The sequence below is a fragment of the Antechinus flavipes genome, chromosome 4 (assembly GCF_016432865.1).
Source record: "Antechinus flavipes isolate AdamAnt ecotype Samford, QLD, Australia chromosome 4, AdamAnt_v2, whole genome shotgun sequence".
Classification (NCBI taxonomy): Eukaryota; Metazoa; Chordata; class Mammalia; order Dasyuromorphia; family Dasyuridae; genus Antechinus; species Antechinus flavipes.
Genome location: NC_067401.1, coordinates 136,086,296 through 136,158,384, shown reverse-complemented (window position 1 = coordinate 136,158,384; position 72,089 = coordinate 136,086,296). Strand labels below are relative to the sequence as shown.

The following is a 72,089-nucleotide window of genomic DNA, read 5'->3' as shown; positions in this document are numbered from 1 at the left end:
TTTTCCATCAATTTACTAAAGTCTTCAAGATTTTTAAAATATAAAATTTGTAGTTAACTTGTGAATCAATTCTCTGTTTCTGCTAGTTTGATTGTAACAAGCACTATAGTGTTTCCAGAAATTTGTAAATCATTCATTGTCTCACTTCTGCCTACAAAATGGCATATTCCACCACATTGAAATAGTCCAATGAATTCTTCACTTTTCAGTCTTTTTGTTCCCATAAAGAGTTCCTATAAACATTTTTATGCACTGCACATTGACAAATATTCTAAGTACACGAATAAGGCAGTTCTCCAGCAAAACTAGAAGCATGTGGGGAAAATGCTCTGATTCACTATGAATTATTGAAGTGCAAATTTCAGCAGTTCTGGATTCTATCTCACAGTTATCAGAGAAGGAGAGATGAGGAAAAAAAGGACTAAGACTCAGAAAATAGTTACATTGTCATATATCACTATTAATGAACTTGTGAATGAGTACAATTATTTTGTAAAGTATTTGATATTATACACAACAAATTATGTGACCTGTGCAGCCCTTTGACCTGGATATCTCTCTGCTTGGATCATTCCCCAAAAAATCAACAAAATCGCAAAACTTTTTTAATTGCACAAAAATATTTAGAGAGCTCATCTTTCTACAGGGAATCATCTGTATATCCACCCAGACTCCCCCAACACTGGGGCTCATTGGATGAAGAAAGAGATCAAATTTAAGCACCTCAAAGTGACTAACAGCCAAGAAACTATCAACAAAGGGAAAAAGGTAAGATCTCCATTGTGTTCCCCTTTCAAGTCTTGCCAAGTCCCTCAGCACAAAAAGGAGAGAAACATGCTGAAACTAGATTTAGAGAAGACCTTTCCAGTGGCAGGAGGGTAGGAGTAAGAGCTTAGAGCGGGTCACCAAGGAAGCATGGGATTTCCATTGCTCATACTTCCAGGAATTGGAAGAGCATCCTCCCTATTCTATAGGATCTATAGTTTCTATGGATTCTAAGAGATCTTGGATAACACTTGGTCAGTCTCCACCTTCCCAGGTATTACTAATAAAGACCAGGTAGGTAGAAAAAGAAGAGATACCTATCTCACCTCATATTTCCGACTTCTTTACAGATGATCTTATTGCACTCCCGCCACAAATATCTACCGAGGCTTTGTATTGAAGAAGTGAATGATGGAGAACATGAAACATCAGTTCCTTCCTTCAGCCATAACTTCACGTTTGCAGAAACAGAGTTCATTACTGTAACTGCATATCAAAATATTAAGGTGAGAATCATTCTTAGTGGAACATCTGATTTGGGCTGGGTAGAGGGATAGCATGGAGGGAGATGATTGATCAGTCAATAGTCATTTGTTGCTGAGAGAGTTGATCAGTCATCAAACACATGCAGGGCTCTAGGGATACATAGAGAAAAATAAAAGAGTACTCACCCACCTGTCTCTTCCAAGAAGTTTACATTCCCCTAGGAGCAAGCCACAATATACAAAGCAGGGTTGGCTAGGGGGTGTTTCTTTCTAAATGACCTGCTCTTAACCTGTTTGTGTTATCAACAATTTATGAAGACAGGTGACATCTCCTCAGAGAAATGAATTTCCAAATTCCTAATAAAAGGAGAGGCTCAACTTCATCATGAAAATAGAAAATAAAGTTGAAATTTTGTTTCCTTCCAAGTCTAAAAGCCCTCTGAAATCCAAGTAAAGAAACTCTCATCTAGGTAGTCACTGATACAAAGGTGGGCAGAGTTAGGGCTAAGGGCAAGAGGACCCAGCTGGTTTGCCGATGTTGAGTATCTCAAATAGAGTTCTCTCCTTCTTCCATTTCACAAATGAAGACAGTGAGTGTTCTCTGGAAGGTCACCCAGTGAATTGGAGCTGATAAAGATTAAGTCCTTGCCTTTTCCAGCAGGTAGCTCAATTCCCTTTTGGGAAAATGGTTTTTACTCACTGATTTTTCTCTTCTTTCTAGGTCTCCCAACTCAAAATTAAGCACAATCCTTTTGCTAAAGCCTTTAGAGAAAAGTACCATTTTGGGAAAAGTGTGAATCAGTAAGTAGTAAAGGGGCTCAGCTCCATGTTTGTTTTTTCCCAGTAATCTATTGTGAGACTGTGGGCAGAGAGGATTAAAACTGCTCAAATAGAAAGCAGGTCTGAAATTTGGGTGATGGGATGGGATTTCTGAAAGAATGTATTCTTATTTTACGGATTCAATTTTCCTTTCATCTTTTTCTTCAAGGTATCTTACATCAGAAGGATCCACTGCCGGGACCACAAACTCCCCTAACACTGATTCTGATCACTCTTCAATGGAGCTAGGAGAGGGTTCTTCTCAAGATAACGAAGGGGCATCACTGAATCCTGGGCTTTGGGCTCAGTCTGCTCAGCCACTCCCAAGCTGTGCTCATGACTCCACTCCCAGCAGTAGTAATCTCATGCCTTTGGGCATGAATGCCATGGAGCATGGCTTTCTACCCTCCACTTCTCCACCCACCATCCAACACAACTTCCAACAAGACCTTGTGGTCCCTCAAGAAAACTGGCCCCTATCTTCTTCATCTAATTCTACCAGCAACAGTGGAAATTATCTCCATTCTATACCCACAAGACCCATGGACACTATCACTAGGACTGAAGAAGAGAAGCAACTTGAACAAGAATTCTGGGTCCATGCCCTGCCATCATATTCTAATAACTATGGACAGAGTGAAGAAGGCTCAAAGAAGAGAGGTTTCTCTCCTGATGATTCAGAGGATGAAATGTGCTCAAGAGGGAAATACAGAAAACAACATGCTGGGTAAGAATATGTGGAAGGAAGCTGAGGCCATGAGTCATAATGATGTTGAGGTTTGGGTGTCCTTTCTTGGGTGCCTAGTCCAACCATCCACTTTCTTTACCTTAATCATAAAGTCTTTCATCTCTTTTCCTTCTCTCCCCCTTTTCCTCTCTGTTTCCCATCTTTCCTACTCTCTTCTCGCTGCCTTTTTTCCCCCTCCCAAGCCCCTGATATTTCTCTGTCTGGACCTATCTTTTCCTCTTAGCCAAATGAACTTGAAGTTTAGTCTTAGATAAAGCTAAGACACCTGTCTCAGCTCCCCTGGTGGATATCTCCAAATTTAAGGACACAAGTTTTGGAGCCCTTAATCTAGGAGAATTTCTCCTGGTCCAGGTAATATAGGGAATGTGATGTAGTGACATCAAGGTGATTTGACAAGATGTCCCAAATGGGTATGTCCAGAAAGGAAACTGAGGTGACTTGTCTGAAAAACACTACCTCAAAGCAAAAATTCCGTGTTCTCACTGAAGATAATTCTAATTTTCAAAAAAAAAAACTCATGGGTTCCCTTTTCCTTTTCTTGGAGAAAATTTATTGAAAGAACTAAAGGGACTTAGATCCTTTTGCCTTATTTTCCTTCTTTGTGTACCAGACTCTGGTATTCTGAATGATGTTTCTCTCCTGTTTTCCCCAGGACTTTGTGTCCTGAGGCTGTGGGTAAAAGGAGTATATTTACTAGATAAGAAGCAGATCTGGAAATAAGAAATAGAATATTGGGAAAATGTGTTATTGCTAGTTACACTGACTTTCCCCTCTTCTTTTTCTTCCAGGTGTCTGACATCTTTAAAATTCTCTACCCCTAGGATCTCCACTGAAAATGCATCTAGTGTTTCCATAGCAGGCCTAGGAGAAGATGCTTGTCAAGTTATGGATGAGATGCCTGTGACTACTAGCTTCCTTCCCCAAGTCCCTAGGGAGCCCATGAACTTTGCCTATGGTGCCATTCATGGCAGCAACACTCTCCAGCCCTTAGCCATAGATAGCATGAATCCCGGACTTCTACCCTCCATTTGTCCACCAACCAGACCTTTTGACTCCAGACAGGATGTTGTGGACCCTACAAGGGAGTGGTTCAATTTCTCTTCAGCTAACTCCAACATGAACTATGGCAGCTGGCTACAATCAATACCAGCCATGGACATGGTCCCCTTTCATGGGGACCCAAGAAGAGATGGATCATGAAAGGCAGCTATTGACCTATCTCTCTACATTGCAATCTCTTGACCCAGGATGGGTTGAAGAACTTGCTAAATGGAGAAATCTACCTCAATGATTGAAGAAAGAATGACTCCTGGCTGGATCCTTCTCAGTGATTTTTTTCCTCATTTTTTTATCTTTCTTTTTCTGTGGGGAGGAAGGGGAGTAAGTAGATTCTCTATTCATTAGGATAACTAGCTATTTAAAATAATTTCAAAATTAAATTCAAAAAGACTAAAAATTCCATTTACATAGCACAACAGAAATAGAAGATTCACTATAAATCCATGAATTTCCATTTCACACTGTCTACTTTTTTTTTTTTTTTAAGAACTGATGTAATAATAAATACCACTGCTTTCTGGGTCTCCTGAGTTTTGTTCTCTCCTGTGTACTTTTAATTTTTTTTCTCTCTCCCTTAATCACTCCACAGTAGGGAAGTCCACTATTAGATACAAATGTGTATCTATGTAAATTTATACCATACATACTGCTGTTTATCAGTTTTATCTTTGGAGATATATAGGATTTTCCTTTATAGTTTCTTTGTAGTTGAGTATTTATAATTTATATGTGATTATTTATAACTCTTTGGGCATAATTCCAGATTGCTTTCCAAAATTTTTGGATCAGTTCATAGTTCCAACAAAATTAGTGTCTATTTTTCCACAGCTCCTCCACCATTTGGCATTTTCCCTTTCCATTATTTTAGCCAATTTATAGGTGTGAGATAATGTCTCAAAGCTCTTTTAATTTGCATTTCTCTAATGTTTTAAAGCATTTTGCTCTTAAGACTATATATAGTTTTGATTTCTTCCTCCAAATCTGTCTGTTCATATTGTGAAGATAATTGTGATTTTCACATTAATCAATATGATATATGCAAAGAATAGACTAATAATTTAGATTTTTACCGAGCTATGATTTCACCAGCAGATTCTGGCTTTGGAGTCTGAAACTCACAATGTAGCTTCAAATTATTGTTAGAAATAAGCTACATCTAGGATATACTGTAACCCATTCAGCATGTAAAGGACTGCTTGCCATCTGGGGGAAGGGGTGGAAGGAGGGAGGGGAAAAATGGGAACAGAAGCGAATGCAAAGGATAATGCTGTAAAAAATTACCCTGGCATGCGTTCTATCAATAAAAAGTTATTAAAAAAAAAAAAAGAATGAAGGACAAATAAAAAAAAAAAAAAAGAAATAAGCTACAAAGATAAAAAGGACTCTGGAATGTATTAAGTTGGTTTATTTAGGGTCCTTAAGAGAAAAGGATGATCCACTCAGGGGCAGTTCCTTATAGATGTGTGAATGAGCCTTTTATTTCCTATCTAGAAGTACAAGGCCCCTCCCTTGTTGCCTTAATTGGCTAGGGATGAGGAAGTCAACAGACTTCTTGGTCCTCCCATTGCATGTTCCTCTTTGACATGTTCCTCCCCTTCTACCCTTCTCATAACCCATGTTCAAAAATGGCAGAAAACTCCTCCTTTGGAGAAGAGAAGTTAATATTAATCAACTCATTAAGCATGCCACTCAGTGCTTGCAATGAGTTATATTTTACCCACTTCTTTTGGGGGGTGATTTCAGCATCCTAATCAATAATTTGTTTTGTACAACTAACTCACTCAGCTGATGGGTCCTTTCTCTAAGTCTTTGTCCTTATATGGAAATATAGTTCTAGGACTGCTCAGTTATCAATCAGTCTGACCTTCCTGTGCTTGTACTGTGCCTATCAAAGTTAAATGAAATGAATCAAAGATTGTAGGATCTGTTTCTGTCACAAAACTCTGGTCTTGTGATCACCAGGAAATGACTCCTAAGCCTTGAAACAATCAACTCAAGAATCTTTCTTTTTTTTTTTTTTTTTAAATTTTTTATTTAATAATTACATTATATTGACACTCATTTCTGTTCTGATTTTTTTCCCCTCCCTCCCTCCACCCCCTCCCCCAGATGGCAAGCAGTCCTTTATATGTTGGATATGTTGCAGTATATCCTAGATACAATATATGTTTGCAGAACCGAACAGTTCTCTTGTTGCGTAGGGAGAATTGGATTCAGAAGGTATAAATAATCCGGGAAGAAAAACAAAAATGCAGATAGTTCACATTCGTTTCCCAGTGTTCTTTCTTTGGGTGTAGCTGCTTTTGTCCGTCATTTATCAATTGAAACTCAGGTCTCTTTGTCAAAGAAATCCACTTCCATCAAAATATGTCCTCATACAATATCGTTGTCGAAGTGTATAATGATCTCCTGGTTCTGCTCATTTCACTTAGCATCAGTTCATGTAGGTCTCTCCAAGCCTCTCTGTATTCATCCTGCTGGTCATTTCTTACAGAACAATAATATTCCATAACATTCATATACCACAATTTACCCAGCCATTCTCCAATTGATGGGCATCCATTCATTTTCCAGTTTCTAGCCACTACAAACAGGGCTGCTACAAACATTTTGGCACATACAGGTCCCTTTCCCTTCTTTAGTATTTCTTTGGGATATAAGCCCAATAGAAACACTGCTGGATCAAAGGATATGCACATTTTGATAATTTTTTGGGCATAATTCCAGATTGCTCTCCAGAATGGTTGGATTCGTTCACAACTCCACCAACAATGCATTAGTGTCCCAGTTTTCCCGCATCCCCTCCAACATTCATCATTATTTTTTCCTGTCATCTTAGCCAATCTGACAGGTGTGTAGTGGTATCTCAGAGTTGTCTTAATTTGCATTTCTCTGATCAATAATGATTTGGAACACTCTTTCATATGAGTGGTAATAGTTTCAATCTCATCCTCTGAAAATTGTCTGTTCATATCCTTTGACCATTTATCAATTGGAGAATGGCTTGATTTCTTATAAATTTGAGTCAGTTCTCTATATATTTTGGAAATGAGGCCTTTATCAGAACCTTTAACTGTGAAAATGTTTTCCCAGTTTGTTGCTTCCCTTCTAATCTTGTTTGCATTAGTTTTATTTGTACAAAGGCTTTTTAATTTGATGTAATCGAAATTTTCTATTCTGTGATCAGTAATGGTCTCTAGTTCATCTTTGGTCACAAATTTCTTTCTCCTCCACAAGTCTGAGAGATAAACTATTCTATGTTCCTCTAATTTATTTATAATCTCGTTCTTTATGCCTAGGTCATAGACCCATTTTGATCTTATCTTGGTATATGGTGTTAAGTGTGGGTCCATGCCTAATTTCTGCCATACTAATTTCCAGTTATCCCAGCAGTTTTTATCAAATAATGAATTCTTTTCCCAGAAGTTAGGGGCTTTGGGTTTGTCAAACACTAGATTGCTATAATTGACTATTCTGTCTTGTGAGCCTAGCCTTTTCCACTGATCCACTAATCTATTTCTTAGCCAATACCAAATGGTTTTGGTGACTGCTGCTTTATAATATAATTTTAGATCAGGTACAGCTAGGCCACCTTCATTTGATTTTTTTTTCATTAATTCCCTTGAGATTTCCGACTTTTTATTGTTCCATATGAATTTTGTTGTTATTTTTTCTAGATCAATAAAATATTTTCTTGGAAGTCTGATTGGTATAGCACTAAATAAATAGATTAGTTTAGGGAGTATTGTCATCTTTATTATGTTCGCTCGGCCGATCCAAGAGCACTTAATATTTTTCCAATTATTTAAGTCTGACTTTATTTGTGTGGAGACTTTTTTATAATTTTGCTCATATAATTCCTGACTTTCCTTTGGTAGATAGATTCCCAAATATTTTATGGTATCCACAGTTATTCTGAATGGAATTTCTCTTTGTATCTCTTGCTGTTGGGTTTTGTTGGTGATGTATAAAAATGCTGAGGATTTATGGGGATTTATTTTGTAGCCAGCTACTTTGCTAAAATTATGAATTATTTCCAATAGCTTTTTGGTAGAATCTCTGGGGTTCTCTAGGTATACCATCATATCATCTGCAAAGAGTGATAGTTTGGTTTCCTCATTGCCTACTCTAATTCCTTTTATATCTTTCTCGACTCTTATTGCCGAGGCTAGTGTTTCTAATACGATATTAAATAATAATGGTGATAGTGGGCAACCTTGCTTCACTCCAGATCTTACTGGGAAAGGTTCCAGTTTTTCCCCATTGCATATGATGCTTACTGATGGTTTTAAATATATGCTCCTGACTATTTTAAGGAAAAGTCCATTTATTCCTATGCTCTCAAGTGTTTTTATTAGGAATGGATGTTGGATTTTATCAAATGCTTTTTCTGCATCTATTGAGATGATCATGTGGTTTTTGTTTGTTTGGTTATTGATATAGTCAATTATGTTAATAGTTTTCCTAATATTGAACCAGCCCTGCATTCCTGGTATAAATCCTACTTGGTCATAGTGTATTATCCTGGTGACAATTTTCTGTAATCTTTTTGCTAATATTTTATTTAAGATTTTAGCATCAATATTCATTAGGGAGATTGGTCTATAATTTTCTTTCTCTGTTTTCAGCCTACCTGGTTTAGGTATCAGTACCATATCTGTGTCATAAAAGGAGTTTGGTAGGACTCCTTCAATCCCTATTTTTTCAAATAGTTTATATAACATTGGAGTTAATTGTTCTTTAAATGTTTGGTAGAATTCACATGTAAATCCATCTGGTCCTGGGGATTTTTTCTTAGGGAGTTGATTGATAGTTTGTTCTATTTCTTTTTCTGAGATGGGACTGTTTAGGATATTTACTTCTTCCTCTGTTAGTTTGGGCAAGCTGTATTTTTGGAGGTATTTTTCTATTTCATTTAAGTTGTCGAATTTATTGGCATAAAGTTGGGCAAAGTAACTCCTAATTATTGCTCTAATTTCCTCTTCGTTAGTGGTGAGTTCTCCCTTTTCATTTTTAAGACTAACAATTTTCCTCTTTCCTTTTTTTAATCAGATTTACTAAGGGTTTGTCTATTTTGTTGGTTTTTTCATAGAACCAACTCTTAGTTTTATTAATCAATTCAATAGTTTTTTTACTTTCAATTTTATTGATCTCACCTTTTACTTTTAGAATTTCAAGTTTAGTGTTTGACTGGGGGTTTTTAATTTGTTCCTTTTCTAGCATTTTTAATTGCAAACCCAATTCATTGACCTTCTCTTTCTCTATTTTATACAAATAGGCCTCTAGAGATATGAAATTTCCCCTTATTACCGCTTTGGCTGCATCCCATACATTTTGGTATGATATCTCATTATTATCGTTTTCTTGGGTGAAGTTATTAATTATGTCTATGATTTGCTGTTTTACCCAATCATTCTTTAGTATGAGATTATTTAGTTTCCAATTATTTTTTGGTCTACTTCCCCCTGCTTTTTTGTTGAATGTAATTTTCATTGCATCGTGGTCTGAAAAGGATGCATTTACTATTTCTGCCTTACTACATTTGAGTTTGAGGTTTTTATGTCCTAATATATGGTCAATTTTTGTATAGGTTCCATGAACTGCTGAAAAGAAAGTGTATTCCTTTCTGTCTCCATTACATTTTCTCCAGAGATCTATCATATCTAGCTTTTCTAGTAGTCTGTTTACCTCTTTGACTTCTTTCTTATTTATTTTCTGGTTTGATTTATCTAATTCTGAGAGTGCAAGGTTAAGATCTCCCACTATTATAGTTTTACTGTCTATTTCTTCTTGCAGCTCTCTTAGTTTCTCTTTTAAGAATTTAGATGCTACCCCACTTGGTGCATATATGTTTAATATAGATAGTGCTTCATTATCCATGCTACCCTTTAGCAAGATATAGTGTCCTTCCTTATCTCTTTTAATTAGGTCAATTTTTGCTTTAGCTTGATCTGAGATCAGGATGGCTACCCCTGCTTTTTTGACTTCACCTGAAGCATAGTAGATTTTGCTCCAACCTTTTACCTTTAACCTGCATGTATCTCCCCGCTTCAGGTGTGTTTCCTGTAAACAACATATTGTAGGATTCTGGCTTTTAATCCATTCTGCTAACCGCTTCCTCTTTATGGGGGAGTTTACCCCGTTCACGTTTATGGTTAGAATGACCAATTCTGTATTACTTGCCATCTTGTTAACCCCGGTTTATGCTTTCCTCCCTTCTTTCCCCTTTCCCCCCTTCCAAGTATTAAGCTTGTGAGCACCCCTTGCTTCTCACAGTCCTCCCTTTTTAGTGTCCCTCCCCCCGCCTTAGAGTTCCTCCCCCTATCTTACCCCTTTCCCTCCCAGTTCCCGTATTCCCTTCCGCTTAGCTTATTCCTTCCCTTTCCACTTTTCCCTTCTCACTTTTCAATGAGATGGGAGAAGTTTCACCATAGATTGAATATGTCTTAAGATTTTTCACTTAAAGCCAATTCTGAAGGCAGTAAGATACCCACTATATTCATCCCCCTCCATTCTTTCTCTCAGATATAATAGGTTTCCTATGCCTCTTCATGAGATGTACTACCCCCACTTTACCCTTTTTCTGGTACAATGTCCTTTCCACATCAATTTCTAGAACAAGGTATACATGTATTCTTTATACATCTATATAGTCAAAATATAGTTCCCAAGATTAATCTTTACCTTTTTAGATTTCTCTTGAGTTCTATATTTGTAGATCAAACTTTTTGTTAAGTTCTGGTTTTTTCATCAGAAATAGATGAAATTCGCTTACTTCGTTGAATGTCCATCTTCTTCCCTGGAAAAAGATGCTCATTCTCGCTGGGTAAGTTATTTTTGGTTGCATACCAAGTTCCTTAGCCTTTCGGAATATCATATTCCAGGCCCTTCGATCTTTTAATGTGGATGCTGCCAGATCCTGGGTGATCCTTATTGTGGCTCCTTGATACTTGAATTGGGTTTTTCTAGCCGCTTGCAATATTTTTTCTTTCATCTGAGGGTTCTGGCATTTGGCCACTATATTCCTTGGTGTTTTGATTTTAGGATCCCTTTCAGTGGGTGATCGATGAATCCTTTCAATGTTTATTTTTTCCTCTGTTCCTATGACTTCTGGGCAGTTCTCTTTGATAATTTCCTGGAAGACAGTGTCCAGGCTCTTTTTTTCATCATGTTTTTCTGGGAGTCCAATGATTCTCAGATTGTCTCTCCTGGATCTGTTTTCCAGGTCTGTTGTCTTCCCCAGAAGGTATTTCACATTTTTCTCCATTGTTTGATTTTTTTGGATTTGCTTGACTGATTCTTCTTGTCTCCTCGAGTCATTCAATTCCACTTGTTCAATTCTGATTTTCAGTGAAGTATTCTCTTCACTCACTTTTTTAAAATCTTTTTCTAATTGTCCAATTGAGTTCTTTTGTTCTGTGGAATTTTTTTCCATTTCGCCAATTTTGTTTTTTAGAGAGCTGTTTTCTGTTTCCAGTTCACTAATCCTATTTTTCAAGGATTTTACTTCTTTATCCACTCTCTCTTTAACTTTCTCCAGGCTCTTTTCCCATTTTTCTTCTAGCTCCCTTGTGAGAGCCTTTTTAATCACTTCTATGAGGTTCATCTGTGCTGAGGAACAGACGATCTCCTCCTTTGGGGAATCACCTGGGGACTGCCTGTTTTTAGTCTCCTCAGGATTTAGAGTCTGCTCTCTATCTGTGTAGAAGCTGTCAAGGGTTAAAGTCCTCTTCAGCTTCTTGCTCATTCTGTCTATTAATCAGAGACAAACTACCAAAGAAAAACAGAAAAAACTGGAGTCTTTCTTTGGGGGGGGGGCTGGGTGTGTTATCGAGCTTCCTCTACAGACTGCAGGGGGCAGCAGTGAGGCACTATCAGGACTGTGCTGCGCCTGCGCTCTGAGATCCCAGAGCGTGCTGAGTCACTGAGGGGGGGGAAGGGGGGGGCGGCCAGGTCCTGAGAGACTCCAGCTGTTTGCGGTTGTGTTCTTCAGCCCCGGTGTTTTTAGCTTCTCTGCTGGGCTGTTGACTTGCTGCAGGTTCCAAACCTGTAGCGAAGCTCTCCCCGCAGAGACGGCTACAATCACTCCCCACCCCCTCTCCAGTCTGCTCCCGTGCTCTCACTGCCGCTGCCCGCCGCCTGCGCCCGATCTAAAACCGCCCCAGCCCTCCAGTAAAGACAGACCTTTCTTGGCGGATCTCAAGGATGGCTTCTCTTGGTAACTATTTGTGGGTTTTTTTCAGTCAAGCATTGATTCAGAGGCTTGTAATGAAGTGGATAGTGAGAGAAAGCGCGGAGCTTATGCAACTGTGAGCCTCCTCTCCGCCATCTTACTCCTCCTCCAAGAATCTTTCACAAAGGACTTGAGAGTACCTATATTTTTCTATATTAGTTGGCTTGTTGTGAGAAACTATTGAGGTCCTAGAAATGATTGTATTATAATATACATCCCCCCTCCTTTTTCCCACTTGTGATATATGTATTATATAATATCTTCATTCCAGCATGTTGAACTTTCCTTCTTAGGAGAGTTTCAAAGATCAGTAGACTGCTTCCTCACTCTCAAATGAAATAAACTGATACTTGATTCTCCTATTTCTCGCCTGCTCTGTTTTTGTCCTTTGCTATTATCACTATTATCCTATGTGGATAATATTGTCCTATGCTATTATCACTGATCCTTTCCAGACTACCTTTAAAATTCTGTTAATTTTCTATATCCCAAAGACATCCAAAAAGTTTGGGGAAGGCCCTATATATACAAACATTTATAGCATTTTTTTTCTGGGATGGTTAAGAATTGGAAATCAAAGGGGAATGTAATGGAATATTATTGTGCTGAAACAAATGATTTGAGAAAAATATGGAAAGATTTTACATGAACTCATGCAGAATGAAGTGAACAGAACCAGGAAAATGTTGTACATAGTAATAGCAATATTGTTCCACAAAGACTGGTGACTGACTTAGTTATTCTCACCAATAAAATGATCTCTCCAGAAATCGATCCCCCTCCAGAAAACTAATATTGTTTAAATGCAGGCTGAAATAAGCTGTTTTTCACTTTCTTTTTCCTTTATTTGAGTCTTCTTGTTCAAAATGACTAATATGGAAATGTTTTATATGATTATACATGGATAAGCTATATCTGATTGCTTACTGTCTCAGGAAGGGGACGGAAAGGAGTAAAATTAGGAACTCAAAATTTTACAAAATGCTTAAAATTATTTTTAATATTTAAATGGATAAAAAACAATATATTTTTAAAAATAATTTGGATGCTCTTCTAGTCAGTGCATATATGTTAAGTATTGCCAGTACTTTGTTGTATATAGTACCTTTTAGGAAAATGTAGTTTCCTTGATTATCTCCTTAATTTAATCACTTTTTAATTTTGTTTTGTCTCAGATCATGAGTGCTACTCTTGGCTTTCTTACTTCAGCTGAAATATATGGTAGATTGTGCTCCAGCTCCTTATTTTACCTAAGGATGTTCTTTTTTTAAAAAAAAATATCATTAAACCCTCTCAAGATATCTTGGGATTTAATGACTTAAACCTAAAACACTCTGCTTGTCATTGATTGGTTAAAAATAGATCCTAGTATAAGCCCTAATTGGAAATTGTTTTGGTCAGAAACCCTAAGGGTCTTCTCCTTTCTATTTATTTCTATTTATTTAGGTCTCTATCTCTCTCTCTGTCTCTCTCTTTCTCTCCCTCTGTGTGTGTGTGTGTGTGTGAGACTATGTAAAAAAAGATATTCTTTTCCTCAGTTGCTACCTAGTTCTAATCACTGCATGGGTGTGACTCAGAGGAACTGAGGCTTGGGAAAGACCTTATCTTAAAAAGGACCAAGTCTCTTACTGATCCATGACTATCTTCAATCTTCCTGATCTGACCACCATACGCACATGGTTCTAAATGAGCAACTGAGGCAGATGACCTTGCACAGTCCTTCCTCATTAAAGCCAATGCACTTGCATGCCATGGCATCACCACCCTGATATCATGGTCCTCTTTAAGAACAAAAGACAAACAACAATATTTTAACTGTTAATGTCTATTTCAAATGTGTTTTTTGTAAGCAACATATCAAGTTGGATTTTGATTTCTATTCCATTTGGTTGTGTCCTGTTTAATACATGAGTTCATCGCATTCACAAGCATAGTTATGATAAATGTTTATTTTTTCTAACCTATTCTCTCTCTTCTCTCTCTCTCTCTCTCTCTCTCTCTCTCTCTCTCTCTCTCTCTCTCTTCTTCTCTCTCTCTCTCTCTCTCTCTTCTTCTCTCTCTCTCTCTCTCTCTCTCTCTCTCCCTCTACTCCTAAAAAGTCTGTTTTGCTTCTGACTATTGCCTCCCTTAGGCCTCCTTCCCCCTCATCACTTCCCCTTTTAAAAAATTCCCCTTCATTTTCTACTCCTCTGATGGATAAGATAGAATTCTATACTAAAATAGAGAGAGAGAAAGAGAGAGACAGAGACAGAGAGATAGAGACAGAGAGAGAGAGAGAGAGCTGGCATGTGCATGTATTCCCTCCACTTTGAACCAGTTCAGATGAGTATGAGGTTCAAGGGTTTCCAGTCTCCAATCCATTTTCCTCTCCTCTTTCTCTATACACTTTTGAAAACCTCTTTCCAACACAATTAACTCACATTTGTGACCTCTGTCCATGTAGACTGATTTTAATTGCCCTAATAATGATTTTAAAAATTTTAGGAGTTACATGTATCATTCTCCTAAATAGGAATAGAAACTCTTTAAATCTTAAATGCCTTATAATTTCTCTTTCATGTTTACCTTTTTATGTTTTCTTGAATTTTGTGTTTGAATGTCAAATTTTCTATTAAGTTTTGATCTTTTCATCAGGAATGCTTGAAAATGCTTTATTTCATTAAATATTTATTCCTCCCACCCCTCATCCCCTAAAGTATCATAAACAATTTTGCTGGGCAGGTTATTCCAAGCTCTCCACTCCTTTAACATTCTAGTTGCTAAATCTTGTGTGAGCGTGACTGTAGCTCTACAATATTTGAATAATTTCTTTCTAACTCCATTTACTATTTTGACTTAGAAGCTCTGGAATTTGGTTATAATATTTCTTGGAGTTTTCTTTTTGGGTTCTCTTTCAGAAACTAATCAGTGATTTTGTATTTCACATTTGGTCTTAATTCCTCCCCTTCCTTCCCAATTTTTCCTAGAGATGTCAACAATCCTGTTCAAAATGGCATTGCTGATAAGTGCTTACAAATGAGATTGGTATGTTCTTATACATTAGTTTGATTTATCAGAATTGAAAATCCCATATTCACCAATTATGAAAGATTTACCTATTCTGATCTAGACAATGATCCAAGACAATTCCAAAGAACCCATGATTTAAAAAAAAAAAAATACTATTCACCTCCAGAGAGGAAACTGACAAACTCTCAATGTAGTTTGAAGTATATATTTTATTTTATTTTATTTATTTATTTTTTTTAAAAATTTTATTTTATTTAATAATAACTTTGTATTGACAGAATCCATGCCAGGATAATTTTTATACAACATTATCCCTTGCAATCGCTTATGTTTCGTTTTTTCCCCTCCCTCCCTCCACCCCCCCCCAAGATGGCAAGCAGTCCTATATATGTTAAATATGTTGCAGTATATCCTAGATACAATACATATTTGCAGAACCGAACAGTTCTCCCGCTGCACAGGGAGAATTGGATTCAGAAGGTAAAAATAACTTGGGAAGAAAATCAAAAATGCAAATAGTGAAGTATATATTTAAAAAAAACACAAATCTTATATTTTATTTATTTGTTTTCTGGTTGGTTGTTTTTTTTTTTTTTTTTTTTTTGGCTTTTTTATTTGCAACTTGCCTAATATCTAGATATATTTTCCTCGATTTTACAATGTCATCTTACTTGCCTTCTCAATGGGTGGAGGAAGGGTAGGAAGGTTCAAATTTAATTTTTAAAAATGAATGTTGAAATAATTTACATGTAATTGTGAAATATTTAATGAAGTGATTTTTTAAGTAGAAAGAACATACCATTATTTGGCCATTACCAATTGGGATTTGCATTGTTCAGTTCCATAACATGGCACAAGATACTAAGTGCTTTATAGATAGACTTTTTGGTAACTTTCCAGATTGTGAATGTTATATACTAGTGAATGGGACACCAAATTCTGGAGTACTCTGTGAGTTTCTGGTAACTGGCTTAAGTTTAATCAAGGCTAAGCCTCGGTCTTGTCAAGTAATGACACTAAGAACGGAGCAAAACCTAGATGTGATTCTATCCTAGGAAAGCTAGGTGTGGATTTCCCCAATCCGGACATGAGTAGAGATAAATCTATCCAGTTCCTTCTGAGGAAGCCCCCAAATGCAACAAGAATAAAGAGGAGAAAATCATAACTGAGAGGCTTGAGGGGAAAGGGGAAAGTAGGGAGGGGAAGGACTCTTTGCAGTAAAGGCACGATTGAAAGTGAGGAGACACAATAGATTTCCATAAATGGATGTAAATTAATGTAAATCCCCCAAAGTATTAAGGGATGCTACAGCCTTGGAAAGTGGTAGGAACTTTAGAATAAGTATCATTAATTATGCTTAATAATTTTCTTAACTTACTAGAGATCTTTCAGTGAAAGGAGACAAAGTGTGAATGTTTGTAAAAAATAGACAGCAACAATAAACCTCTGCTGGAGCTTTGTCAGATCCCTTGCCTTCCAGACAGGTCCAAGGCTTGCTCTCCTGAAGTAGCTGTTCTGACCTCTCTGTCCTACCCCAAGAAGTTCGTCATCAAGCCAGCAAGGAAGACTTGAACCCCCAATGTTTCTTTAGAGGGAGTCTTTTGCAAGTCCTTGCTGTTGTCGGCGGGGAAATACAGAGCGGCGGTGAATCCTACAGTGTCCTAGTCCTAGCCGACGGGTACAAGGTCTATCTGTCTTTGGTTTGAGGAGGAAATGGCGAGACTGATGACTCTCTCTCGTTGCCTCTCTTATGCATAAGAACAGCAGGATCCGTGGTGTATGAAGCACAGAACCCAAAGCGTATGCTGCTGGCACTTTGGGGTTCCAGGCATGTCGGCAGTGTGAAGGAGGTGGCTTTCCTAAATCCTCACTCCATAAGCTAACTGGAATTCCATGTTTTGGACGTCAGTTGCTACTTCCTTTTAGAACTACTCTCTTTCTAACTCCCACCCCAAGGAACCTTGAATGTAAACCTGGGTGTTGGAGAAAATGATAAATGGGGGAGGCACTGTAAGAAAAGGATATATTAATATACTGTGGGTAAACCTCTGAACTGTTGCAACCACTCTGGAAAGCAAATCGGAACTATATCTAAAAGGGTATCAAACTGTTCCCTCCACTGTTTGACTCCACAATACTACTCCTTAGTCTATACACCAAAGTGATAGGGGGAAAAAAAGGAGGGGGGCTCCATTTGTACAAAAATCTTTCTAGCAATTGTGTGTGTGTGTGGGGGGGTGACCAAGAATTGAAAATTTACGGGGAGACCATCAGATATATACAAGTGATAAGATTCTATTGTGCTGTTAAAAATGAAGACGGAAATGTTTCAGAATAACCTTGAAAGGCCTTTATGAATTGATGCACTGGGAAATGAGAACTTGGAAAATAATTCATGCCATTACAACAACATTGTAGAGAAGTAATATTGATATTTTTGGTTAGTCTAATCAACATGGTTGATGACAGAGGACAGTTCCAGAAGACACACAATGAAACATGATACCATCCCATTTCAGATTCAGAGTGTAGATTGGGGCACATTTGTGTGTGTGTGTGTGTGTGTGTGTGTGTGTGTGTGTGTGTGTGTACAGGGTAAATGGGGGGAACTGTTTTGTTTGATTATACATAGAAGTAAAGTAATGAGTTTTGTTTTTCTTGCTTTCTCTATGGAAGGAAGAATAGATGTTAGGGAGAGAATATGAGCTGAATATAAGTTTTCATTATAGAAAATAAAATGAGGGATTTAAATTGATGGTTCTCTAAGAGCCTGTCTTGCTTTAAGTCAATAATTTGATTGAGACGACTTAGCTGCTGAAAATCTAAAGAGTAAACTTTATGAAATATAACAGGAAAGGGGAAACTAGGTGGGACAGTGGTTAGAGCACCGGCCCTGAAGTCAAGAGGATCTGAGTTCAAATCTGACCTCAGATACTTAACCCTCCAGGGTGTGTAACCTTGGGCAAGTCCCACTGCCTCAGCAAAAATAAACAAACAAATAAATAAAGGAAAATATCTGGGAAGCATAGGATTATATTCTCTAGATAGGGAAAACTGAAAATAAATTTTGTAGTTCTTGTTTATTGAGGCTATGAGTTAAGGCAAAAGAAACAGGTTAAAAACCATAATAAATATTATGTTAAGATAATTTAAAATCTTTTCCATTGGAGCAGCTAGGTGGCACAGTGGATAGAGATCTAGCCCTGAAGTCAGGAGAACCTGAGTTTAAATCTGATCTCAGACACTTGACTCAAGAGAAAAAAAAATTTTTTTCCATTAGAATCATTATAAAGAATGTCAATTATTAATAGGACAAGGCAACTCAATCCTGGCAAAATGGGAAATAGCAATGCAGGAAGAAAGAGAAATGAACTCCAGAAAGAGGAAATGTGTGCATCTCCATGTTGTGAATTCAAGGGTGAAGTCTCTTGGATCTTAAGAAATGAATCTAAAGAGGAGGCAAAGATTGAAATTCTTTTTTCCCCTCTTTCTTTTTTCTTTCTTTCATTCTTTTTTTCCCCCTACGGCAACTGGGGTTAAGTGACTTGCCCAGGATCACATAGCTAGGAAGTGTTAAATGTCTGAAATCAGATTTGAAGTCAGGTATTCCTGACTTCAGGGCTGGTACTCTATCCACTTCATCACCTAGCTCCCCTTGGACTGATTTTTCTTAAAAGGAGAATGGTTCTCACTCAATTTCTTTTACATTTCTCTCTAAGTCTCTCCACTTAAAAGTTAAATACAATCTCTTTGCCAGAAGTTAGAGAGAAAGCTCCATTAGGAAGAATGTGTGAATCAATAAGTCATAGAGAGACTCAGCTCTATTTTTGTTTTTTCCCTTCTTTATCCCTTCCATTCCAAGTACTGCTCTTGGTACCCACTCAGCCTCACCCAGTCCCTCGTGTCTTCTGTCTTTTACCAATTTATTATCTTGTTTTCTATCTTTTATCAATTTATTGTGAGACTATGGACAGAGAATGCTAAAATTGGTTTTAAAAAAAGCAGATCTAAAACTTGGAAGTTATCTCTGGATGATAGGATACAAGTTCTGAAACAATGAATTTTTCTTTGTCTGAGTCCATTTGCCCTTCATCTCCTTTTTCTTCAAGGTGTCTTGCATCAGGAGGATCCACAACCAGTACCACAAACTCCCCTGAAGCTGATTCTGGTGACTCTTCAAAGGAGCTTGGAGAAGGTTCTTGTCAAGATAAGGAGAGGGCACTAGTGAGTCCTGGGCTTTTGACTCATTCTGCTCAGCCACTCCTGAGCTATGCTCATGGTTCCATTCCCAGTATTAGCAATCTCATGCTCTTGGGCATGAATGCCATGAAGCATGGCTTTCCACTCTTCACTTCTCAAAAAAGTGACCACTCAACACAACTCCAGACAAAATCCTGGGGGCCCTCAACTGACCCATTTGTTTCTCTTCTAAATCCACCAAGAACAACTGGGGATTGCTTCAGTCTGCATTCCCAGTGGCAAAGGATATTCACTAGGCTGAAGAAGACAAGCAATTTGAAGAAGAACTCTGAATCTATACCCTGACATTGTATTCTAATGACATCATGTTGAACTCTGGACTGAGTGAAGAATGCTCAAAGAAGAGATGTTTCTCTCTTGATTATTCAAAGGATAAAATATGCTCAAGAGGGAAATGCAGACAACAACATGCTGGGTAGGATTACCTGAAAGGAAGCTGAGGGCATGAGCCAAAATGATGTTTTTCTCTTGGTTCTGATATATGGGTGTCTATTCTTAGGTGCCTAGTTCACCCATCCAGTTCCTTTACCTTAATCATAAAGTTTTCCATTTCTCCTTCTTTCCTGTCCCTTTTTCTCCTTTTGCTTCTCTCTACTTACAATCTTTCCTACTTCATTCCCACTATCTTGGTTCTTTCCTTCTCCCTACTTCCAGATATTTCTCTGTCTGAACCTATCCATCTTTTCCTCTTAGCCCAATGCCAAATGAACTTGAAGACTGAATTACTCCTGGTCTAGATAGTATAGGAGATGTGGGGTAGGGAGAACAAGATGTCCCATATGGGTATGTCTAGAAAGGAAACTAAGGTGATTTGTCCAAAAAACACTCAGAACCTCAAAGACAAAGTACATATCTTTGGTCCTCACAGACGATAGCTCTAAGTTTCAAAAAAAAAAAAAAAAAAAAAAGATTGCTCTGCACTCACTGGTTCACTTTTCCTTTTCCTGGAGAAAGTTCATTGAAAGAAGAAATAAAGGGACTCAGATCCTTTTGACTGCTTTCCCTTCTTTGTGTACCAGGCTCTACTATTCTGAATGATGCTTCTTTTCTCTGTTTTCTCCTAGGACTTTGGTGTGCTGAGGCTATAAGTAAAGGGAGTATACTTACTAAATAAGAAGCACATCTGGAAATAAGAAATAGAAAACTGGGAAAATGTATTATTGCTAATTACACTGACTTCCCTCCTTCTCTTCCAGGTGACTGACATCTTTAGCATTCTCTTCCCCTAGGATCTCTATTGAAAATGCTTCTAGTGCAGAAAAAAGCATACAATAAAATCCAACATGCATTCCTATTAAAAACACTAGAGAGTATAGGAATAAATAGACTTTTCCTTAAAATAGTCAGTAGCATCTATTTAAAAGTGACAGCAAGCATTATATGTACTGAGGATACACTGGAACCATTCCCAATAAGATCAGGGGTGAAACAAGGTTACCCATTATCACCATTACTATTCAATATTGTATTAGAAATGCTAGAATGACAATAAGAGAAGAAAAAAGAAATTAAAGAAATTAGTGTAGGTAAGGAAGAAATCAAATTATCACTCTTTGCAGTTGATATGATGGTATACTTAGAGAACTCTAGAGAATCAACTAAAAAACTATTAAAAATAATCCACAACTTTAGCAAAGTTGCAAGATCCAAAATAAATCTATATAAATCATCAGCATTTTTATATATCACTAACAAAATCCAACAGCAAGAGATACAAAGAAAAATTCCATTTAGAATAACTGTTGACAATATAAAATATTTGGGAATCCATCTGCCAAAGGAAAATCAGGAACTATGGGAGCAAAACTATAAAATGCTTTTCATACAAATAAAGTCAGATCTAAACAATTGGAAAAACATCAAGTGCGCTTGGATAGGTTGAGTGAATATAATAAAGATGGCAATACTACTTAAACTAAACTATTAAGTGCTATACCAGTCAAACTCCACAGTAACTATTTTACTGACTTAGAAAAAATAACAACAAAATTCATCTGGAAAATCAAAAGGTCAAAAATTTGAAAGGAATTAATGAAAAAAAAATGCAAATGAAGGTGGCCTAGCTGTACCTGATCTAAAATTATATTATAAAGCAGCAGTAATCAAAACCATTTGGAACAGGCTAAGAAATAGAGTAGTTGATCAGTGAAATAGGTTAGGTTCATAGGACAAAACAGTCAATGACTATAGTAATCTAGTGTTTCACAAACCCAAAGACTATTAAGAATTCACTATTTGACAAATTCTGCTGGGAAAATTGGAAACTACTTTGGCAAAAATTAGGCATTGACTTACACCTAACACACATATACCAAAATAAGGTCAAAATCGGTTCATGATCTAGACATAAAGAATGGTATTAAAATAAATTAGAAGAACATAGTTTACCTCTCAGATCTGTAGAGAAAGAAGGAATTTGTGACCAAAAAAGAACTGGAGATCATTATTGATCAAAAAATAGGTAATTTTGATTATATTAAGTTAAAAAGGTTTTGTACAAATAAAACAAATGCAGACAAGATTAGAAGGGAAGCAATAAACTGGGAAATCATTTTTACATTCAAAGGTTCTGATTTCTAAATCAGAACCTTATTTCTAAAATATATAGAGAATTGACTCAAATTTATAAGAATTCAAGCCATTCTCCAATTGATAAATGGTCAAAAGTTATGAACAATTTTCAAATGAAGAAATTGAAACTATTTCTAGTCATATGAAAAGATGCTCTAAATCACTATTGATCAGAAAAATGCAAATTAAGACAACTCTGAGATACCATTACACACTTCTCAGATTGACTAAGATGACAGGAAAATATAATGATGAATGTTGGAGGGGAGATGGGAAAACTGGGAAACTAATACATTGTGGGTTTTTTTTTTCTTTTCTTTTCTTTGACACTAATACATTGTTAATGGAACTGTGAATGGATCCAACCATTTTGGAGAGCAATTTGGAACTAGGCTCCAAATGTCATCAAACTGTGCATACCCTTTGATCCAGCAGTGTTTCTACTGGGCTTATATATCACAAAGAGATCTTAAAGGAGGGAAAGGGGCCAAAATGTTTGTGGCAGCCCTTTTTGTGGTGGTAAGAAACTGGAAACTGAATGGATGCCCATCAATTAGAGAATGGCTGATTAAATGATGGTATATGAATGTTATGGAATATTGTTGTTCTGTAAAAAATGACCAGCAGGATGATTTCATAGAGGCTTAGAGGAACTTACACAAATTGATGAAAAGTGAAATGAGCAGAACCAGGAGATCATTATACATGGCAACAACAAAATTATACGATGATCAAGTCTGATGGAAGTATCTCTCTTCAACAATGAGATGATTCAAATGAGTTCCATTTGTTTAGGGATGAAGAGAGCTATCTACTCCCAGATAGAAGACTGTGGGAACTAAGTGTGGTACACAACATAGCATTTTCACTCTTTTTGTTGTTGTTTGCTTGCAGTTTGCTTGCTTCTCTCTCTCTCTCTCTCTCTCTTTACTAATTTGATTTGATTTTTCTTTTGCGGCATGATAATTTTATAAAAATGTATGAACATATTGGACTTAACATATATTTCTACCATGTTTAACCTATATCGGACTTTTTGCCATCTAAGGGAGGGCACAGGGGAAGGAGGGGAAAATTAGAATACAAGGTTTTGCAAGGGCTATTGTTGAAGAACTGTCCATGCATATGTTTTGAAAAATAAAAAGCTTTAATAAAAAAAAGAAAGAAAGAAAGAAAGAAAGAAAATGCTTCTTGTGTTTTCATAGCAAGTCTTAGGAGAAAGTACTTGTCATGTTATGGATGAGATACCCCTTAACTCTTGGGTTCTTTCCCTAAGCCCCAAGGAGCTCATGGATTTTGCCCATGGTGCAATTCATGTCAGCAAAAATCTCCAGCCCTTAGCCACAGCCTGGATGTCTACCTTCCATTTGTTCACCATCCAGACCTTTTAACTCCAGACAGGATGTTGTGGACTCTCTAGGAGACTGATCCAGTTTCTCTTCAGCTAACTCCAACATGAACAATGACAGCTGCCTACAGAGAGCTGGTCTCAAATAATACCTGAACTGTACTCTTCCTGTACATGGTCCTGGCCTTCTATATCTGGTTACAATCAATACCCTTCCATGCCCATGGACCCTTTCACATGGAACCAGGAAGAGATGGATCCTGAAAGACATCTACTTACCTCTCTCCACACATTAAAATCTCTTGACCTAGGATAGGTTAAAGTTTAATTTCGTCACTTGAAAATTGTTCATATCCTTCTACCATTTATCAATTGGGGAATGATGTGCATTCATATAAATTTGGCACAGTTCTTTATATATTTTAGAATTGAGACCTTTATCATAAATACTGGCTGTAAAGATTTTGTACTTCCCTTTTAATCTTGTTTCTCTTGGTTTTGTTTGTGCAAAACCTTTTTAATTTAATATAATCAAAGTTGTCCATTTTTCCTTTCATAATGTTCTCTATTTTTTCTTTGAGCATAAATTCTCCTTTTCTCTAAAGATCTGATATGTAAGTTATCCCTTGGTCTCCTAATTTGTTTATGGTATCAGCCTTTATGCCAAATCATGTTGCTTTTTTACCTTATTTTGGTATAGGATGTGAGATGTAGGTCAAAGCTGAGTTTCTGACATATTATTTTCCAGTTTTCCCAGAAATTTTTGTCAAATAGTGAGTTTTTATCTCAGAAGTTGGAGTTTGGGGATTTATCAAATAATAGATTGCTATAGACCTTGCTTATTGTGTCATGAGTATCTAATCATTTTCACTGATCCACCACTCAATTTTTTAGCCAGTACTCAACGGTTTTGATGACTGCTGCTTTATAATATAATTTTAGATTTGATACTACTATGCCACCATCCTTTGTAATTTTTTTTTCATTAATTTCCTTGTTATTCTTGATCTTTTGTTCTTCCAAATGAATTTTTGTTATTCTTTTTTCTAGTTCTATATAACAATGTTTTGGTATTTTGATTGATATGGCACTGAACAAGTAGACCAATTTAGGTAGAATTGTAATTTTTATTATATTAGCTCAGCCTAGTCATGAACAATTGATATTTTTCTAATTGTTTTGATCTGATTTTTTTTTATTATAGCTTTTTATTTACAAGATATATACATGGGTAATTTTTCAGCATTGACAATTGCAAAACCTTTTGTTCCAATTTTTCCTCTCTTTCTCCCCATCCCCTCCCCCAGATGGCAGGTTGACCAATACATGTTAAATATGTTAAAGTATAAGTTAAATATAATATATGTATACATGTCCAAACAGTTATTTTGCTGTACAAAAAGAATTGGACTTTGAAATAGTGTACAATTAACCTGTGAAGGATATCAAAAATGCAGGCAGACAAAAATAGAGGGATTGGGAATTCTATGAAGTGGTTCATACTCAGTTCCTAGAGTGTTTTGATCTGATTTTATTTGTATGAGAAGTATTTTGTAACTGTGTTCATATAGATCTTGGATTTGTGTAAGCAGGTAGACCCCCAAGAATTTTATTTTGTCTACAATAATTTTAAATGGAATTTCTCTGTCTTATCTCTTGCTGATGGGATTTGTCGGTAATATATAGGAATGCTGATGATTTGTATGGATTTATCTTATATCCTGCAACTTTGCTAAAGCTGTGAATTGTTTCCAGTAGATTTTTGGGTGGTTTTCTAGGATCCTCTAAGTATATCGTCATATCATCTGCAAAGAGTGATAATTGTATTTCCTCACTGTCTATTTTAACTCCTTTAATTTCTTTTTCTTTTCTTAATGTTAAAGCCAGCATTTCTAGTACATTGTTGAATAATAATGATAATAATGGGCATCCTTGTTTCATTCCTGATCTTATTGGGAACTCATCCAGCTTCTTTCCATTGCAAATGTTTGCTGCAGGATTTAGATAGACCTGCTTATAATTTTTAGGAAAGCTTCTTTTATCCCTATATTCCCTTGTGTTTTTAATAGGAAGGGATGCTGTATTTTGTCAAAAGTTTTTTCTGCATTTATTGAGATTATCATATGATTTCTGTTGGTTTTGTTATTGATATGATCAGTTATGGTTTTCCTGCTATTGAACCGGCCTTGCACTCTGTTATGGGAACAACCCATAGCTGGAAGATCTAATTCTGACCAGCAGAATAGATCCCTTCATGTGAAAGGATGATACAAGAGGACTGAGAGGCAGTTGCAGTCTCAGACCTCTCTCCTCTTCTCTCTTGCCTGGATTTATTTCATTCCCAATTCACAAGCAACATCTGGGTCAGTAAAGATTGATTTGCAATTTCTTCAAGTGTGTTATGATTCACAGATGTAGGGAGTTTTGGAGAACTGACCTGCCTCTTCATACTTAGGCATGGTCTTTAACAGCATATCATAAATCCCACTTGGCCATAATGTATTATCCTGCTAATAAATTGCTGTAATTTCTTTACTAATATTTTATTTAAAATGTTTGCATCAATCTTCATTAGGGAGATTGGTCTATAATTTTCTTTCTCTGTTTTGGTCCTTCCTGGTTTAGGTATCAGTGTCATATTTGTGTCATAGAAGGAATTTGGCAATACTCCTTTTTTACCTATATTTCTAAATAATTACATGGAATTGGAATTAATTGTTTTTTTAATGTTTGGTAGAATACACTTGTAAATCCATGTGGCCCTGGAGATCTTTTCTTAGAGAGTTCATTGATGATTTGTTCAATTCCTTTTTCTAAAAAGGGACTATTTAAGAATTTTATTTCCTCTTCTGTTAACCTGGGCAGTTTATATTTTTGTAAATACTCATCCATTTCAGTTAGATTGTCAGATTGCTATCATAGAGTTGGGCAAAATATCTCCTAATTATTTCTTTAATTGCTTTTTAGTTGGTGGTAAGTTTTCCCCTTTCGTTTTTGTTGCTTGTGATTTGGTTTTTTCTTTCCTTTTTCTGATCAAATTAACCAAAGGTTTATCTATTTTGTTATTTTTTCATCAAACAAACTCTTAGTTTTGTTTATTCAATAGGTTTTTTAGTCTTAAATTTTCTAATTTGGCATTCAGTTGTGGGTTTTTAATTTGTTCTTTTTCTAACTTTTTTAGTTGTATGCCTAATCATTGATCTCTTTATTTTATTTATGTAGCTATTTAGAATATAAAATTTCACCTAAAAACTGCTTTGGCTGCATCCCATTTTGGTATGTTGTCTCATTATTGTCATTTTTCTTGGATGAAATTATAGATTGTTTCAGCAATTTTTTGTTTGACTCACTCATTCTTTAGAATTAGATTATTTAATTTCCAATTGGTTTTTAGTCAATCTTTCCCTGGCCCTTTATTGAATGTAATTTTTATTGCATTGTGGTCTGAAAAGGAAGCATTTACTATTTCTGCCTTTTTTGCACTTGATTGTGAGGTTTTTATGCCCTGATACATGGTCATTTTTTGTGTAGGTGCCATGTATTGCCAAGAAAAAGGTATTTTTCTTTTTTCTCTTTCCACGCTGTCCTTAGTCATGTGTGTGTATTTTTTTATACATCCCACCTACTACCTTATCTCCTGTCAGCCCTCCACCTTTCACTTAGTAAAATTTTTTTAATCCATTCCTCCCACTACCTAATCTTCTATAAACCCTCCCTGCCTTCTCTTACCTTTTCCCCTAGTATTTCTGTCTTCCCTTCTATCCTCTCCTCCCCTTTTTTCCTCTTTCTCCTCCTACTTCTTTATAGGGTTTGATAAATTTCTGTATCCAAATGAATCATTAAATTATTCCCTCTTACACCCAAAACTGATGAGATCTTCACACAATGCTCACCTCCTTCCCTTCTTTCCTTTGATTGTAATAGGTCTTCTGCACCTCTTCATGTGAACTAATTGTCTCATTATGCCTCCCCTTTCTTCTTTTTGCTGTACAGACCTTTTCCCACCCCTTAATGCCTTGTTCTTTGATGTCATCACCTCTGGAACCATTCACAACCACACACAGGCCATGTGATATGCCCCTCAGTGACAAATACACTTCTCAAGAGTTACAGATATTATTTTCCTGTCTAGGGATATAAACACTTTAACCTTTAAATATATGTTTTCCCCCTGGTTATCTTTTTATGGTTCTCTTGTGTCCTGTGTTTGTAGATTAAAGTTTTGTTTTAGTTCTGGCTTTTTTTTTTCCAGATGAATTTTGTTGTTATTTTTTCTAGGTCCATAAAATAATTTTTTGGGAGTTTGATTGGTATAGCACTAAATAAATAGATTAGTTTAGGTAGTATTGTCATCTTTAAAATATTCACTCAACCTATCCAAGAGCACTTGATATTTTTCCAATTGTTTAGATCTGACTTTATTTGTGTGAAAAGCATTTTATAGTTTTGCTCATATAGTTCCTGACTTTCCCTTGGCAGATGGATTCCCAAATATTTTGTATTATTAACAGTTATTTTAAATGGAATTTTTCTTTGTATCTCTTGCTGTTGGATTTTGTTAGTGATATATAAAAATGCTGATGATTTATATATAGATTTATTTTGGATCTTGCAACTTTGCTAAAGTTGTGGATTATTTTTAATAGTTTTTTAGTTGATTCTCTAGAGTTCTCTAAGTATACCATCATATCAACTGCAAAGAGTGATAATTTGATTTCCTCCTTACCTACTCTAATTCCTTTAATCTCTTTTTCTTCTCTTATTGCCATTCTAGCATTTCTAATACAATATTGAATAGTATTAGTGATAGTGGGCAACCTTGTTTCACCTCTGATCTTATTGGGAAGGGTTCCAGTGTATCCCCAGTATATAATGCTTGCTGTCAGTTTTTAATAGATGCTACTGACTTTTAAGGAAAAGTCCATTTATTCCTATACTCTTTAGTGTTTTTATTAGGAATGGGTGTTGGATTTTATCAAATGCTTTTTCTGCAACTATTGAGATAATCATATGGTTTCTATTAATTTGATAACTGATTGAAGTAATCATATGATTTCTGTTAATTTGGTTACTGATATAGTCAATTATGCTCATAGTTTTCCTAACATTGAACCAGCCCTGCATTCCTGGTATAAATCCTATTTGGTCGTGGTGTATTATCCTGGGTTTGATTTTCTGTAGTCTCTTTTTGCTAATATTTTATTTAAGATTTTTGCATCAATATTCATTAGGGAGATTGGTCTATAATTTTCTTTCTTTGTTTTCATCCTACCTGGTTTAGATATCAGTACCATGTCTATGTCATAAAATAAATTTGGTAGGAGTCCTTCATTCCCTATTTTTTTCAAATAGTTTATATAATATTGGAGTTAATTGTTCTTTATGTTTGGTAGAATTCACATGTAAATCCATCTAGTCCTGGAGATTTTTTTTTTTTTTTTAGGGAGTGATTAATAGCTTGTTCTATTTCTTTTTCTAAAATGAGACTGTTTAAGTAATTTATTCCCTCTTCTGTTAATCTGGGCAATCTATATTTTTGTATGTATTCCTTCATTGTCACTTTGGGCAAAATAACTCCTAATAATTGTTCTAATTTCCTCTTCATTGTTCTCCCTTTTCATTTTTGAGACTGACAATTTGATTTTCCTGTTTCCTTTTTCTAATCAAATTAACTAATGTTTTATCTAATTTGTTGGGTTTTTTTTTTTCATAAAACCAACTCAATTTTATTTATTAATTCGATAGTTTTTTTAGTTTCAATTTTATTGATCTCTCCTTTTATTTTTAGAATTTCAAGTTTGATATTTGGGGGTTTTTAATTTGTTCTTTTTCTAGCTTTTTTAGTTGCAGGCCCAATTTATGGATCCCTTTCTCTATTTTATGCAAGTAACCATCTAGAGATATAAAATTTCCCCTTATTATCATTTTTGCTGCATCCCACAAATTTTGGTATGTTGTCTCATTGTTGTCATTCTCTTGGATGAAATTATTGATGTCTATGATTTGCTATTTCACCCATTTATTCTTTAGGATGAGATTATTTAGTTTCCAATTACTTTTTGATCTATTTTCCCCTGCTTTTATTGAATGTAATTTTTATTGCATCATGATCCGAAAAAAATGCATTTATTATTTCTGCCTTTCTGCATTTGATTTTGAGGTCTTTATGTCCTAATATATGGTCAATTTTTGTATAGGTTACATGTAGTTCTGGTTTTTTCATTTGATTGAAAGTCTCTCATTTCATTGAAACTTCTCTAAAATATGATGCTGAGTCTCACTGAGTAATTAATTCTTGGTTTTAATCCCAGATCCTTTGCCTTCCAGAATATAGTATTCTAGGCCCTCTGATCCTTTATTGTAGAAGCTCTCTGTGAAATCTTGGATAATCCTGACTGCTGCTCGTTAATATTTGAATTGTTTTTGTCAGCTTGCAGTATTTTTTCCTTGAGATAACAGTTTTGGTATTTTGCAACATTGTTTCTTGGGGTTTTCCAGAGGTGATCAATGAATTCTTTCAATGAGTATTTTTACCCCTCTGTTTCGAGACTATCAGGGCAGTTTTCCTTAATGACCTTTTGCAGAATGCTAAACAGAATCTTTTTGGGTCATGGCCTTCAGGTAGGCCAATAATTTTTAAACTGTCACTTCTGGATCTATTTTCCTGCTCAGCTGTTTTGCCAAAGAGGCATTTCACATTTTCTTCCACGTTTTCATTCCTTTTAGTTGGTTTGAGTGATTCTTGCTGTCTCCCAGTCATTAGCTTCCATTTGCCTTGTTTTAGTTTTTAATGTGTCATTTTCTTCAGTTATCATTGGTATCTCTTTTTCCATTTGGTTTATTCTACTGTTAAAGGAGTTGTTTTCTTCTAGCATTTTTTTCCCCTTCCTTTTCCAAACTGTTGGCTCTCTCATGCATGCCTCTCTTTTTTTCCCTCATTTTTTCTTCTCCCTCTTTTATTTGCCTTTTGAAGTCTTTTATGACTATTTACAAGGAATCTCTTTGGGCTTGAGACCAACTTATATCATTTTTTGAGATTTCTTCTGTGGATATTCTGTCGTTGTCTGAGTTTGTGTTTTCATCTGTCCTGTCACCATAGTAGCTTTCTATGGTCAAAGTTCTTTTCTGTTTCTTGCTCATTTTCTTTCCTTTTCTTTTGATATTTCCTTTTTTTTTTTTTTTTTGCATTTAAGGTGGAACTCTGCTATTGGGACAAAGATGGAGCTGTCCCAAGCTTCCTGTGCAGCTCTGAGCCTTGACATTGAGCACAGGGGTCCCTTGTGTTTACAGAGGTTAGCTTTGTCTAACCTCTGTTTTTTCGGGAAACAGCCTAGTTTCCCAGAATTTGCCTTCTGATCTGGGACTGGAAGCTGCCCCCCTGCTGTGTAGCTTCCACAGACTGAGAGTCTTAGTTGCTGATCTGCTGTGATTAAAACCCTGTCACTGGCTTTCCCCGTCTGTCTGAGCTGAACTAAACACCCCTTTCACCCCAGTGAGACTGACCTTTCTTGAAGTTTTTCCAATCTATCTTAAGCTGGATAGAGGTTTCATTCAATCAGACTCTGTTCAGTGGCTTGGTTTCATGTGGTTTTCAAGGGAAAACTCTGACAATGTCACTTTAAGAATTTTTTCTTTTCCCCTTCCTCAATTCCTGATTGCAAGAAGGATGAAAGGATAGATGGAATAGAGAAAGGCATTTAAAAGTTTTTAAAAATTAGGCCCTTGGAAAGACCCAAGCTGCTGGTATTTTGACCCTAAGTGCCATATGGAAAAACCATGAGCCTGTATCCCTCAGTTTCCAGGAACCTCATGTCTCAAACAGTTTTTTGCCACCCTAAAAATTTGGAAATCCAGGAGAATAGACTTGAATGTTAGATAAATTTCAAAGGGATGATGACCTACACCTTTTGAAATAAAAACTGGAATATTTATCATTTCTTTTTTCCCTTAACATATTATTATCTTACTAGAGACCTTTCAATAAAAGGAAGTAAAGTGTAAATGTTTGTAATGCAAACAAACAATTGCAGCTCTTGAGTTAGGAATGTCCTTTGCCCCTTCTGCATCTTAGTCAGATCCTCTGGCTTTCAGCCAGGTCCAAGGTTCCAGTAGTAGCTGTCCTGAACTCTCTCCTTCCAACTCCAAGAAACCGGTCCTCATGAGAGGAAGGAAGAATCAAACCCCACAGCAGCTCTTCAGATGGAATCTTCTGAAAGCTCTTGTGGCTGGTGGTGAGCTACACGGAGTGACAATGAATCCTCCAGTTCCTCCTAGTCCAAGCTGCATTGTCAGGTCCCTTCCCTGCCGGTAGCTATAGCCTTAGATGAGCAATCGACGGTTGCCTGGTCTGTCCTGGGTCATTTGGGGAGGGACTAGAGAGGCTGACGACTTGTTGCCTCTCTTACTGGATAAGAGCAGCAGGATCCTTGGTTCTGTATGAAGTACAGAGCCCAAAGCGTAGGCTGCTGGGACTTTGGGGTTCCATCCATGTTGGCAGTGTGAAGTAGATGGCTTCCCTAATCAAATCTTCACTCCTTAGATTAACTGGAGTCTCCATGAGTGGAGTTACGGTATATAGCCCATGAACTCTTGGGAAACCTAGGGAAAGATCCCAGCAGATATGACTATCTTGACAAGCACCTTTTCCTAATCCTACTGTATAATCACTAGCATTTCAGGGTAGATTACTGGAGCACTTTATAGTCATAAAGATGTCAGATACCTTAAAAAGAAAAGAGGAAATAATAAAAAATTATACAATGTTCTATAATAATGTATTTACAATTTACATTGTGTCAGTATTGCACTTCACATTTCCAAATCTGCTTCCAGATCTTACCTCATTAATAATTGTGTATCTAAGCTTTCTGCAGGAAAAGGAAATAGGATTCAGCCAGTGCAGAGCAATCTTCATTTTGGAAATTTAGAGCTATCCTTTAAGGAAGACCAATCTTTATCTTTTCTGAAGTACTGAGTATTTTTGGACAAGTCATCTCAGTTTCCTTTTTTGGAATGTGACTGCTGTTGTTCAATCATTACAGCTTTTCTGACTTTCTATGACTGCATCTGGATTTTTCTTGGCAAAGACACTGGAGTGGTTTGCTATTTCCTTCTCCAATTCATTTTACAGTTGAGGAAACTGAGGCAAACAGAGTTAAGTGACTTCTTTAAAGTCACACAAATTGGAAGTATCTGGGGCAAGATTTGAACTCAGAAAGATGAGATTTCCTGACTTTCTATCCTGGCATTCTATTCATCAAGCTGCTCCCCTTAGCTGGAAAGTCAAAGTGGGAATATATTGAAAACATTCCATATCATTTGTCCATAGCTACCTGGTTGAGATATCTTGACATCTGCCCTATTCCCCCTTATTCTATATGCCTCAGGAGAAGCCTAAACAGGGGGAATTCACCTCAATTTCAAGAGTTTTATCAACTTGTTTTCTTAAAACTGGAAATGTCCATCAAGGAAGCTGCAGTAAGAAAAGGTGCCTCAGCTTTCTCTAATATACTATATTATATTTGGCACTTTGCTAAGAGGAAAATATGGACAAGCCTAGACAGAGAAAGATCTGGGACTTCAGAAATGAAAAAACTAAGAGGGTGAGAATGCAATGGGAAAACCAGAGGGTGGAGAGAAGAAAGGGAGAGGAAAAGAGAAGGGATAATTTTAAAGTTAAAGTAAAGGGGATGTTTGAGAGGACTAACCAATCAGAGCCTATAGCTCCAGATAGGATGCTATAGACACTCCGAGTGATTAGTTCACTTCTTTCACATTTCAGCCCAAAACGAACAATGGGACCGGATTCCAATCAGTACTTCTGGTTGTCCAGGGAAGTTTCTCATTGCGCCCTGGAAAAGAAACCTGAAGAATAACCCCTGATCTATAACTCCACATCAAATTCTAATGATACAGGATGGATTGAAGAAAATGCCCCTGCCTCCTAGGTTTTTTTCCCCAAGTCTCCAAGAAGCCTATGAACTCTACTTGATTTTTTGTTAAATGCAGATTTATTAAGTCCAAATTGCTATTCCTCTTAAACTAAAGTTATACCATGTACATTTCTTTCCTCACCTCCTTTTTATTTTTAAAAAAACTTTTTATTTTCAAAACATATGCATTGATAATTTTCAACATGCACCCTTGCAAAACCTTATGTTCTAAATTTGTTTTCTCCCTCTTTCCTTAGATAGCAAATAATCCAATATATGTTAAATATGTGCAATTCCTCTATACATATTTCCATAATTATCATGCTGCACAAAAAATATCAGATCAAAAAGGGAAGGAAAAAGAGAAAGAAAACAAAAAGCCAGCAAACAACAGCAAAAAAAAAGTGAAAATATATTATGATTCACATTCAGTCTTCACAGTCCTCTCTCTGAGTGCAGATGGCTCTCTTCATCGCAAGACCATTGGAACTTGTTAAGGACCATGCCTAGGTGAAGGGGCAGGTCAATTCTCTGGGAGCCTCTACAGCTGTGAATCATAACATCTGAAGGAGTTGCAAAGCAGCCTTTATTGATACAGGTGTTGCTTGTGGACTGAGAATGAAATACATTGGATGCAAAGGGAAGAGGAGAGAGGTCAGAGATTGCAACTGCTTCTCAGGAGAGAGATCAGAGAACAGCAATTGCCTCTCAGTCTTCTTGTATCATCATCATCATCCTCTCACATGAAGAGATCCATTCTACAGGTCTGAGTTAGACTTCCAGTAGCCACTGGCAGGTGGCTCCCGTACCACAATGGAAGTGGCCTGAATCACCTCTTTGTTGAAGAGAGCCATCAGAACTTATTATCATATTATCTTGAAGTTGCTGTTTACAGCGTTTTTTTTGATTCTACTCACTTCACTTAGCATCAGTTCACAAAAGTCTCTCCAGACCTCTCTGAAATCAACCTGCTGATCATTTCTTATAAAACAATAATATTCCATAACATTCATATACTATAACTTATTCAGCTATTCTCCAACTGATGTGAATCCACTCATTTTCCAATTCCTTGCCACTAGAAAAAGGGCTGCTATAAACATTTTTGTGCATGTGGGTCCCTTTCTCTTTTATATGATCTCTTTGGGACACTGATCCAGTAGAGACACTGTTGCATCAAAAGATAGGCATATCTTTGATATGCTTGATAGCTTTTTGGGTATAATTCTATAATGCTCTCCAGAACTGTGCATCAGTTCACAACTCCACCAAAAATGTATTAGTTTCCCAGCTTTCCCACATCTTCTCCAATATTCATCATTATCTTTTCTTGTCATCTTTGTCAATCTAAGAGATATGTAGTGGCATCTTAGAGATCTCTTAATTTGCAATTTTCTGATAAAAATATGATTTTTTCATATGACTAGAAATGGTTTTAATTTCTTCATCTGAAAACTGTCTGTTTTTGATCCTTTGACCATTTATCAATTGAAGAATGTCTTCTATTCTTATAAATTTGAGTGAATTCTCTATATATTTTAGAAATAAAGCCTTTATCAGAACCCTTGGATGTAAAACTTTTCCCCCAGTTTGTTTCCATTCCAATCTTATCTGCATTGGTTTTGTTTGTACAAAAACTTTTTAACTTAATATAATCAAAATTATACATTTTGTATTCCAGTTCTTCTTTGGCCACACATTCCTTCCTTCCTCATAGATCTGAGAGTTACATTATCCTTTGTTCTTCTAATTTGCTTATAGTATCACTCCTTTTGTTTAAATCATTAACCCATTTCAACCTTATCTTAGTATAAGGTGTTAGGTGTGGGTCAATGCCTAGTTTTTGCCATCCTAATTTCCAATTTTCCCAGCAATTTTTGTCAAATAGTGAGTTCTTATCCCAGAAGCTGGGGTTTTGGGGCTTATCAAACATTAGATTACTATAGTCATTGACTACTGTGTCTTGTGAATCTAACTTATGAATCTAACTTATTCCACGGATCAACTACTTTATTTCTTAGCCAGTACCAAATTGTTTTGATGACCGCTGCTTTATAATATAGTTTTAGGTGTGGTACAGCTAGGCTATCTTCATTTACATTTTTTTCATTGATTCCAATGGACTCTACTTGTAAAGCCATTCATAGCAGCAACAACCTTCAGCCCTTAGGCACAAATGGCATGAATCCTGGACTAGTACTCTCCATTTGTTCACCAATCATGCCCTTTGGCCCCAGACAAGATATCCAGTTCTTTATGACTCTTCCTTTCTCCTCTCTTTCCTCTATTCTCACACAAACCAACTCCATATTTCCAATTCTTCTCTCCTGACTTTTTCTTTTTTCTTTCTCCAAGTCTCAGACTTTTCTCTTCCTGAATGTCTATGCTTTTCCCTTATTCTAGGCAGCTAAATTGTTCAGTAGGTCGAGTAATGGACAAGGAGTTAGAAGACCTAAGTTTAAATCATAACTCAGAAATTTACATCTTGACTGATCTCATTGATCTTCTGAAATCATCAGCAGTTATTGTATTGATTGCAGTTTTGAAAGTTGTTTGTCTTTAGACTATCATCGCTATTGTATTAATTTTTCTCCTAGTTCAGGACATTTAAAAAAATTATAAAGTCTGCAATATTATTCTTATAATATTGATGGTAAAGTGTAAATTATTCCTTTGATTCTGTTTACCTGATTCTGTAATAGCTAGTATAAATTTTTCCATGACTCTTTGAAATCTCTTTACTTATTTTTTAAAATAGTATTTTATTTTTCCAAATACATGTAAAGATAGTTTTCACATTTATTTTTGTAAAACTCTGTGTTCCAAATTTTTCTCTCTCCTTCCTTTAGCTCTGCCTTCCCCAAGACAGCAAGCACTATGGTATAGTTTAATTATGTGCAATTCTTTTTTTAAAGTAGCTTTTTAATTTTCAAAATACATCTAAATACACTTTACAAAATACAAAAAAAGACTGTTTTCAACATTCACCCAAAAAAACCTTGGGAGGTTTTTGGGGAACTTAGGAAAAACATGCTTTTCTCCTTTCCTCCATACAATTCTTTTAAATCAAAAGGGAACAAACCATGAAAGAAAAATAAACAAGACACAAACAACAGTAAGATTAATAACAGTATTAAAAAGGTGAAAATACTATTCTTCAATACACATTCAGTCTCCATAGTTCTTTCTCTGGATGCAGATAGCATTTGTCATCCCAAATCTATTGGAATAACCTTAAATAGCTGAATTGTTGAAAAAAGCCAAGTCCATCACAGCTGATCACATAATCTTGTTGTTACTGTGTACAATGCTCTCTTGGTTCTGCTCATTGCATTCTGTATCAGTTCATGTAAGTCTTTCCAGGCTTTTCTGAAATCAGTCTTGTTTTCTCATTTCTGGCAACAAAATAGCATTCAATCATATTGACATATCCCAATGAATTATGTCATTCCTCAATAGATGAACATCACTTGACTTTCCAGATTTTTCACCTTCATCAAAAGAGCTCCTTTAACTATCTTTGTTTATTGAACATTGATTAATGTTCTAAGCATATGAATGGGCAATTCTTCAGGGAAGAAACCTAGACTGCCTAGAATGATAGGTAGATGGGGGAATGGGAAATACTCTAAATCACTAGGAATTGGCAAAAAGAACAGAAAGTGAATTATCCTGGGGATGACATTCTGTAATTTCTTTGCTAATATATATTTTTTCCATTAGAGAAATTGGTCTATAATTTTCTTTCTCTGTTTTTGTCCTACCTGATTAAGGTATCAGCACCATATCTGAGTCATAAAAGGAATTTGGTGGGACTCTTTCTTTCCCTATTTTTAAAAATAGATTATATAATATTTAAATTACTTGTTCTTTAAATGTTTGGTATAATTCACATGTAAATCCATCTGGCCCTGAAGGCCAGATGGAGTTGATTAATAGCTTTTCTAAAATAGGATTATTTAAATAATTTATTTCCTCTTCTGTTAACCTGGACAAACTATATTTTTGTAGATATTCCTCCATTTCACTTAGATTATCAAATTTATTGACATAAAGTTGGGCAAAATAACTCTAATTATTACTCTAATTTCCTCTTCATTGGTGGAAAGTTCTCCCTTTTCATTTTTGAGACTAGCAATTTGATTTTCTTTTCTTTTTCTAATCAAATTAACTAAAGATTTATCTATTTTATTGGTTGGTTTTTTTTCATAAAATCAACTCTTAGTTTTATTTATTAATTCAATAGTTTTCTTGCTTTCAATTTTATTAATATCCCCTTTTATTTTAATAATTTCAAATATGATAGTTAATTGAGAGTTTTTTAATTTGCTGTTTTCCTAGCTTTTTTAGTTGTAAGCCCAATTCATTGATCTTCTCTTTCTCTATTTTATGCGAGTAAATATCTAGAGATATAAAATTTCCCCTAATAACTACTTTGGCTGCATCCCACAAATTTTGATATATTGTCTCATTATTGTCATTCTTGGATGAAGTTATTGATTATGTCTATGATTTGTTGTTTCACCCATTCATTCTGTAGGATCAGATTATTTAGTTTCCAATTAATTTTTAGTCTATTTTCCCCTAGTCTTTTATAACATGCGATTTTTATTGCATCATGATCTGAAAAAAATGCATTTACTATTTCTGCCTTTTTGCATTTGATCTTGAGATTTTCATGCCCTAATACGTAGTTAATTTTTGTATAGGTTCCATAAACCACCTAGAAAAGAGTATTTTTCTTTCTTTCTCCATTCACTTTTCTCCAAAGATCTATCATACCTAATTTTTCTAATATTCTGTTTACCTCCTTAACTTCTTTCTTATTTATTTTGTGGTCTGATTTATCTAGTTCTGAGAGAGCAAGGTTGAGATCCCCCACTAGTATAGTTTTGCTGTCAATTTCTTCTTGCAGCTCTCTTAACTTCTCTAGGAATTTGGATGCTATACCACTTGGTTATATGTTTAGTATGGATATTGCTTCATTATCTATGGTGTCTTTTAGCACGATATAGTTTCCTTCCTTATTTCTTTTAATTAGATCTATTTTTGCTTTTGCTTGATCTGATATCAAGATTCCTACCCCTGTTTGTTTGTTTTTTTTAACTTTACCTGAAGCATAATAGATTCTGCTCTAGCATTTTACCTTTACTTGCATGTATCACTCTGCTTTAAATGTGTTTCTTGTAAATAACATATTGTTGGATTCTAGCTTTTAATCCAGTCTGCTATCCATTTCTGTTTTATGGAAGAGTTCATCTTATTTATATTCACAGTTAAAATAACTAATTCTATATTTCCTGCCATCTTATTTACCCCAAGTTGTGCTTTTCTCTTTTCTTTCTTCCTTCCCTCCTCCCTAGTATTTTGCTTCTGACCTCCACTTCCTTCGAACAGCCCTCCTCCTTTACAGCCCCTCTTCCTTTCTTGTACCTTTTCCCTGCTACTTCTGTTTTCCCTTCTATTAGCTTTCCCCTTTCCTTCTCCCTTTCCCCTCCCACTTCTCTGTAAGGTGAGACAAGTTTTTCTGTGAAACCAAATATGTCTGATATTCTCTCTTTGAGCCAAGTCTAATGCCAGTAAGATTTACACAATGTCCCTCCCTTCTTTCCTTCAATTATAAGTCTTCTTGCCTCTTCATGGGATGTAATTTCCCTCATTTTATCTCCATTTTCCTCTTTTTCCAGTCCAATCCCCTTTCCACCTCAAATTTCTTTTTCATATTATCACAATAAAATCAAATTATACTTATACGCTCTAAGTATACCCATAACAGAGATATAGTTCTCAAGAATTCTTTCCTTTAAAATAAAAAAAAAGACAAAAAGTAAAAATGAAAAAATGTTAAATTGTCTGGAATGAAATGAGTGAATTGATTATAGATGAACCTGTTAATGAGTGTAACTATTCTGGAAAGTGTTTAATATTATACAAAACAAGTTATACCAGTGCAATAAACCAATGCAAACTCCTTGATTTAGGTATATCAGTGCTTGGCTGATCTCCCAAAGAAGTAAATGAAATTGCAAAAATTTTTAGTTGCACAAAAATATTTATAGATTTCATCTTTCTATAAGAAACTGCCTTATATGCATTCAGATTTCCCCAACACAAGGGTGCATAGGATGAGGCAAAGAATCAAATCTGAAAAACTCAATAATCCTAACAACAAGGAGGGTAACAGTTCAAACCATAGTGCTCATTCTTCAAGCCCTGCCAAGTCCATCCACACAAAAAGTAAGGAAAGCAGACTGAAGCTAGATGTAAAGAACATTCTGATGGTAAAGAGTAGAAAGTAAAAGCTTAGAGCAGGTCACCAGGGACACATGGAATTTCTATTGCTTATTTTTCCAGAAATGGGAGGAACATCCTTCCTGTTCTACAGGAGGATACTCTTCTGTTCTATGGAAAAGGAGATCTCAGATGATACACAATCTTTTCCCACCTTCTCAGGTATTACTAATAGAAATCAGGTAGGTAGACAGGGAGAGACAAGAGAAGAAATTCTCTGTTTTCCCACAAGCCCACTACCATTTAACATTTTCCTTTTTGTCAGCTTTTCCAGTATTATGGTGTGAGGTGGTACCTATAAGCTGCTTAAATTGGCATTTCTCTAATTATTGATTTACAGTCTTTTTTTCATATGGCTATGATTGCTTTCAACATAGACTTTTGATTTGTGAGTGTTTTTGTGTGTGTATGTGTGTGTGTAATATTCTCTCCATTTACATTGTGGCAGTCTTTGTATATGTTGTTTTCCTGGCTCTACTTATTTCCCTCTGCATCATTTCATGTAGCTCTTTCCTTTCATCACATTTGTCATTTTTTCAGCAAAGTAATAATTATATTCAAATATTCAAATTATATTCAAATAAATACATTCAAACATTGTTTGTTTACTCATAACCCATATCTTTCTATAATCCCTCCAATGTGAACTATTTGAATCTGTTGTCATTTTTGCCAATTTGTAGGGGTGTATTGAAACTTGAAAGTTGAGTTGAGCATATTAAGAACTGTTTTTTTTTCCCTAGCCATATGAAAAGATGCTCCAAGTCATTATTAATCAGAGAAATGCAAATTAAGACAACTCTGAGATACCACTACATACCTGTCAGATTGGTTAGAATGACAGGGAAAGATAATGCAGAATGTTGGAGGGAATGTGGGAAAACAGGGACACTGATACAGTTGGTGGAATTGTGAATACATCCAACCATTCTGGAGAGCAATTTGGAAGTATGCTCAAAAAGTTATCAAACTGTGATACCCTTTGATCCAGCAGTGCTACTACTGGGCTTATATCCCAAAGAAATTTTAAAGAAGGGAAAGGGACCTGTATGTGCAAGAATGTTTGTGGAAGCCCTGTTTGTAGTGGCCAGAAACTGGAAACTGAGTGGATGCCCATCAATTGGAGAATGGCTGAATAAATTGTGGTATATGAATATTATAGAATATTATTGTTTGGTAAGAAATGACCAGCAGGAGAATTTCAGAAAGGCCTGGAGAGACTTACATGAACTGATGCTGAGTGAAATGAGCAGGACCAGGAGATCATTATATACTTCAACAACAACACTATATGATGATCAATTCTGATGGACGTGGCTCTCTTCAGCAATGAGATGAACCAAATCAGTTCCAATGGAACAGTAATGAACTGAACCAGCTACACCCAGCAAAAGAACTCTGGGAGATGACTAAGAACCATTACATTGAATTCCCAATCCCTGTATTTTTGTCTGCCTGCATTTTTTATTTCCTTCACAGGTTAATTGTACACCATTTCAGAGTCCGATTCTTTTTGTACAGCAAAACAATGGTTTGGACATGTATACTTATTTTGTATTTAATTTATACTTTAACATATTTAACATGTATTGATCATCCTGCCATCTAGGGGAGGGGGTGGGAGGAAGGAGGGGAAAAATTGAAACAAAAGGTTTGGCAATTGTCAATGCTGTAAAAGTTAAAAAAAAAAAAAAGAAAAAGAAAAAAAAGAAAGAAAAAAGAGAAAATAAATAGGCCAACCTTAATTTTAAATGTTATGGTCAAAGAGGAAGAGCCCTCAAGAGAAAGGAGGACTGGTAAGAATGAATTGCATGTCGATGAATTTTATTATGATGTTAAAAATTGTCTATTTAAATTTTTGTAAATTTTTATTGCTAAATATTGACTATAAAATTGTTACTGATGTATTAGGGGAAAAAACTGTTTCTTAGAGAAATTTTAAACTATGATCAAAAAGTTATCAAACTGTGCATACTCTTTGACCCAGCAGTGTTTCTTTTGGGCTTATATCCCAAAGAGATCTTAAAGGAGGGAAAGGGACCCACATGTGCAAAAATATTTGTGGCAGCCCTTTTTGTAGTGGCTAGAAACTGGAAAGTGAATGGACCACAACAAAATATTTTCACCTTTTTTGTTATTGTTTGCTTGCTTTCCCCCCCTCAACTTCCCCCTTTTTGATCTGATTTTTCTTGTGCTGCATGATAAATATGGAAATATTTTTAGAAGAATTGCACATGCTTACCCTTCTGTCTAGGGGAAGAGGGAAGGCAGAGAGAAAAATTGGGGACACAAGGTTTTACAAGGCTGAATGTTGAAAACTATCATTATATGTATTTTGAAAATAAAAAGCTTATATTAAAAAAGATAAATTACTGTAATCTGTTTGATGGGATTTTATTGACATTTTTTGAATCTATTCATTCATGGAATGTTTTTTCCTGTGTTTTATCTTTCCTGGGCTAAACTATTAGTATTGTGTCTTTCTCATAAAAGGATTCTAGTAGGGTGTTTTTATTTTTAATTTTTGAAAATAATTTGTGTAATATAGATAACAGCTTCTCTTTTAAAGTTTGATAGAACTTTTGGAGTATCTGAGAGAAGCTCATCAATCTCCACTCTTTACCCTCTCCAATCAGAAGGAAGAGGGGTCCCAAGGTTAAAGGATATTAATGAGTTCTGGTGTTGATGTGATTTTGAAGGATGATGTTCTTGTATGTTTGTAGACTATGATTTCGCTCCTGAGAACAGATTTAGATTCATAACTGTATCATAAATCACAATTAATTTGCGATTTCTTTCATGTATTATTTGTTTCTGCTATTTGTATTGTGACCCATTCATTCTTTAGAATTTCATTGGTTAAATCTCCATTTGGTTCTGCATCTTTTCCTTGTATAATAGCAATTCCTGAACTAATTACTATTTTTGTTGGGTTAAGATCTTTAAAGGGTATATTTACTATATGTTCCTTTTTATTTTTTTGTTATCCTAATACATGCTCAATATTTGGAAAAACTCCATGTGATATTAAGGTATATATGGGTAGCTAGATGTTACAGTGGATAAGACACCAAGGCTGGAGTCAGGAAAACTCCAGTTCAAATCCAGTCTCAAACACATTCTGGCTGTGTGACCCTGGACAAATCATTTGAACGATGAAAAGAGAATACACAAAGAAACTACACTATATTAAAAGTAAAAACAGATAACAATCCAATATCAGTTGTAAACTTAACTGGTCTAAGTCCCTTTGCAACTAAGTTCCCAAAGGAAACATTAAGCTACAAGAATTTATAGAAAGTAACAGAACAGTGACAGAAGATTTCAAAGTTCTGTTTTGGCTAAGTCTATCAGAAATATGAACAAAAGAGAAAATAAAAAGCTGAACAAATTCCTGGAGAAATTAGAATTACAAGATATATAACATATTCTAAACAGAACAGCAAAATATTATATGTTTATGTTTTTGTTGAGTCATTTAAGTAGTTCTGACTCTGTGACCTAATTTGGGGTTCTCCTGTCAAAGTACTAATGTTCAAAATTTTTCACCAACTCATTTTACAGTTGAGGAAACTGAAGCAAACAGAATCCTCTCTTTGGTCACTTTTCTCCATGTAGCTCAAAATCTCTTTCTTTAGGAAGAGTGGATCTTCCTATTCTTCTAGGTCTCACTTGGCCCCAGGAGATTTGAATCCCCTTCTCTTGAAGCAGGATATCTTTAAGCATCAAATCCTTACAGAATATATTTACTGTAAGATCCTCATCTCCCTTTTGTAGAATCTCTCTTTCCTCACAAAACATTCATCAGTGGTACACCTACCCACTATTTTTCCCTTGCATTTTCAACTGCCAATTTTCAATGTTTCCCTTTGCCTCCTCATCCCTTCCTTTATAGACTCTCATCTCCCTGATTTAACTCAAAGGAGTTGTTTTTATTTCACTGTTAGCCTTTGACTTGACTGGAACACATCATATGTTTCTATCCTCTTCCTTTCTTCTCACTTTTTATTTTCTCAATTTAGTTCCACAAAAACATTGATTCATCTATAGGCAAGGTACTTTGTAGACCACAAATTCTACTCTCACAATTCTTCTTTCTCCTTTAAACGTTTTGGGAATAGCATTTTCTTGTTCTGTGCTGTCTTCTAAATCCACATACTCCTCAGTCTTTTCAGAGGTTAAATCATTTTCTCTTGTTTTGTGTTATTTATTCATAAATGTCTAGACTCAGCTATATTCTGTTCTGTTATTAATTCCCTCTTTTTTGGTTCATCTGTTTATGTTCAAAGTTTTTTATTGAATTTTATTTCTCTTTAAAGCATAGGTAATTTTAGTCTTTTTTTTTTCTTATTTTCACCTATTGCTCCTTCTCTGATCTTCTCCCTTCCCCTTTGACAGCTATTTACCTGGGGACTTGATCTCAGTGTATCTCAGCCTCCTTCATGCTCAGCCACTAATGACTGACCTGCCTCAATCTCTGGATCAAGTGACTTCCAAGGCTGCTGGACCCAACAGATTGCTGAGTTCATGGCACATAGCCATATTAAATAGGTCCTTTTCTATTGTCTCTGTTCCTCAGTTCTCTAAGTGGCACACAGTGCTGTCACATTGCTATTGCAATCTCAGCAAATTCTTACCACTTGAAGTTTAAATCTCAATGGGAAGAGGGAGGTGGCATTGGGGTGTTCAGTTCATCTCTGTTTCAAAAATCTGTGGAAGCTCATCCACAGCTTTTCTGCTGGAAATTTGCTGAGCATTGGAAGATGGAGTACTGAGTGAACACTTGTTAGGGAATATTGGACTTCTCTGCTATTAGTTCACCAACATTTTTACCTTATTTAAGTTTTTGGTATACTAGCCTATGAAGGTCAACTGAAATTAGTTTATGTTTACTGTATAATTCTTATTTTGGAGAGATTTAAGTGGTCATAAGTCTTGAAGAATATGTATACTCTGGCAGAAACTAGGCACTGACCCACACAACACTGTATACCAAGATAAGGTCAAAATGGGTTCATGACCTAGGCATAAAGAATGAGATTATAAATAAATTGGAAGAGCATAGGATAGTTTACCTCTCAAACCTGTGGAAGAGGAAGGAATTTATGACCAAAGAACTAGAGATCACTATTGACCACAAAATAGAAAATTTTGATTATATCAAATTGAAAAGTTTTTGTACAAACAAAACTAATGCAGACAAAATTAGAAGGGAAACAATAAAATGGGAAAACATTTTTACAGTCAAAGTTCTGATAAAAGCCTCATTTCTAAAATATATAGAGAATTGACTCTAATTTATAAGAAATCAAGCCATTCTCCAATTGATAAATAGTCAAAGGATATGAAAAGACAATTCTCAGACAAAGAAATTAAAACTATTTCTAGCCATATGAAAATATGCTCCAAATCCTTATTAATCAGAGAAATGCAAATTAAGACAACTCTGAGATACCACTACACACCTGTCAGATTGGCTAGAATGACAGGGAAAAATAATGCAAAATGTTGGAGGGGATGTGGGCAAACAGGGACACTGATTCATTGTTGGTGGAATTGTGAACACATCCAGCCATTCTGGAGAGCAATTTGGAACTATGCTCAAAAAGTTATCAAACTGTGCATACTCTTTGATCCAGCAGTGTTTCTACTGGGCTTATACCCCAAAGAGATACTAAAGAAAGGAAAGGGACCTGTATGTGCAAGAATGTTTGTGGCAGCCCTGTTTGTAGTGGCCAGAAGCTGGAAAATGAATGGATGCCCATCAATTGGAGAATGGTCGAATAAATTGTGGTATATGAACGTTATGGAATGTTGGAATCGTTACAAACTGCTAACTCATTAGAGTTGATAGATTATTGATCTGATCTTACAAGAAGATGTTTTGGGCCTGAAACAAGGTACTAAGTAGAACTAATTAGTACAAGGCTTGTGTTTACACCTTTACTCATCGGAGTTCACAAGTATGCCAGATTCACAAAGTAAATTTTGTATCTTTGTGAATTCACACCTCCCTTAAAGCTCTTACAGCCAGAGAGCACTATGGGAGAAAACCCATAATCCCATTCTCTCTGAAGAGTCCTATATAAGCCCAGTGAAGAGAGATTCTACAGAATATTTTCCACTTGGCTGGCTGGTGGCGGAAGAAAGAGTTTTCAGAGGAAGAAGCTACGAGTCGAGAGTTCAGCGGACAACCAGATTCATCTTCATCTCACATCACTGTGGTTGGTGGCTGGGCTCCTGCACTCTCCCCACTGAGACCAAGCTGGCCTGAAAGACTCACCAGAAAGCTAGCCGAGCCCCAAGTGAAGGAGACAAGAGATTCATTCCATCTTTGTGCTGGCTGGAGGCTGAAGAAAGCAGAGGCAGAGGCTGAAGGACAGAACCTTTGGATTTGGAAACATTCAGAGGGCTCTAAGCTAACCGGGCTTTATTAGAGACAATAAAAGATCTGAATTTTTATCACCTGGCTAAGTTTTGAGGTGATTATTACTTTCAACTGATACTAAAGCTGCCTCCAAGAAAACCTCCCCGAGAAACCTGCACCTCTCCCCCAGAGAGAACTATTCTACTTATTTTAAAAGAAGAAGATCACCACAATGGAATATTATTGTTCTGTAAAAAATGACCAGCAGAATGAATACAGAGAGGACTGGCGAGACTTACATGAACTGATGCTGAGTGAAATGAGCAGAACCAGATCATTACATACCTCAACAATACTGTTTGAGGATGTATTCTGATGGAAGTGGATCTCTTTGACAAAGAGAAGATCTAACTCAGTTCCAATTGATCAAGGATGGACAGAAGCAGCTACACACAAAGAAAGAACACTGGGAAATGAGTGTAAACTGCTTGCATTTTTGTTTTTCTTCCTGGGTTATTTATACCTTCGGAATCCAATTCTCCCTGTGCAACAAGAGACCGTTCGGTTCTGCACACATATACTGTATCTAGGATATACTGTAACCTATTTAACATGTATAGGACTCCTTGCCATCTGGGGGAGGGGGTAGACGGAGGGAGGGGAAAAATCGGAACAGAAATGAGTGCAAGGGATAATGTTGTAAAAAATTACCCTGGCATGGGTTCTGTCAATAAAAAGTTATTTTAAAAAAAGGAATAGATTTGGGGAAAGGACTTTGGGAGAAATTATAGTCATATAAAATAAATAAATAATAAATACTGGCTTATTTTTAAATTAATAAAAAATCTTAATTAAAAAAAAAGAAAATGTATACTCTTTGATGTGGTTCATATTACCTGAATATTTTTTCCTTTGGAAATTAATTTATGGTTTGTTCAATTTTTTTTCCAAGATAAGGTTAAATTCTTTATATCCCCAACTTGGTTAATCTGGGTGATTTATAATTTTGAAAGTATTTCTTCATTTCATCTAAATTGTTTTATTGGCATATAATTGAATGAAACAAATTGTGTTATCTCAGGTTCTCAGGAACAGCTCAGTCAGAAATCTTTAAGCCATTGATGCTCCTAAAGTGGTCTGCTCCAGAACAGTCTAATGATTGTTACCCTGACCTAAACTCTGCAAGTTTCTAATTTGTCTTTGGTTTTATTCTTCATCAATTGTGGAATCACATTTTTAATTTTTCGATACCATTGATTTGGTTTTCTTTCCTTTTTTTAAAGTGAAGTTAGCTAATGGTTTATCCATGTTGTTATTGTTGTTTACTTTCAACTCATTCCTACTTTTACTTATTAATTCAATTCTTTTTTTTTTTGTTTTGCTTTCATATAGTTAATCATCTCTCCTTTGATTTTCAGGATTTCTACTTTAATGTTTAATTGGGAATTTTAGTATGCTAGTTTTTGAGAATTTTTTAGGTTGAATTGGTTATAACCAATTCATCATTTTGTTTTTTCTTTTATTGACAGAACATTCCTAGACAGGCCTCATCCATAGTTTCTGTCTGTCTTCCTTTGTTCACTTGGATTCAAAAAAAGATTATGTGATTTTTTTTCCTTGGATTTCCCAACAAGAATTTAGTCTGGCGCACTTTCTCGTGCACTTTTTAGATCTTTGTGGTAATCTGTGCTGTGCTTCTCTTCTACTTCCTTTTGTCTTAGCTCCATCTAAATCTCTTTCCACTCTTCTGTAGCTTTCGTTTCTTTTCCTATGTTTTGCTCTACTACACTCATTGTTTAATTCCTTTCCTAAAACTCTTGCTCTATCTCTTTCAGGAATTCTAACTGAATTTGTCCCCAAGCTGTATATTTTGCTTTGAAGTCTTCTTGTATGTGTTTTGAAAACATCCTTGTCATCATAATTGCTTTTATTAATTTTTTTATTTAACATTTTATTTTTTCCCAATTACATGCAAAAATAATTTTTAGCATTCTTTTTTTTAATTTGAGCTTCAAATTCTTTCCTTCCCTCCCACCCTTCACCTTCTTTGAGAAAGCAAGCAATTTGATGTAGATTATGCCTGTGCAGTCACAAATAACATATTTAGTCATATTAGGCATTTTGTAAAAGAAAAGACAGAACAAAAAACAAGTCCAAAACAAACAATAAAAGTAAAGAAATGCTTTAAATTATGTTCTGATCTGTATTCAGTTCTTTCTCTAGAGATAGAAAGCACTTTTCATCATAAGTCCTTCAGAGTTATCTTGGATCATTTATTATTGAGAATAGCTAAGACATTCACTGTTGATCATAATTCAATATATATCTGTTATTATGTACAACATTCTTCTATTTCTGCTCGCTTTACTTTGCATCAGTTCATGAAAGCTGGATTGTGTTTTATTTTTTCCTCCCTCTTAGTCTTCTAGTTTATTTTCTGTCTTTAGACTTCTTAGAAGCAGGCACTGTGTATCTGAACTTGCCCTCATGTTTTCTTGGAGTTTTGATTGTCATGTTATTTCAGGTTCTCAGGAACAGCTCAGAATCTTTAAGCCACTGACGCTCCCAAAGTGGTCTGTTCCAGAGCAAAGTCTAATTAATGATATTGTTACCCTGAGCTAAGCTCTGCAAGTTCCTAATATGTCTTTGGGTTTGAGCAGCAGTAGAGTGCTGCTGCTGAAGTCAGCCCTAATCAACCAAATGGGAAACTCTTCTGGTTTAAAGGGGTAGAATTACAAGCTTTCCTTTGAACTGGGAGTCCCATCTTAGTTATTATGCAGATTTTCTTAGACTTTACTCTGTTCCTGGAGTCCAAGACACATAGTGGCTGCTTTCTTCTGAATTTGCTTTTCTTTGACCATTCCTTACTTTATAATACTTCCCCTGAACTGAATTTCCCTACCTTCGTTCATGCTGGATCTGTACCCCTGAATTGAGTAGTGGCAAAAGTTGCCAGTTAACACCTATTCCCATACCTTGTTTGAAATCAGGGTGTTTCAATATGAATCTAGAACTTCCTCTTTCCCTGATGCATAGCTTCTCTATTCATTGAAATATTCCCAGTAATGGATTCCTGAAGAGACTCCTATCCCCAGTATCTATAGCCTTTTCTCTGTCTCCCAATACTGACCTGGAAAAAATGACTTGCTGTGTTTTTTATGTTTTGCATTTCCCCTTAAAGGTTAGTCTCATACATTTTCTAGATATTTGGAGGGGTTTGAGGGGTGGGAGAAAGGAAGCTTTTATTTACTTCTTGCTACTTTGGTATTATAGTTCACTTTTTGTATTGTTTCTTGCATTATGACATTCAGGTTGATTTTTTTACTTGTTTTTCTCTGGGACGTCCATAATCTTCTAGATGTCTCTATACATCCCATCTATGAGACAATAAATTTGGCTTATAAGATTATGTGGCATACTTTCTTTTATGTTATGTTATATTATGTTCATACTTTCTTTCAATTTTATTTTGTTTTTCTTCTTCCAGATTTTCCTTCACTTCTGTGTGTTTGCATCCCTGATTAGTTATTCTATTTCCCTAGAGGGACTTGCCAGCCTAGATTTAGGTTTTCCTATTCTGCAAATTATTTCTGATTTGCAGACCATGTGTTTTTTCACTATTTTTTTTAACCTTGTAAATCATCCAAGAACATCTTGCTATGCTTTCTTACTTCATTGAGAATCCACAATATCCACAGCCTCATCAGGTATTGGCTCATGTTTATTATATTCATAGAAGTCTAGGTTTTTCTAGCTTATCTGGAGTTATATTTCTTTCTATCGCCTTAATCATTGTCTCAAGTGATTTCTGGGCCAATGGAACCTGGCTTCAGCTTGATGCTAGACTCTTTCCCTCAGACTTAATGAAGTACCCTAAAGTCACATATATGTCCTGTCCCAGTTCCCATTATTATTCAGTTCTTTGGTTGACTTCTGTGACAGCCCAGAATGCTGCCACATTGCTATCCTAACCAGGACAGCTTCAGCATCAGGAGGAGACTGGGGAGAGTTGAATATGTTGTCAGCTTATATATAGTCCTACCTGAACGATGGGCAGTGTGAGAAGGAATGCTAAGTGAACATTAAGAGTTAAGGATTTGTCTTTTTCTAATCACCACACAAAACATGTCACCCTATATATTTTATTAGACCAATCTCTCTTAGGAAAAGATAGACTATAGAATGATTGTCCAGTTGCCCTTGAGTTTGAAAAAGCTATCATTTAAGGATTTATGCTAAAATTAACCACCGCAGGAACTCATGATCACTATCAAACAAATGTACAAGGATTTTAATTTAAACAACAAATATGACAAGGACTTTTTATGTTAACAGGATTGTGAAAGGAAGCCATTACAGATACTGGTTTTAGCATATTCTCTGTGAAATGCATACACTCAAGAGGACTTTCTGAGAATTGTAATAACCATGTAAACATTTCTCTAATAAAATTTAAATTGTATAGTAGTTTTTATAACAGTAAGAAAAAAAAAAGATTAGCTTTTTCTGTGGTTGTCATGTTTTTATCTCATTTGAGTTCTTGCTGCCTTAGACCATGGACAGAACCAAAATAGCTTTATTTCTTGTGCGTAATTCCTGTCTTAGAGAAGTCTGAGGGGTTATAAGAATCTAAGAAAATATCTAGTTTTCTATCTAGTTTATTATTATTATTCCATCTAGCTTCACTCTAGTTTTAGAAAACATCTACTGACTAGTTTTACACCATGATCTTCCTACCTCCTGGTCTTCAGAATCATGGGCAGGATGGGAGGAAAATTCAGGAGAATGCTTCCTTCTAGCACCCATGCTGCTTTTGAGACAGAAATCACAATTCTGCTTTGTATTATTCAAGCAGCATTACTAAACAATGTAGACAAGAAAGAGAATACATGGTTGGCTCAGTTCTTTGTCCCTTTTCAAAAGGGAGACAGCTTATAAAGGCTCTCTCAAGAAAGGGGAGGCAGAGAAGAGAAAGAGAGAGGGAGAACACAGACACAGACACAAAGAGAGAACCTGGAGGCTGGAAACTGGAAAATCAGAGATTCATTCCTGCTCTAATGTATCACATCATCCTAAGGAGAAGCATACTTTCTCTCTGGGCTTGGCTTTCTTTCATGGGACTTGGATTGATGATATCAGATCATTAATAACCTTCCCCCACTCACCCTTAATTCCCTTCACATTGAAACAGCCAGCATTTTCCAAGTTTATTTAAAAGAAATAAACCAAAGATATTGGTATCCTGTATCACAGACAATAAATAGCGTCTTAAAAAAAAACACATATTTTTCTAAAATCTAAACATGAAACCAACCTTGCTCCACCCTCACCTTCCATTCCAACTATGCCAGTGTACCCATCTTCCTAGGAAGTAAAACACCCAGACTTTATTTAAGGACATTGGGAATCTCTCCCTAAGTCTAACCAGCTGCTCACATCCTTTTTTTTTTTTTTTTAAAGGATGAAGGTTTTTTAAGGTTAAGTAAAAAATGAGCTAGGCACCATAAGGAATAAGAGAGAGTATATTTCCCTCTTTCCCCCTCTCCTCAGCACCACACACAAAGACATATATCAAAAAGGAGCAGAATTCTTCCTTCGTGTTCTCCAGTAAACATTTGGAGGCAGCACCAGGGAAAGATAGCTGTGGTCAGAGAGGATTAAGAAGAGCATGAACACCATTCCTTCTTTTGACTTTTGGGGAGCAGACATGAGGATCAAGAGAAAACAGACTTCTAGGTCCTGTTTTGGGGCATTCTCCCAGGCTGGGCCTTCTGCTCTGGAGAAACACCATCAAAGACAGGTGGGGTCAGCTTGAATGTGTCCATCCAACATCACGTCTATTTTTTCTGGGCTTGAAGCACGTCCCCACCTCCTGTTCCATCAAGAGCCAAAGGCACTGCTCCTCCTCTCAATTAAAAAAATATACTTGGTCTCCAAGCGGCTGTTCTTTCTTAAAAGGGGAGTCCCCAGAGGGACCCTGGACAGGTGAGGAGTCATCCTTGCCCGAATCATAAGGAGACACACGTCTCCTCTTAGAGTCTCCTTCACTCAGTCCTGAGTCATTAGAATCTGACTTGGGGGTATCAGTCCAGATTTCTTCCTCAGGCCTCTTCTCTTCCTGGGTCCCAATAATAGGGTCCATGGGCATCGGGGGCACAGATCGGAGCCAGCCCCCATTGTTGACTTTGGGGTTATACGAGGGAGAAGCCGACCAGTCTCCTAGGGGGATCAGAGCATCTTGGCTGGGGTAGTAAGGCATGGTAGGTGGAGAAGTGGAGGGCAGAAGTCCAGGCTTCATGCCATTCATGCCCAAGGGAAGGATCTTACTGCTGTTGTAGGAAGGGTCATAGCCATAGTCCAATGGTGGCTGGGGAGCCTGCGTAAAGAGCCAAGAAGAAAGGGGTACTCCATCCTTGGGTTGCCCTTGATGTGGCTCGGGGTAAAAGGGATTGGGTGAGGAGTACTGGCTTGGCAAGTACCTACTCCTAGCCAGTAAAGGGTAGCCAGAAACTGGTTCAGGGGAAGTGGTGGCGCCAGTATCCACAGCAGCTGTAAGGAACCTTGAGAAGAAAGGAAGGGAAGGGGGAAAGACATAAGGATATAGAGTTATCCAGAATTCTGCTCCCTTACCCCCAGTGCAGAGTCCCAGACCTGCTTCTTTTTTCCCCCATTTTATTTATTCATTTACTTTTAAATTTTCAATAGTATTTTATTTTTCCAAATACATGTAAATATAGTTTTCAGTGTTCATTTTTGTAAGACTTTTGTGTTCCAAATTTTTCTCCCTTCCTCCATTACCTCCCCCCTCCCCAAGAGAGCAATCTGATATAAATTAAATATGTACAATCCAGACTTGCTTCTTATCTAATCAGTTTTTCCCTTCTCTATCACAGCCCCAGCATACAGAATCCTAGCATAAGAGTATAGAGAGGAGAAGACTGAGTGGGGAGCCCCTCCCAGCACTTACGTATCCAAGCTTTCTCTAAAGCCTTTGGCAAAGGGATTATTGTCGATTTTTAACTGTGTGATCTAGACATAAAAGAAATGAAAACCAGTGAATGCCGCGGTAATTCTCGTCTTTGGAAACTTAGAGCTACCCTCTGGGAAGACAAGATATCTGATCTTCATCTTTGCATTGGGTGACCTCAGTTTCTTCATCTGTAAAATGGTGGAAGGGGAAGTGTGAGGGAGGGAAATATTTTAACTATTCTAGGTCATATATAAGGGGAGATGAAGCATCTTGCCATCTTCTCTGATACTGTTTCCACTAGAAACACTATTACTCCAGAAGTAATTCTCCCTATCTTTAGGGAATTAATCCAGTTGGCTTTGGGCCTTCTCCCTGGGGATTGAACTTCTCTGACTTGTGGTTGAATTGAAAATCCACTTCCAGCCACACCATCTGAGCAATCTGAGACCATTTTTCATTATTCAGTCCAGTAATCTACCTGAGCCAATTTCCCTCCAATTCCCCATTTTTAATATTTTATTATGTGCCCCATCACAGGATGAAGTTTTATCATATTCCTTATCATCTCTCCCTGCACCTGCCCTCTCTCACACACACATTGGACACGAAAATTAATTGGCTGCTTTTACTGGAAAGAACATAACATTCTCTTGTTCTATGACTTCTTTATTCACAATTTCTGCGGCCTCCTAGACCAGAAGTTCTTAACCTGGATTTCAGAGGTCCTTGAATTCAGATGGAGAAAAAAAAATCACAGCTGTAATTAAAATACATTCAGACCAACCAACATAGGCTTTGCTGGACTAGCAACAAGGTCCATGAGACCAAAAAAATATTAGGAAGTCCTGACCTACAACAAAACATTCCCTGTCAATACTCCCTTTCATTTTTTTTTTTGTTTGTTTGTTTGTTTGTTTGTTTCCTCCCTTAGAATGTAAGCTTTTTCTGGGCAGGAATTATCTCATTTTTGTCTCTGTAACCTAGTACCTAGCAATAATCTGCACTTTATAACTGATTGGCTGACTGATTCCCTCCCTCTCTCTCCCCCAGTCCAGTCTTGATGTTCTAGTAGCTAGTCCCTTACCTCAGAGTTCTGATATGCAGTCACAGCAATGAATTCTGTTTCTGGAAAGGTGAAAGTGTGGGTCAAAGAGGAGGGACCCGGTGTCTCATGGTCTCCATCTCTCACCTCTTCAATGTGAAGCCTTGGCTGGTATTTATGGAGTGACTGCAATACAATCATCTATAATGGAAATCACAAGAAGTAAGTTCTCCTTCCCACTTATATGGCTTCTATCAGTGGTGACTGGGAAGATAAAGAAGCACTTTCTCTCATCTAAGATCTCTTCTCTCCAACCTCCATAGAAAATAAGAGAACCCTTCTTTAGATTAGGAAGGAACCATCTCCCACTTCATCCTAGGGTACGAAGCCAAGATGGTGGAGTATAAAGAAGTAGTACATCCTAGTTCCCCGCCCCCCACTACTCCAACAGTGAAAAATACCAGACCCAGTAGTGAATGAGAAATTGAATGAGAAACATCACGGGAACTTCTTTCCCGTCCCTAATCACACATTTAAACTACAGGAAAATAACTAGAGTAAGAACTGTGAAAGAGAATGGTACCAGGATCAAAGACTTAGTTCCTGGATCTCTGATCTATGACATCTCAAAGCAATTTATATAATTATATAATTTACTCAGTCCAGGTTAACAGCAGGAGTTTGGGGAACAGATGCAGAGCCCAGAGTCCTGAGCTAGGCTGAGGACTCACCAAACTTATCAAGGGCTGAGCCCCAGGCCCAGAACCAGGCCAGAAGCTACAAGCCAGAAGCACAGATTCAGTGTCCAGCAGGACAGAGTTTCAGCCCTGAGTTCAGAATAACTAGAGCGCTCCCAGAAGGGCAAGGAATCTGGATTCAGCACCTTTACCATAGGGTGACTCAGGGCAGATCAGTTCTCCTCCCCCTGCCCCCCAAAAAGGCAGAGCCTCCCAGGGAGGCTGAGATAATAGATTCAGCACCAAAAGAAATCCCAGATGGGTGAGTAATACAGATAACCTGGAGCAGATCACTGGAAGAATAATTAAGCAAAAAAGATAAAGAACCACCATGATATGAGAGGGGCCCAAGCTGTGAACTTAGAAGGAGCAAAGACACAAAGAAAAATGCAGCTTGATTACCAAATCAATTAGAATTCCTAAAAGAAATTATGTATGTAAGAATTTGTTGTTGTTTTTAAATGAGTTTAAAATGATATTATACAATCCTATATCAGATTGCTTGCTAGCTTGAGGAGGGGGTAGGTAAGAGAGGGAGGAAAAAAAATTTGGAACTCCAAATCTTACAAAAATGAATGTTGAGGACAGCTAGGTGGGACAGTGGATAGAGCACCAGCCCTGAAGTCAGGAGGACCTGAGTTCAAATCTGTCTCAGAGACTTAACACTTCTTAGCTGTGTGACCCTGGGCAAGTCACTTACCCCAATTGCCTCAGCAAAAAAAAAAAAAAAAAAAGTTGAAGTTTTTACATGTAATTGGAAAAATTATATATTATTAAAATAAAATTTTTCAAAATGCTATTATACATAAATAAGAACAACAGAGGAAAGAATTAGAAAAGAAGTGAATGCAATCTCTGGCCCATGGGACAAATGTAACCTGATTTTTTTTTTCTTTTTTGGATATAGTGTGTGAGCTAAGAATAGTTTTTACATCTTTAAATTTTTTTTTATCAAAGAGAGAATATTTCATGACACGTTAAAATTACCGTAACTTCAAATTGCAATATCCATAAACGATTTTACTAGAACACAGTCTCATTCATTTCTATTTTGTCTACAGCTGTTTTATGCTTCAAAGTTGAGAAGTCATAGCCAAGACTGTATGAGGTACTCAGCTCCCTTTAACACTGCTGCTTGGTGCACTACAAATATCAGTTGATGCAATTATACCTCAGGGCTGCTAGCATCGAAGTGGAGAGAGCACAAATCCAATCTCAGACATTTACTAACTATTTAACCCTGTTTGCTTCAGTTTCCTCATCTGTAAAATGAACTGGAGAAGGAAATGGCCAACCACTCCAATATCATTGCTAAGAAAACCCCAAATGGGGTCACAGAGAGTTAGCTATGAATTGACAATAAGAAGTTATAACACATGCCATGACATTTAAAAAAAAATAACAAATGCTTATCCATCATGTTACAAAAAGTGGACTTTGAAAAAGTGTGCTTTTAAAGTTCAGTGAAGTATATGAATTTTTTTTGTTATTGAATAAAATGGCAAAGCATTGTGTTTATTATGCCATTACACTATAGCTGAGCTAAAAGAATATATGTTGTAATATAATATACATGACCAGATTAAGCATTCCTCACAATAGTACTAATTCACAGAAAAGTAATAATTAGAAAAATTAGAAAAATGTAAATGGAATATCTCATCATAGTAGAGAATTTTCTTGTCAAAAAAAATAATAAAATTGAGGCTGCAAGTAGAGTTAAGTTTTTGATTAATTCATTTGTTAGCCAACAAGGAAAGCCATTGTATAGTGACCTCCAAAGTATAGTGAGTAAATTAAATTGTATTTAATTACAGTAGTGAAAGAAATGTGTCCAGAAAATATAAATTTGAGGTTTATGTCTCAATTAAAATCATATACTTGTGGAGTGATATCAGCATCTGGCAGTACCTATCTTTGTGAAAAGATAATTTCAGATGAAACATGCAAAATCTCATTACAGATCAATATTAACAGATGAACATTTGCAAGCAGTTTCAATGATAGAGATCACTAACTTTGAACCCCAAGTAAGCAAAATGCTATTCCCTCAATTCCACTCTTCTCACTAGTAGAGTTGAATTACAAAAAAATTAATCAATTATTATTATATTTTTAATTTCATCAATAATAAAATTGAGGAAGTATGTATTTCTTTCATTATCTCATTGTTGAGGTATTATTATATAATAATAATTACTGTTAATATTATTATATAAAATGTTTAACTTTGCCTCTTAGTCCACAAAGCCTAAAATATTTACTATCTGGACGTTTAGAGCAAAAGTTTGCTGAATCCTACCATAGAAGAGACAGCTTGACTAGTACAAAACTTTACTAACAGACTCTCTTAAAATTAGAATGGACTGAATAGAAGCCACTGATTCCATAAGACCACAAGAAATATTAAAACAAAGTCAAAGGGGGAAATAGAAGAAAGTATAAGCTCTCTTCTACCAAAAGCAATTGAACTGGAAAAAAAAAAATCAAGGCAAGATAATTTAAGAATCACCTGAAAGCTATGACCAATAGATTAGATAGCTAGATAAAGAAATAAATGAGCCTAGATATCATGTTTCTTTTTGTTTTAATTAAATTTTATTTTATTTTCAGTTCCAAATTCTCTCCCTTTCCCTTCTTTTTCCCACTCATTGAAAAGGCAAGAAAAAAAATCCATTACATTATGATATATAGATCATGCAAAACAAAATTTTGCATTTATCATGTACCCTCCCAAAAAAATCTTAAGAAAATAAATAGAAGAAAATATGCTTCAATCTCTAATGAGTCCATCATTTTTCTTACTAGAAGTGGGCAGAGTTTAATCATAAATCCTTTGGCATTGTGGTGGATTGTTGTGTTGATAAGTTACCAGATTGTTCAAAGTTGATTATCTTTACAATATCGTTTCACTATATAAATTGTTCTTTTCATGCCGCTTACTTCATTTTTTATTAGTTCATACAAGTTGTCAGATTTTTCTGAAACCATACCCTACATCATTTCAGTAACTTGTTTAGCCATTTTCCAATTGATGGGCATCCCTGAAGTTTTTATTTCTTTATTACCAAAGGGCTGCTAGAAATAGTTTTCTACGTATGAATCCTTTATCTCTTTATTTGATCTCTTTGGCGTATAGACCTAGTAGTATTATGGCTAGGTCAAAGGTTATGTACAGTTTAATAGCTTTTAGGATATAGATCCAAATATCTTCTAAAATGATTGGATAAGCTCAAAATTCTAAAGCAATGCATCAGGATACCTATTTTCTCTCATCCTTCATTCCTCATCTAGTATTTGTCGTTTTCCCTTTTTGGGGGGTGGGGTGGATCATGTTAGCCAATCTTATGTGTGCAAGTTACTATCATAAAAGTTATTTGCATTTCTCTAATTACTTGTGATTTGCAGCACATTTTCCTGTGGCTCTTGATAGGTTTTTCAGAGAAAGAAATTCCTCTGAAAACCAGTTATTCATATGATTTGACGATTTATCTATTGGGAAATTGTTTGTATTTTTGTAAATATGACTCAGTTCCTTATATGTTTTAAAAGTGAGACTTTTATCCCTACTGTCTTACAAAGAAAATAGAAAAAAATGAGACCTTTATCAGAGAAATGCTGTAAAGGCTTCCTCCTCTTCCCTCCCACCCCCCCTCCGTTTCCTCCTTTTCTCCTTATTTTAAAATTATATAATGGAAATTATCCATTTTGCTTCTTGTAAATTTCTCTACATCTAGTTTGGTATGAACTCTTACCCTCTCCATAGGTCTGACAGATATGTGAACCAATATTTTTTTAAATCATAAAACATAAGTATTACCCAGATCCCTTTGTACCAGAGGACAAAATAAAAGTAGAAAGAGTCCACTGATTAACTTCTGAAAGAAATTCAAAGATGAAAATTTCCAGGAACACAAGAGTTAAAGTGAAGGGCTTCCAGGTCAAAGAAAAACTTAATACAGATTGCAGAAAGAAAAAATTTAAATACCATAGTCAGGCCACACAAGATTTAATAACTACCACCATCAAGGAGCTGTACTGAGTTGGAAATTCTAGAAAGCAAAAACTATAGGCTTAAAACCAAGAATGAACTTAATCATCAAAACTTGATAAAAATTCTATTGATGGGTGGTGGCGGGGTGGCAATAGACCTTTAAATGAAATAGACTGGATAATTTTCAAGTATTCCTGATGAAAAAGATAGGAAATGAGTAGAAACTTAAAATATAATCAGGGGAATAAAGAGAAACACAAAAAAGTAAATACAATCAGGTAACTAGAAAAGACTTCCTAAGGATGAGGTATTTGAATTATAATTCAAAAGTGAGGAGTGGGGCTGGGGGGAGAATGATATAAGCAGCATTTGAGAGCCATGAAGTCAAATAGAAAGAGTAAAATAAGATGCAGGGTTATGGAATGTGTTTTCTTGTTTCAATTATTTTAAAAGTAGAAAAGGGAAGAAGAGAAAGAAAAGAGAAAAAGGGGGAAAGTGGGAAGGAATATTTGGTATTGCACATAATTTGGAGGAAGAGTGACCCATAAGTAGAAGAATATATAAATGAGACAGGAGGAGGGAGGCAGGCAACATTTGAACCTCACTTTGAACCTGATGCAGAGTAAAGTGAACAGAAATAGAATAATTTATACTACCAAACATTGTAAAACAAACACAAACTTTGAAAGACTTAAGAACTCTGATCAATGCAATGATCAATCAGAATCCCAAAGAACCAGATGACTTATAAAACTGCCCACTTGTTGACTAAAAGAGATTGGATTATTTATGTAGAGTGAAAAATGACTTTTTAAATATGACCGATATGAGGGTGTCTTTTATTTGACTATACTTACTGGTTGCCTAGTTTAAAAAAAATGTTTACAGGGGAAGGAGGGTAGTAGGAAGAAGAGAGGAAAGATACTTAGACCAGGCACATCAGTTGATGAAAAAAATACTATAATTTCATTTTGAAATTTAAAAAATATTCTACTATCTCTATTTTCTTTGCTTTATGCGTTAAAAAAAAGTATTGCATCAATTAATGTAGCTTGGTTCTTTGAGCTATTTTTACATTCCAGTCTTTCCAATGTTAATATTTTTAAAAATAAAATTTAGTTTTTAAACAAGAAACTAAAAAACATCCTGCTTACTAAATAATCTGTTATAATATTTCATTCCCTGTTCTTCCACCACCAGAAAGTTCTTCAAGTCTAGCTTCAGTCTCCTTTTTTCTTGTTTTGTTTTCATGGATTTGGAAGGAATTGAAGGATGAAGATGAGGAGGAGCTTACCTGAGTCACATTATTGGAGGCTCCCTTATTGTTAGTCAGCTTGAGTTTTCCAAATGATATTTCTTGTCGCATCCAGTGGGCTCCGGTGTTGGGTGAATCTGGGTGGATATATAGCCTATTCCCTGTAGAAAGAATAATCTTGTTGGTGTTATATATCCCTTATGGACATGATCTTGGGAATTCCTGACTGGAGAGATACATTAAGGGATTCAGGGACAGAAGGAGGGTGCTATGATTTCTGTGATGATGGGCTGCAGGATCATCTGGCATTGGGATAAAAGTATAGACAGATCTAGAAAGAGAAAGATCTGGAACTTGGAAGACGGGAGAGATAGGAAGAGAAGGGTGAAATGGGGTGAGGAAGGTTAATAGGAGAGAGGGAGGAATAAGAAGAAGGAACAAGGAAAGATGAATAATAATGTTGGAAGCATTAATTAGATGTATTGCCACGAGAGGGCGCCCCAACCTCAGAGACAAGGGCAAATATATCCTCACTGATTGATCCACTTCAGTCAGTCCCCGGAGTGAAAATCTCCCTACCTGGCATGTTGTTCTCCGCCTTTCCACACTGAACCCATTTGCCATTCTGATAACGCCAGTGATGCTGATCCACCAACACCACTTCCACAAACACTCGGTAATGGGCAACAGGGTCCATCCCATGAATCGTGTAAGCCAGGAAAGGAAACATCCGCCTGTGAAAAAAGAGAATTTTTTTGGTAGCTCAGCTCACATCCCTCCAGGCTTTCAGAGTCCTTAGGGCTGAGCAGAGCCCTGCACTAAGTGTAAATTATTTTAAATTGTTCTTTATTTCTCTATTACTAAACACGTGGGCAGAAAGAATTCAATAAATGTTTGCTGATTGATGGATTAATTTTTCCTTGATAGAGGTGTTAAATTTCCATTTGGACATGGACTAATTTTTTCCATCAATAAAAATAAGCTTTTATTAAGTACTTCTTTTGTGCTAAGAATTGTAAAGATGATAAGAAAACAAAGATAAATCCATACAAACCTTTTCTTTAACTTTATTTATTGTCGAAGAAAGTAGGAGAAACTTAAAATCTAGTTGTTATCTCACCATCTTCCAAGGGGTACCAGACATCACTCACTGAGACTTGAGTCATCCAATTGCTCAAAAGGCAAGGGGGTCTTTTCCAAAAGATGGGGCATTGTGAAGCCCCTTTGTCAGCAGCTTCAGTCAAGTCCAGGAAGAAGCTAAGCTTAAAGATATGCTTCTTCTTCAGATATGGAAACCTCAACCTCATCACAACCAGTCACTAATCTCCCTCCCTGCCATCATCAAACATTCCCCTTGTTTTCCATATACTACTGGGCTGTGACCAAAGAGGCTGGACCCAGGTACATGTGTTGGTCCTATCTCCTCCCTTCAACCTTTTACTTAACACACACACACACACACACACACACACACACACACACACACACACACACGCTGCAAAAGAGAAACTAAAGATGATCTGGGCAAATGCAGGAAGCTCCTTTTCCGCCTGCCCCTTTCAAAGGCACGATTACACAAAACCTCGTCTTCCCCCACTCTCTAAACCTGGCTTTGGTGTTGAGCTTGAGGACCAAGGAGGAACATTGGGGATTTTTTAACAAGGAAGGATAGAACAGATAACAGGTGGAAAATGGTACTCTATGAACCCCCACATTAACCCTTTGACTCCCATCATTGCCATAGAACAGCTTCGTCCTTTCAAGTCAGTCACATGATAAAGAGTGTTAAATATTAACATATTTAGGAAAAACTCATTCTTCATTGTAGATGAAATATTTTCCACACAAAATACTGCCTCCCTCCCATAAACTGGAGCATTTACTACCATAGTTAAAACACCTTTTACTTTCTTCCCCTTTCATTTCCCATTCATTAAGCTCTTAGATTAAAGATCTTCTTTTCTTAGTGAAACAGGTCTGGATGATCTGGACTTTGATCTATGAAAGCCTGGTTCAGGCTTCCTCTCCAACACCCCCAACCCCTCTCTAAAAGCACAGAAGATAAGGGACAGTTAGGGAAAGGGTTTGATAGAGATCCAGAATTCAGATGTTAGAAGCCAAGAGAATTCACCCATTCAGAGGTCGTATTTGGGAGGATCAATGAAGGGTGTGAAAAGGGTTTCAATCTCATCTTTCTCACCAACTCCTTGATGAGAGACAAATCCTTTGCTCAGCCTCTCTACCTTCAGTTAACATTTTCCCAAATAAACCTATTTCCAAAAAGATAGTGGTATTTCTCACCTCCAAGAGAAACATTTTTAAATTACCTGGGAGGGATAGAGAAAGATGAGAATGGAATGGACAATAAGAAAAATCTGTTTTACTCTGATTCCTCACAGTCATCTGAGACCCATAAATAGGCTCTAATTGCTATCCTAATGGTTAATTTATTTACCGAATAAGAAAGAAGCAACAGTGTTCAGTAATGGGGATATCAGGACTTGATCCCGAAAGGGGACAAAATTCTCCACATAAATTTTTCTACCTTCCTTCTATTTCTTTGAGCTGTGATTTCTTTATTTTTCAGATAAGAGAGTTGCCTCAGAAAGGCATCCTTACAGCTCTATGTAATTTAACCCACCAAAATGTAGAAGCTTGGGGAGCTTTCTTCCCACCCTTCCTCTTCCTTAACCACACTTAGACAAACAGTTTCTAGCCAATGCAAGGCTCTGAAAGATGGTCACAAATATCAGCCTCCAGGGGAAAGAGGACCAACAAGTGTGCTCAGGTCCATCTATGTGTGAATCTGTTGAGGGAAGGAGTGTGACTATCAGAGAATAGTTGTGTGGCTCATCAAATGTTGATTTCTCTCTCTCTCTCATATATATATATATATATATATTTTATACACACACAAACACACATGTGTGCATACACACACACCCCCCCTCAGAAAAATGTATTTATGCCATTACTGTCATCAGTTACAGTTATTATGGCTTGGCAGACTGGAGTTATGAACACTAATTCTACTCAACCTTTTACATTATACACAGTTTTTCTTTTAAAATTAGAGGTAGTGAGGCTTCTCCTATGATTTTCTGCTTCCCTTGGAAGCAATCAATTAGAGTTCCTTCTCTTCTCCACTCAATATCAATCCCTGATTGACGGGGGTGAGGGATGGAAGTAGAGTGCAATTGGATTTCAGAACTAGAAAAGACTTCAGAGATGATCATATAGTCTGGTTCCCTCATTTACAGATGAGGAATCCAAGGCCTGGAGAAAAAGACAGTGTGACTTGTCTAAGGCTGTGTGTGTGTGTGTGTGTGTGTGTGTGTGTGTGTGTGTGTGTGTGTGTGTGTAGCCTTAGATTAAATTTGCACCTGTACCACAATATGTAGGCAGAGGTGCAAATTTAATTGATACCTAGGGTCTTTCCACTAAAAATGTAAGTGTACAATTGCAATGAATTAATGAACACATACATACATATGGCAGACACATACATAAAAATATAGAGAGTTGAAGTTAACGCTCAAACATAAAAGTACACCCTAAATTCCATTTAACAAACATTTTCATCCTAAAGAAACTTTTATCTATTTATTTATTTTTAGTACACATCATGTTGGGAGAGAAAAATCAGAACAAACAGGAAAAACCATGGGAGAGGAAAAAAACAGAAAAAAATGAAGTGAACATAGTATGTGTTGATTTACATTTGATGTCCATAGTTCTTTTTCTGGATGCAGAGGGCATTTTCTACCCAAAATCTATTGGAATTGCCTTGGATCTAAAGAAACTAAATTATTCGAAAGACTACAGGATGTTGTTAGCAGCGGACAGAACTTAAGAAATCATTTAATTTAATCCTCTCATTTCTCAAACAAAAAAACATATATATTCCACAGGTAGGGAGTTACTTGCCCGAAGATATGTCCAGATAGTTGAAAAACCATAATCTTTCCCACTTCTTAACAGGAGGCTCTACCCCCCAGACAGAACCACTGTCCTCTTGTCACTCAATGCCCTCTCATCCATAGATCTAGAGTTGTGCTGGCCAGTCTTATTGAAATATGAGTCAGGGAGGTGGTAGAGATTAGAAGGATTTGGAAACAGGTGAATCACTGCAAAGTTAAGGGATAAGAAGAGAGTATGATCTTCTACTTCAGTGTGGAGGAGATTTTTTAAAAAGAAGAAAGAAGATGCTGATATGTATGTTCGTTGGTGGCTTTGGAGAAATCTGCTGAGAGTTTTACAGAGATAGGATGATAGAAATGAAATACCATGGAATCTGGTGAACAAATAGAAAAACCCCTGAGTCATTGGACTCAGCCTAATAAAGGATATAACTGGAAAAGATCTGGGCCCTGGTATAGACTCTGCCATCAATGATCATTCAGGTTTGTAATGTGTTTCACAGTTCATAATTCGCTTTCCCCACTGAGACTATATACATCTCCAATACCGTAGTCAATCAACAGGCTCCCAATTAAGCTCCCAAGGAATGCAGAGAAAGACTACAATGGTCCTTATCCTCAAGGTGCTTAGGTTTTAGTGGAGAAGAAAATTGGTAAATAATTAGGTTGCATACCCAATACATAAAGAGCAGATGGGAGGCAACTTTAGAAGAGAAAGTTATTTTTATAGATGAGGAAACTGAGGCAAGTGACTTGCTAATGTCAAAAAGCTTCATAGTCTGCGCCGCATCTTTCAGCTATATCATGTTGTCTTCCTCCAAATGATCAGGTCATATCATCCGGCTGAATTCCCATTTCCTCATCCACAAAATGAGGGGATTGACCACTATAGGATCATAGATTTAGCCCAAGAAACTACTTTAGAGTTCTGTTCCAACCTCCTTAATTTATAAATGAGGAAACTGAGGCCCGGATGATTTGCCCAAGATCAGAGGAGAGAGTAAAGACATTAATCTGGGTCCTCTGACTCCAAATTTTTAGTTTCCTTCCTACCCCTATCTGTGATTTGGTCAAAATTAGAATTCCTTTGAATATCTTGATATTTTCTATTTATATCCACCATCATCCCTATCAGTTAGCACAATGCTTTTAATCTAGTAATCATCTATTAAATAGTTAGTTTTACTAGAAAGGAAAGACATTTAGATATATATTTTTTTCAGACCATGCCCCACCCTATTCTCAAAGGCCTCAATAGAATTAGTTAATGCCCGATGAAAAGTGGAGAATCTAACTGGAGTGAAGGCCTCTTAATAAACAATTGAATGTATCTCATTACATCTAATATGATTTCTAGTTTCCCAAAGGAAAAAGCCCTATTAGCACCTGCAACAAAGGTTCAAATGCAACAAAAACATAAAATTGTCTAAACAATTGCTTATTAAAAAATCACCAACAGGTTACAAGTTTCTCTTTCTTCCCCACACTAGAGGCCTTTATCCGGAAGCAGCATCCTCTACCCTAAATGCTATTCTCTCACTCCCCCCAATTCCTCCACAGGCAGAGTCCACTCACTTCCCAGCACTTTCCAAAGTGGGGAGGGGGGAAGGGAAAGGATATTAATACTATTTCAGCAACATAACCCCAGGGGAAGATTAAAATGAATCTGAGAGGCTCAGGGATCCTTGGTACACTTCAATTCATTGCCCTTACCCTTAGGGTTGAAGGACATCACTGTCCCCCTCCCATCATCTCTGTCCCCTCCCCCCCATCAACAAATATACACAGATATATGATCTCAAAGCAAGACCGGAAAGGAAACTTGGAGAGGGCATCTGTGTCACTGAATCCAGGGCCCCATCAAAACTGGCTTCTGCACAAGAGCTGCTGAAGGACAGAGGGACGCAAGAGCGACAAGGAAGGCAAAGTAACCCCCTACCTTCCCCAATCACCTACCCCCTCCCTATCACATCTATTCTGCCTTCGTTTTAGTAAAAAGTACGCACAGTAGCAATTTCTTCGAGCCTCAGTTCTTCCTATCTTCCACCTTAGAAAACCCTCATTACAAAAAAGGGGAGCGAGGAAAAGAATACTCTTACCTTTATTCCAGGCTTCCCCCCAACAATTTCTGTGTGACACCCCCCTCTTCTCTTTAAGCTCGCATTGCCCTTCGGAGTATACATATAGTCTTTCTGTTCTCGGTTAGAGTTAGGGGCTGACGGAGCCGGGAGGCAAAGATCTAGAGCCAGAGGGGCCTCCTCTCTCAGGAGTCCACACACACCCCGAAACAACTAGTGCTAAAAAGGAGACTCCAAGCGCTTCACACAAAACCTCAGCTTCTAGTGAATTTGAACGGCGTTTGAAAAAGGGAGATGTGGTCGCGGTTCCCGAACTCCTGGAGGACCCAGGCGTCCGGCCCCACAACCGCTCACTTACCGGCCCTGCTTGGTAATGATCATTTCGGTCTGCTGCCTATAAAACTTGAGCCACAGAGAATGGTTGCCGAGGACCACTTTTAATTTCCCGGAGAAAGCGGTCCCGCTGCAAGGCTCCCTGGCCCGCAAGCCCAGATTCGCCTCAGGGCTGGGGAAAAACTGATTGCTCCGGGAATAGAGCCCACTCACAGCTCCAGCAGCGGCAGAGTAGCCGTCGACGGGCTGGAAGCCCTCACCACTCGAGGTGAGCGTATAGGGCTCCGGGCTTCCTGCGTAACCCGCGGGCTGAGGCTGGGGACGGGCGGGGAATGAGTAAGGGGAGAGGAAGCGGCCCGAGGTGGGAGCTGGCTGTACGCCCACAGGCATCATAGCAGCTCCCGGATAGGGGACGCCGTTTGCCCCGTCGCAGCTGCCTCTGCAGTCACGGTCAGCTACTCCTGAGTCCAGAGGGGCCCGAGGCTCGGGCTGGTAGAAGTAGCGGCCCTGAACCTCGCTCACCCCAATTCGGCCATCATCGTCCCCAGGCATGGCAGGGTCGGTACCCATCAGCATGACTTCAGAGCGGGTCTTCTGGACGCCCATCCGGGGTCGGGGGTGGGCAGCAGGGGAAGTGGGAGAGCCTTGACAGCTTCCCGCCGCCGCTCGGTTTGTCAAGACGCTTGCCTGCCAGCGGTTGTAGCCTTAGAGGACTGGTAGACGGTCGGAGCAGACCCCCTTCCCATACGTTGATGGGGAGGGGAAGGTCTTTCTTGCTCCCCCTCTGACTGGGTAAGAGTTTCCGAGTCCTCGAGGCTATATGCAGTAAAAAGACGGGGCCTAAAAATGGGGTGGCTGGAACTTCGGGGTTCTGCTACCCGGTGTTCGCAGTGGCAAAGCTGCTCCTCACTGCAGCTTATTAGCTCCCCAGACTAGCTCGGTTTCACCGCCTAGGGCTCCCGGGTTGCCTCATTTTAAACCCGCACCTCTCCGCCCCCCACCCACACAGAATGCCCCGCCCCTAACCTCGTCCCCTTAAACACACGACGTTCAAAAAACCGAAAAAGCTTAGCAGACAGACAAACGGACTGGTACGCCACCGCCGCCTTCTTCCCTATCTTCTCTCTCTTGCCGAACCCCTTCCTATCCAAGTATTCCCCCAAAGAATGGAACTTCTCAACCGGTAATGTCTCCGTCCTCCAAAGCCTCGCGGACTGTAATTCTCAGCACATTGCCTGGGCCACACAGAGAAGGTGAGGCAAGGCAGGAAGAGTTCCTCCATGCGAAGGAGAGATGCTTTTAGGGATAGCAAAACCCACGGCTGCCCCGTATCCCTCACTTGCCAGCTTTCTGACACTTCAAAGTTAGAAAATGAAGGAATTCGGGAAAGGGGAGGGAGCTCTTTTCTGGGGGAGGTCAAAGGAGAGACTGGGTGTTGGGAAGGGAGATACGGCAAGTATTAGCATCCTAAAAAATGAATTTATAGCGATGATGATGATGATAATTAATAATAATAAGTGACGGTTAGTTAGTTCTTTGTGACAGGAAGCATGGCAGATGTAGTGGCTACAGAGCTCTTGTTTCAGACCCTAGGAGCCAGAAATGGGTTCAGGTCCTGTCTCCAGCACACTGGCTGTAAGGTCTTGAGCAAATCCCTTAATCTTCAAGTATTCTAGCTCACTCTCTAAATGGTGGTGTTTAATCTGTTGTTTATAATTATTTTAAATTGGTAACTATATTTCAACATAATTGGTTTCTTTGATAATCCCATGTATTATGTTTTATTCATTTAAAATATCCTATTACTTTCTGTTGCTATCCAACAATAGCGAGATCTACAAGTATTTATTATTCCTAAGAGGTAACAAAGACTAAATGGTCCAGAGTCACTTTGGATTCAAGACTCAAACCAAGGATTTGGAATTGCAAATCCATTGTTGGACCCCTAAGGGGAGGGGCTAGTACCTGGTATCTTCTCTAATAAGACCTCACTTTCCAGAAACCTGAGAAGGCTGCCTCTGTAACCTAGAGCCTCCTCTATAAGGTCTCTCTGTGATCCCAATTCTCTCTGAGAGGGGGTTTCTCTGTAGGTATCTATTGTTGTTCAGTCTATCTGTGGTCCCAGTTCCTTCTGGGAGGTGGTTTAAAGTCCCTTCTTTGTAGGTATCTTTATTGTTTATCTATACAACTTTTCATGACCCAGTGCACCACTCTGTTCATGGAGTTTTCTTGGCAAAGATAATGGAGTGTTTTGCCATTTTCTTCTTCAGGGGATTAAGGCATCTCTTTGCTGATAGTCCTAACCTGAATTTCTGATACTCTTCTGAAGCAAACCTTTTAATGCTAGCTTGAAACTGGAGACTTCATCCAGCTTTATCCTAATCTCCCCTATTTCTTTCGTTCTCCTCTTAGGTTCCTTCTTCTCTGAGGATGCGGGAAAGAAAAGTCTTGGAAGCCTGGCTCAGGCTGGGTGTAAGGTCTAGAGGATAGTATTGGATGAAGGGGACACAGACAAGACTGAGTGAATCCTTGCAGAGGGTATTCGTCCATGATCATACAACTATTAAAGTCAAAATTCAATCCTGAGTCTTTTTGACTTTCAGAATCAAAACTCTAGCTAGTTGCAACATAAGCCCAAAGTTATATTTTCCTGAAATATAAGTCTGACCATGTCACTCCTCCACTCAAGAGCCTTCAATAGCTCCCATTTGCCTCTGAGATTAAATACAACCTCATAAGGCATGTAAAGGCAGTCAATAAACATTGATTAAGCACCTACTCTTAGTAGGTTCAGTCTATGTGCAGGCAGTTAGGTGGAGCAGTAGACAGAATATCAGCTCTGGAATCAAGAAGTTCTGAGTTCAAACGCAGCCTCAGACACTGATTAGCTGTGGGACTTTAGACAAGTCACTTCACCCTGTTTGCTGCAGTTTCTTTGCCAGTAAAATGGGATAGAGAAGGAAATTGACAAGACGCTCCAGTATCTCTGCCAAGAAAACCCGATAGTCATGATGAGTTGGACAGGACCAATTGACTAGACAACAAAATAATAAAGTATGTGCCAGGTACAGTGCTAAACTTGGTATGCAAAGTAAAGCCAAAGCTAACCATTGCCCTCTAGGAGTTCTGAATCTAACAGGAAAAGACAACACATAAAAAGAAGCTAAAAAGAAGAGAGGATACTCAATTCAGGGAAGTGATGAAGTCCAAATAGAGAACATAGCATTCCATTTCTTCTATCTTTGTAAAGACTCTCCTTGATGTCCCACACACCTTCCTCACTTCTGCCTCTTAGAATTCCTAGTTACCTTTAAGCCCAGCTCATGCTCAGCTTTTTATAATATATCTATCCTCATTTCTCTGATGACTATCTTCCTCTTCATCCACTACTATGTATTTACTTTGTATATCTGATCTATTTACTGTGTATACATCATTTTCTGAATTCTGAATTCCTTGAAGACAGAGACTGTTTAATTTTTGTCTTTGAATCCCATCTGCTATAACCTACACCTGTTCTTCCTCCTCCTTTCCCTTTCCACACAATACCTAACACGTTTTGTTTTCCCTTATGTCTGACTCTTCATGAACCTATTTGGGGTTTTCTTAGCAAAGATGCTGGAGTGGTTTATTAGTTCCTTCTCCAGTTTATTTCACAGATGAGGAAACTGAGGCAAGTAGGGTTAGGTAATTTGACCAGGATCACATTGCTAGGAAGTGTCTGAGGCTAGATTTGAACTGATGAAGTTGAGTTTTCCTGGCTCTAGGCTTGGCACTTCTATACACTATGACACCTAGCCGTCCTACCTAACACATAGTAGGTGTTTAATAAATGCTCGTTGATTGATGGGAGAGTTAATTTATCACAATAGGAAATCAACACTTCTGGGAGGATGAATCTCTTAGTCAAGCAGCAAGCATTTACTAATTAGTGAAGGTACAAAGAAAAATCTGAAATAGATTTTTCTAGGACAGAAGTCTTCTCAGTCTTAATCACTTTTTTAAAATCTTATTTTAAATTTATTCCTTTTGTTTTCACACTGGCATCATTTCTAAATGTATTCTTCCCCATCTCCTATCTCCATGGAACTACTCTCTGTAATAGATTTTGAAAGTAATGGGAGCTGGAGAGAATTCTTCTGCAAAACCAATGGACAAATCCATCAGGTTCAAAAGCTTGACAGTATATACAGTATTCCTCAATTGTCGGCCATTACTATTGCCAAGATGAAAGAGATTTATTTTCTTAACTCTTCTACCCGGTCAAGGCCCAATTACTCTTTTTCTTTTGAGGCAATTAGGGTTAAGTGACTTGCGGGGGATCTTAAAGCTAGTAAGCATCTGAATCTGGATTTGAACTCAGATTGTCCTGACTGCAGTGCTGGCATTCTAGTTACTGTGCCACCTACCTATCCCCTAATTTGTTTTTAAAAGATTTAAAATAACAACAAGTGAACCCTGAGCATTTGGAACCAAACTGTTAAATAAATCTAAATCTCCTCCTTCTTAAGAAGAGATAAGAAAGAACTTCTTAGCTTTGGAAAAGAAAGGAGTAGAGTCTTCAGAAAGGGGGAAGTGGTTCCAAGAACTCATTCATCTTGAGAGGACTCTGGCTTGATGTGCTGCCTACCACTCTTAGGGCAGCATTTGCAAAAGGTGTGAGGAAAGAACAATATTTCTAAGGTTTAAAAGAAAAGGAGGAAGCTTATCTCCCAATTCTAGACTCTCTTTCCTTATATCTAAAAGTATCCTTGCCAGGTTTGGGGAGGGCCACATTCTCTCTGGGGTCAGCGAGTTGGACATGATACTACCACCTAGAAGTAGCTACTAGCTAATGATTTAAGAGAGAGAGAGAAAGACAGACAGAGACAGAGATAGAAAGAGAGACACTAAGACAGAGACAGAAGAGAAATAGAAACAGAAACAGAGAGACAGACACAAAAGGACAGATATAGACAAAGAGAGACAAAGAGACAGAGAGAGAGACAGACAGAAAGAGAGAGAGACAGTGAGAGAGAGAGTCAGAGAGAGAGAGAGAGAGAGAGAGAGAGAGAGAGAGAGAGAGAGAGAGAGAGTTCATCTGCATTGAATTCATTGATTCATCTTCTACTTTCTCTACTCTGGGTTCCTCCTTCCTCCCTCACTGTACTAAAGTGCCTCCCTTCCCCCTAACTCTCTATTTCTTTCTAAACAACTCTCCTTCCCCTGCAACACAGCCCCCATCTCTCTCCTGGGGGCTGGCCCCATCTCCCCATCTCTTCATTAGCTCCCTAGCCCTACAGGATTTCCCCCTTACGACTCCATGGGGACTCTCTGCTCCCAACTAGAGCTGAACAGAGGCAGGAAAGCAGAATATGAAGTGGGAGGTAGGGGACCCCAGGAGGCTGGGATGCCTCCATCCTGATGGGGGCAGGAGCAGGACTGAATGGAAAAGGGAAGTGTCTCTACTGGGAATGGAAATCAGACAAATGAGGGATTCAAAACTCTGTTGTGGCCTTAGCTCAACCCCTATTTCCCATCCTAATACATTAACTCTTTTCTTCCTTTTATTCTTAAGAAAGGGGAAAGAAAGTAGATACCAATCTGAAATGAGTTAAAGGAGGCCTTTCTGGAGACAAAAGAAAGGCTAGAAGGAACTGAGCCTTCCTTGAAACTCTACCTGGTTGAAATAAGAGTGGGTTTTTGTTTATTTGTTTGATTGATTGATTGATTTAATTTGATCATGGGTTTGTGTGTTTTTTAATCCAGCCCTCAACCAGTATTGATTTTCCTAGCTAGAAGAGAAATGGTAGCTTCCCCTTAGAATTTTCATGAAAATGCCTGACTAAATGGGGTTGCCCTCTCATTTTCAGACCTAAATTTCAGATCATCAT

General features: G+C 37.1%; 2 protein-coding genes across 2 annotated transcripts in view; one reads left to right on the top strand and one right to left on the bottom strand.

Annotated features, from left to right (window-relative positions):
- Positions 1-3,484, top strand: part of LOC127561356 (T-box transcription factor TBX21-like) — a 5,646-nt gene extending 2,162 nt beyond the window's left edge. Inside the window, exons 3-5 of the mRNA XM_051996629.1 lie at positions 647-768; positions 1,116-1,271; positions 3,470-3,484. Coding sequence (XP_051852589.1) covers positions 647-768; positions 1,116-1,271; positions 3,470-3,484 — 293 coding nt within the window. The remainder of the gene's footprint in view (positions 1-646; positions 769-1,115; positions 1,272-3,469) is intronic.
- Positions 3,485-51,081: 47,597 nt separating this feature from the next.
- On the bottom strand, positions 51,082-67,018 carry TBX21 (T-box transcription factor 21). Its single transcript, XM_051994686.1, has 6 exons — positions 66,242-67,018; positions 60,465-60,619; positions 59,925-60,046; positions 53,942-54,100; positions 52,855-52,916; positions 51,082-52,447 (listed from the first exon to the last, which is right to left on the bottom strand). Exons 1-6 carry the CDS (start codon positions 66,820-66,822, stop codon positions 51,796-51,798), a joined length of 1,731 nt encoding a protein of 576 aa, XP_051850646.1. The 5' UTR covers positions 66,823-67,018; the 3' UTR covers positions 51,082-51,795.
- Positions 67,019-72,089: the final 5,071 nt, after the last annotated feature.

Bases quoted from the DNA above. Each gene is read 5' to 3' on its own strand.
- TBX21 (XM_051994686.1), bottom strand. From the start codon at position 66,822: ATGGGCGTCCAGAAGACCCGCTCTGAAGTCATGCTGATGGGTACCGAC. The intron at 54,101-59,924 runs GTAAGCTCCTCC...TTTCCATTATAG, and splicing joins CCTCCAATAATGTGACTCAG to ATGATTGTATTGCAGTCACT. The intron at 52,917-53,941 runs GTAAGGGACTAG...TTTTATGTCTAG, and splicing joins CTGCATATCAGAACTCTGAG to ATCACACAGTTAAAAATCGA.